This window comes from Tachyglossus aculeatus, chromosome X4, assembly GCF_015852505.1.
Source record: "Tachyglossus aculeatus isolate mTacAcu1 chromosome X4, mTacAcu1.pri, whole genome shotgun sequence".
NCBI lineage: Eukaryota > Metazoa > Chordata > Mammalia > Monotremata > Tachyglossidae > Tachyglossus > Tachyglossus aculeatus.
Window position 1 is genome coordinate 61465151 of NC_052098.1, and position 54166 is coordinate 61519316.

A 54166-nucleotide genomic window follows, 5' to 3' on the forward strand; every position below is an offset into this window, starting at 1 on the left:
GGGGTTAGCAGTGAGATGGGCCAACTTGTACTTCCCAAGCGCTTAGTATAGTGCTCTGCACACAGTAAGTGCTCAATAAATACGATTGAATGAATGAATAAATGAATGGGCGAGATCGAGGCGCAGTGAGAAGGTTAGCAATAGAGGAACTAAGTGTGCAGGCTGGGTTGTAGTAGGAAAGTAGTGAGGTGAGGTAGGAGGGGCCTAGGTGATGGAGTGCTTTAAAGCCAATGGTGAGGAGTTTTTGTTTGATGCGGAGGTGGATAGGCAACCACTAAAATTTTTTGACGAGTGGGGTGACATGTACTGAATGTTTTTGTAGGAAAATGATCCGGGCCAGCAGAGTGAAGTATGGACCGAAGTGGGGAGAGACAGGAGGCTGGGAGGTCAGCAAGGAGGCTGATACAGTAATCTAGACAGGATAGGATGTGACTGTATTAACATGATAGCAGTGTGGATGGAGGGGAAAGGGCAGATTTTAGTGATGTTGTGAAGGTCACACTGATCACAGGAAAACAGAATAACAGGATTGTTAGACAAGAAGGATGGTGGTGCCATCTACAGTGAAGGGGGAGGACAGGGTTTAGTTGGGAAGGGAAGGAGTTCTGTTTTGGACCTGTTAAGCTTGAGGTGATGGGAGGACATCCAAGTAGAGATGTCTTGAAGGCAAGAGGATAGGTAAGACTGCATAGGGGAAGAGAAATAATGGCTGGAGATGTAGATTTGGGTATCATCTGCATAGAGGTGGTAGTTGAAGCCATGGGAGTGAATGAGTTCTCCAAGGGAGTGGGTGTAATGTAGAATAGAAGGGGACCCAGAAATAAAGCTTGAGGGATCCCCACAGTTAGGGGGTGAGGGCAGAAAAGGAACCTGTGAAGGAGAATGAGAATGAACAGCCAGAGAGATAAGAGGAGAACCAGAAGAGGACAGAGTCAGTGAAACCAAGTTTGGATAATGTTTCCAGGAGAAGGGGGCAGTCCTCAGTGTTGAAGGCAACTGAGAGGTCAAGGAGGATTAGGATGGAGTAGAGGCCGTTGGATTTGGCAGGGAGGAGGTCATTGGTGACCTTTGAGAGGATGGTTTCAGTGGAGTGAAGGGGATGGAAGCCAGATTGGAGGGTTTCAAGGACAGAATTAAAAGAGCAGAATTTGAGGCAGCAGGTGTAGACAACTCTCGCAAGGATTTTGGAGAGAAATGGTAGGAGGGAGATGGGGCAATAACTGGAAGGACCTGTGGGGGTCAAGGGAGGGTTTTTCAGGATATGGGAGTCATGGGTATGTTTGAAAGCAGTGTAGATGGTCACTGGAGAGTGAACAGGTGAAGATGACTGTTAGGGCGGGAAGAAGAGAGGGGGAAAGAGTTTTGATAAGGTGCAAAGAATGGGGTCAGATGCACGGGTGGAGGGGGTGGCTTTTGAGAGGAGGCAGGAGATCTCCTCTAGAGATACTTCTGAGGGTGGAATAGTTGAAGAGGGGGCTGGAAGAGGGAAGGACTGAGGAGGGGTAGGAACAATTTTAAGGAGCTAATGCCTGATAGTGTCAATTTTCTAAGTAAAGTAGGTGGCCTGGTCATTGGGAGCAGTGGATGGGAAAGGTGGGGTGACTGGGGTGCAGCACTGTTCTAAGTGCTTGGGATAGTACAATGGAATTAGTAATTGAACCGTTCATTCATTTTCTGAAATGAGTAGCATTTTTGCACTGTTTGGAATATCTAGAAAAAGAAAAATGGAACCAGGTCATTTTCCATTTCCTATGGTCTCATATTTACTGACTAAGTAGGACACTCACTTCTTTGGCTGATTTAGAAAACTGAGCTCTTCGTTAGAATATATTTCCACAAATTTGGTGATTTTTAAGGACTGTTTTAATACCTTGCTTTTCTTCGCCTGCAGCCTGCCACCTAAAAAATTTTACTCAGGATTAATTACAGACAATTTAATAACAGTCTAAATTGGCTATATTTGCCTTTAATGATTTCCTGCAGGTTTGCATGAAGAACCTAGTTTAAAGGGATTCTTGACAGTGCCTTCCATTCTCTCTGGACAGTAATTAACTCAGAATGGGATTGGGCAGGGAAGTGTCCATCAGGAATATTTTCCAGTCTGGTAGAAAAGTTAAAGTTGCTTCTCAGGGACTTTCACCACAAAATCCCCAAACAGGGGTAATCACAGGAAAGATCTTCAGGGAAGCAACGATAAACATATCCCCCAAACTGTGGCAAGCAATATTGCCCCAAACCTGCATTTTTCGCTTGTCATGGAATTATATTAAAGTATGTTACATCGGATAAATTCCACAACACCAAGTGGGACAGGGAAATGACTCAAACAATGCACCCTCTGTCACATCCACACACCCAAAGCATTGAAGTGTTTTGGATTGGTGCCAAAGGTTTAGAAAGCATTTACCAGATTGTTTTCCAAATCCAATTTGGTAGAACAAGAGTACTCTATACCCTATTAATTTATTATTACTACTCTAGTAATCTATTCCTACTGATTTCTCCATCCTTCTTATCTGGTATCAAACCTTAGCAGCAGACTTGTTGAATCAGGATTCTTTCTGGCTCCTCTTGAATACTGTTGGTTTAAAGCTGCACAATTTCATTTCACATTCTGCCTTTTCAGTTTTTCAGCAGTCCTTGCCAAGCCTTTATAGGCTGGATCCCAGTGCCTCTATGTTCTCATTTGTAGGAGAGTGTTTTTCCTAATCCTTTCCTTTTGTAGTGTGGGATTGTTTGTAGAGCTAACCACTGGGATTTAGCAGCGCTTATTGTGCTGTGCAAATTCCCACAGTTCGTTGCCAGGGTGGATTGATATTTCAGCCTTGCATTTTTGAAGAAGTAGGTCCAGTGCACTGTATAATACCCTGAATGAGATGTGACAATGTAAACACTTTCAAATAATTTATTGCTTCTGAAAACCTTCAACATCTCTTTCCAGGCTGATCCTGGTTGATAAGACGGGGGAACTTCCTTTATACTTAACTCAACCCCACCTAAGAAAAGAGGGACATCTGCTGATTGGGAATCGAGGAGAGAATTGGAGAAGATCAAGTAGAGGTAGTGAGTGTAGACAGCTTGCTCAAGGAGTTAGAACAGGAATGGCAACAGGTAGATGGGTGATACCTGGAGGGAGTCAATGGGTCATGGGCGAGTTTTTTTTAGGTTAGTGGATACATCGACGTGCTTGAAAGCAGCAGGGAAGAAGCCTTCGGAAAGTGAGAGGTTGAAGATGGTGTCCCAGGAAGGAAGAAGCAGTGTGTCAGAGTGGGTCAAACACCGGCCTGGGAGTCAGAAGGATCTGGGTTCTAATCCCAGCTCTGCCACTTGTCTGCTGTGTGACCTGTCTCCCCTCTTCTAGATCTGTCTCCCCCTTATAGACTGTGAGCCCATTGTTGGGTAGGGGCTGCCTCTATATGTTGCCGATTTGTACTTCCCAAGCGCTTAGTACAGTGCTCTGCACACAGTAAGCGCTCAATAAATACGATTGAACGCATGAGTGAATGCTGATTATTTTAGAAGGGCCAGAAATTCACTTGGCTCTTCAAATGGAAGTAAGAGTATGTTGGAAATGTCTAAGGTAAGAAGTGAGAGATCTAGTGTGTTCTTCATCTATAAATGCCCCTGTACCCCCGTACTAACCTCTCCAGAAAAAAACAAAAAAACTCCTTGACAAACTTAGCTTTGTCATGTCTCTCTCTACCCGTGTCTGCAGATCTTCCCCTCCCACAACACCAGACATCAACGAGGACTGCCATTTAGAAGAGAAATAATAAAAATAATGGCATTTATTAAGCGCTTACTATGTGCAAAGCACTGTTCTAAGCGCTGGGGAGGTTACAAGGTGATCAGGTTGTCCCACGGGGGGCTCACAGTCTTAATCCCCATTTTACTGCTGAGGTAACTGAGGCACAGAGAAGTTAAGTGACTTGCCCAAAGTCACACAGCTGATAAGTGGTGGAGCCAGGATTTGAACCCCTGACCTCTGACTCCAAAGCCCATGCTCTTTCCACTGAGCCATGCTGCTTCTCCATGGATGGAAAGGAGATGGCGAGGCAGAGGTGGAGCAAGGAAGAAGTGGGAGGAAGGGGCTAAGTGGAGGAACGAGATGGGGGAGAAGGAGGTGGAGGAAAGAGGCAGAGGGAAGAGAAACCGCCCAATCCCATGCCACCAGAAATCCTGTCGGCCCATGCTCTAGCCTGGGAAAGGTGAGGAAACCTTTACAGGATGAGGTCTTCTTAACTTATAGAACTGTGGGATGATTGTGGCTGTTGAAATTTAGAGCCATGAGGAACCTGAAACTCTGCTCCTCAAGCCACATGCCCGACTGTTCTTGCGGAACTTATTGTCATCCTTGTCTCTTACATTGTTTTTGTGTTTATAGCTTCATCTTCCCATGTGTCATTCATCACTCCTCCCTTACTCTTAGATTGAGTCCGTTGGGAACCAGGGACTGAGCCAAATTCTCATAATTGTATTTTTCCTAGTGCTTAGCACATTGTAAGTTCTTAATAAATACTACTGTAAGTTCACTGTGGGCCGGGAATATGTCTGTTTATAGTTATATTGTACTCTCCCAAGCACTTAGGACAGTGTTTTGAACACAGTAAGTGCTCAATAAATACGATTGAATGAATGAATGAATGAATGAATGAATACTATTTCTCTAACTTTCCCCCCTCCTTCCCTTCCTGTGGTAATCTAGGGCCTACTCAAGGTATTCATCCATCCTCATCATCATCAATCGTATTTATTGAGTGCTTACTATGTGCAGAGCACTGTACTAAGCGCTTGGGAAGTACAAATTGGCAACATGTAGAGACAGTCCCTACCCAACAGTGGGCTCACAGTCTAAAAGGGGGAGACAGAGAACAAAACCAAACATACTAACAAAATAAAATAAATAGAATAGATATGTACAAATAAAATAAATAAATAAATAGAGTAATAAATATGTACAAACATACATCTAAATCAGATTTGCCAGTCAACATATTTCCAGTGTCAGTTATCTAGAGGGAGGAGCCTTGCGAGAGGGAGACTTGGCACCAAAGGTAAAAACCTGGACATAAAAACAGTTGGCACCATGTTGGAACTGAACAAAGGACCAGCCAGCTAAAGACCAGGCTGCCTGGATGACTAGTGATCCTAGTGCAAATCTCTTGGGGTCAATGGGAGCAGAAGAGTGCTTTTCCCTACTTTAGATTGCCATAGTGCCATCATCCCATTATCTGTGAGCTCCTTGTGGTCAGGGAACAGATGACCAACTTTGTAGGTACTCTCCTAAGGGCTTAGTACAGTGCTCTACACATAGTAAGCACTCAGTAAATATGTTTGATGGATTGATTATCCTCAGTCCCAGTGACTCCTCAGGTCCCAAGATGCCTATACTTTCCTGGGTTTCCAGTCCTGCTTGTCTATCATCCTAAGGATCTTGCAGAGCACAGATGAAGCTGTCTACTTTGATTCCAAACCTTCCCTCTTTCAATAAGCTGATCTAGACTGTAAGCTCGCTGTGGGCAGGGAACGAGTCTACCAACTCTGTTCTATCGTACTCTCCCAAATGCTTAGTACAGTGCTCTGCAAACAGTGAGCACTCAATAGATATAATTGACTGATCTCTCACTGCACACAGAAAGAGCAAGAACCAGAAATGACTTTTGTTCAGAAATACCACACCCAGAAATCTTTTATTAAAATGCAGCTTTCTCATTAAATAGTAAGTAAAGATTTAAAATTTGGTAGAACAATTAGGCCAATCAAGTTGTGATTTGATTTTTTTTAAGGCATTTACTGTGTCAAACACGGTTCGAAGCTCTGGGGTAGATGCAAGTTAATTACATTGGACAAAGTCCCTGTCCTGCATGGGGCTCACAGTCTAAGTAGGAGGGAGAACAGAAGAAATAAAGAACAGGTCTCACAGCAAGCATTTGGCAGAGCTGGGATTAGAACTCAGGTCCTCTGACTCACAGGCTCATGTTCTTTCTACTAGGCTATGCTGCTTTAGTTGTTTTAACAAGATTGTTATGACCAACAGCTACACAGCAGTTTCTAGGAAGTATAGTTCAAATTAATCATCCCTCTGATTGGTTAAGTTGGTTCATAGCCATTTAAACAGGCATAGGCTTCTTTGAAGTGGCAAAAGCAGTGTCCAACCACACTAATGTGTAAAGTTCACAAACTTTAGGTGGGTTTGCATTGAGAATTGAACTGTGGACATAAACACAAACTAATCCGCATAACTTGATAAAACACCTTAAAAAACTCCTAGCTACTGAGAGATCTAGGAATTTGAAAATTCAGAGTTTCAAGCACATGAGAACAAATCTTTTGGGCTTTCCCACCTTATCTACTGGCCTTTTGAAGGTAGTGAAGGAGTCCACAACACACAAGGAGAATCTTATGCCCAATAAAATTGCAGAGTTCATCTACAGATTTATGAGCTTTGGCCACCTTCTCTTGGCTCTGTTCTAGGTTACCACGGGCTAGAATCTGGAAAATGAATGGACCTCACCATCTAGGATGTAAACTCCTTGTGGACAGGGAACACATCTACCAATTCTCTCTGATCTCCCATCCTCCCGTCTCTCCCCACTTCAGTCTATACTTCACTCTGCTGCCCGGATTATCTTTGTACAGAAACGCTCTGGGCATGTCACTCCCCTCCTCAAAAATCTCCAGTGATTGCCTGTCAACCTACGAATCATGCAAACCCTCCTCACTCTCGGCTTCAAGGGTCTCCATCACCTCGCCCCCTCCTACCTCACCTCCCTTCTCCCCTTCTACAGCCCAGCCTGCACCCTCCGCTCCTCTGCCGCTAACCTCCTTACTGTGCCTCGTTCTCGCCTGTCCCGCCGTTGACCCCTGGCCCACGTCCTTCCCCTGGCCTGGAATGCCCTCCCTCCGCACATCCGCCAAGCTAATCTCTTCCTCCCTTCAAAGTCCTACTGAGAGCTCACCTCTTCCAGGAGGCCTTCCCAGACTGAACCCCCTTTTTCCTCGCCCATTCCCCATCCCCCCACCCTACCTCCTTCCCCTCCCCACAGCACTTGTATATATTTGTACAGATTTATTACTCTGTTTATTTTACTTGTACATATTTATTTTGTTAATGATGTGCATATAGCTATAATTCTATTTGGTCTGACAATTTTGACACCTGTGTACATGTTTTGTTTTGTTGTCTGTCTCCCCCTTCTAGACTGTGAGCCCATTTTGAGGTAGGGACCATCTCTACATGTTGCCGACTTGTACTTCCCAAGTGCTTAGTACAGTGCTCTGCACACAGTAAACGCTCAATAAAACAATTGAATGAATGAATTCTAGAATTCTGCACTCTCCCAACCACTTAGTACAGTGCTCTGTAAACAGTTAGAGCTCATTAAATTCCTTCAATCGTATTTATTGAGCGCTTACTGTGTGCAGAGCACTGTACTAAGTGCTTGGGAAGTACAAGTTGGCAACATATAGAGATGGTCCCTACCCAACAACAGGCTCAATCTTAGAGAAGAAACCAAGTAGCTCCCCCATACTTTGATGAGACTGATTGATACCGTTCCAGAACTCTGGTTGGGAGACTGGATAGAAGGCTCAAATAAGCAGCCTGCAGTTGCTAAATGATGCCCTAGGACATGGTTAGTGCCTGAAACTAGATAATGTGACAAAGTGAAAGGGACCTATAATTTTAGTAAGGGGGTCTCATATTCAATGGACGAAGTGCATACCTCTGTATTGAGTGAACCTTGCTCATCAGCTTCTTCTAGTTGCCTCTGGCTCCAGGGGAGCCACATCTGGTACAGATTTTCCAGGTCAGTGGCCTGTTTGAAGTGCTCTGTCTGGGAAGACATTCAAGAAGGATGAGAAAAACTCCCTTGACAATAGCATGGGAGAGAAATACAGAGGGGTTTTTGAATCCTTATCTCTATTATCTCTAGCTAAATCAGTATCAAGAAAGAACTGTGGATCCAGGCTGTGCGATGCCACTAGCATATGAGAGTTGACCTGAGGACACTAACAACTCTAGTCACCCAACTCTTGGTAACCAGTCAAAGCAATTCTTTCCTGAAACTTGTTTGTTTTTTCTGACTTCTATCTTCCTTGAACCGAGAGAAAGACTTTAGTGCTCTTCTAGCGGGAAAGTCCAGGAGAAGACAAGTAGTTCCTAAAACACAGATAGGTCTAGTATCTGCTGCAGGGCCATGCTGACAGCATAGCCCAGGATTTATGAAACAAGAAAAAAGCCTATGGGAATAAGGCGGCTTAGAAGGTGTAATAGAAAGTAACTGTTTGTATGTGATTTATCACATGCATACAACTGCTTGTCGACCCACTTATTCATCTGTGGGAAGCATTGTGGCCTAGTGGAAAGAGTATGGGCCTGGGTTTTAAATCTGGCTCTGCCACTTTCCTGCTGTGTGACTTTGGGCAAATCACTTAACTTCTTTGTGTCTCAGTTTCCACAACTGTAAAAAATGGGTATTCAATACCTGTTCTCCTACTTAAGACTGTGAATGAGCCCCATGTTGGATAGGGATTCTGTCTGAGACCTGATTAAATTGAATCCAACCCATCACTTAGAACAGTGCTTGACACTAAATCTAATAATAATAATAATAATAATAATAATAATAATAATGTCACCAACAGCTCCGAGTCCCCTGTAACCTGTACTGCTCATAGGAGTCCTTGACTGTTCATGCTTTTGGTTACCACAGATCTGGTAGTCTCTGTACTGCCCTGGTTGGCTCCTTTGGTCATATCCATCACTTCAATCATTTTATTATTAAATGTCAGCCACTGTACTAAGCGCTGGGTAGATATAAGCTAATAATAATAATAATAATGATGGTATTTGTTAAGCGCTTACTATGTACAATGCACTGTTCTAAGCACTGGGGAGGTTACAAGGTGATCAGATTGTCCCACGGGGGGCTCACAGTTTTAATCCCCATTTTACAGATGAGGTAACTGAGGCACAGAGAAACTTATCCAAAGTCACACAGCTGACGGCAGAGCCGGGATTTGAACCCATGACCTCTGACTCCAAAGCCCGTGCTCTTTCCACTGAGCCACGCTGCTTCTCTAATCAGGTCAAATACGGTCCATGTCCCACATGGAGCTCACAGTCTTAATCCCCATTTTGCAGATGAGTTAACTGAGGCCCAGAAAAGTTAAGTGACTTGCCCAAGGTCACACAACAGACAGACAAGTGGTTTAGCCAGGAGTAGAACCCAAGTTCTCTGGCTCCCAGTGCTCTATCCACTAGACAACACTGCTTCTCTGTTCATCACTGACTGCTGATCCCTCCTCCCCTCCCTTTCAATGTGGTAGACATTAGTGTCTGAAATGACTTAATTTTTTTTAAAAAAGGGGACAGAAATGGTTTTAGAATTAGCCTCCTGCTCTGGAGTGCTGGCCCTATAGGGTAGATATACACTACCAATTGACCAGATTCCAGCCTAGTGCCTTGAACAGGTGGATTCTTAAACATGAGGGGAGATTATAGCCCAGCATGGTGTTCTCCCCACTTCAATCCATACTTCATGCTGCTGCCCGGTTGTCTTTGTCCAGAAACGCTCTGGGCATGTTACTCCCCTCCTCAAAAATCTCCAGTGGCTACCAATCAATCTGCACATCAGGCAGAAACTCCTCACCCTGGGCTTCAAGGCTCTCCATCACCTCGCCCCCCTCCTACCTCACCTCCCTTCTCTCCTTCTACAGCCCACCCCACACCCTCCACTCCTCCGCCGCTAATCTCCTCACCGTGCCTCATTCTCACCTGTCCCACCATCAACCTCCGGCCCATGTCATCCCCCGGGCCTGGAATGCCCTCCCTCTGCCCATCCGCCAAGCTAGCTCTCTTCCTCCCTGCAAGGCCCTACTGAGAGCTCACCTCCCCAGGAGGCCTTTCCAGACTGAGCCCCTTCCTTCCTCTCCCCCTCGTTCCCCTCTCCATCCCCCCCATCTTACCTCCTTCCCTTCCCCACAGCACCTGTGTATATGTGCATATGTTTGTACATATTTATTACTCTATTTATTTATTTATTTATTTATTTATTTATTTATCTTGTACCTATCTATTCTATTTTATTTTGTTAGTATGTTTGGTTTTGTTCTCTGTCTCCCCCTTCTAGACTGTGAACCCGCTGTTGGGTAGGGACTGTCTCTATGTGTTGCCAACTTGTACTTCCCAAGCGCTTAGTACAGTGCTCTGCACACAGTAAGCGCTCAATAAATATGATTGATTGATTGATCGATAGTAATTCAGTGAAATAAAGTAGGATCTTCTTCCCACTAATGTCACTATCAGCAATAGAGAGAATTGAAAGCCTGCCCTGCTGGAAACAAGCTAAAGTTATTCAAACTTATTCTATCAGTAAAGCAAGAGGGAGAGTCAAGGTACAATCCCTCAGTTTTCTGTTTTCCCAATTGACAGTGCTCCCAAGGCTCCAGGACACACTCACTCCTCCATGCACCCCTTCCTGCAAGGAATGGCATCTTTCACCTCTTCTTCTGAAGAGATGATATAGTCAGAGTGACCCTGAAAGAAGAAGTTAGAGAAGAGATATTATTAAATCATAGCACACAGCAAGTGCACCTACTGCTTACAGCTCTAATAGTGGAGGTAAACATTAACAATCCCCTTTCCTTCACTTTAGAGTTCTGCCACTGTACAGGATTCTCATGAGAATTTTCTCTCCATGCCATTGCCTGCCATAGGAAGGAAATGCCTTGTTCCTACCTGGTACACAACTTCAAATAAGACAGATAGGACACCCTGAAGAGGTCATGACTACTGTTTTGAATGCCCCCAATATTGGGTTACCCTCTAAAAGTGCTGGCACAGGTCTCAACCCACAGTCATCCATTTAATAGCAACAGGTGTTTCTGGGTTCACACAAACAGTGAACTAAACCAATTCCCCTAACAGGAATCTGACAAATATCAGAATTTATTCCTCATCTAGACAGGAAGTCTTCTGTTCAGGAGAAATCTTCCACTGGCCTACCATAAAAACAATACCACCACAGATCTCTTCAGAGATCCACTGGGTGAGATTGTAGAGACATTTCAGAGCAGACCTGAATGATAAATATCCAAAAACCATGTAATAAAACCATCTGCCAAGTATGAACTGGATCAAATCTCTGACAACGCTGCTTCAAAAGCTAACTTCTTTCACCTCCTCTTTTCCCAGTCCCAGAGACCCAGGAAACTGGAAATCATGTTATTTCTTTCTTTTTGTGCCTAAAGTATATGGTGCTCCAGATTGACACTCAGGAAAGCAATATGAAGGCAGCATTTCCCACCATGTTCATGAAGAGTAGTAGGTAGGTGGAATCAAGACTGTGGGCAGAGTTCATGTCTACAAATTTTATTGTATTGTACTCTCCCAAGCACTTGGTACAGTGCTCTGCACACAGGAAGCTCTCAAGCAATCAATGGGATTTATTGAATGCTTACTGTGTGCAGTGCAATGTAATAAGTGTTTGGGAGAGTACAAAGACATGGTACATATGTTCCCTGAGTACACGTGCTTACAGTCTAGAGGAGGAGACAGACATTAATATACATGATTTATAATATGTATGATTTATAGATAATACCACTGATTGATTGATCAAGGGAATAGGCAGACGGGTGCCAAGAAGTTACACAATTGAAATGTGGTTCAGTCCTGAGAGATACAACTCAGTTGTTTCCCCAAAAGATCCCTAGGGTATAAAGGGACAGTGTCTCATTTAAAACTAGACCTGGTTCCTGTTCAAGAAAATACCAGTACCAATTAGAGTCCTGCTATTCGTCTTTCAGGTATGGGATGAGGAGACAGATTTTGTTACCGTCTGCTTAGGAAGTTGATCATTTTAAAGGAGGATGGCAAGAGTGGGCATACTTCAGAGACAGAATCACCTACACTCAGGCCTGGAAACATTACGTAACCTTTTCAATCTGGGTCCTGGATTTCTTTTTCCCAGGGAAGACAGCCTATCACTGCCCTGTGTCTCCAGCCCAGTGTAGCAGCTGTGATTTTACCTATTAGTTTCTGAATCCTCTGACTCAGGCAAGATACTGGCCTTCAGCAGTTCTGGTAGACTCATTGGAAATTGAACAAAAGCAAAGTTAGAGAGAAGGGACCACTGGAAGAAAGGCAGGGAGAGAGGAAGAAGCAGGAAGAGAGAAGGAACAAGAGAACCATGGAGAGAACAAATATTTCTGCTAGATATCACTAGTAATCCTGTTCATCATGTGACTTTTATATACCTGAGTTATTAAATTCTTCCTTTGGTTCTAAATTAATGTACTGATGCTCATTAAATTTTCTTGAATTTTTTTTTACAGTGCTACTTTTGGGTGTAGCAATTTTTAATAGAATGTTTCAGTCAAGTTTTGTCCCTAACCCTATATAAACTGCTCCCTTTGGTTATATGATTGTAAATTAATAATTCCTGGATGATTAAATTCTTAATTAGCTGATACAGCTCAGGACTTTGATATTTTTATTTCTGCTACCATAAAATTCATCTGAAAAGCCGTAACGTTTCTCTTCACCTGTATTTAATGGAAAATCTACATTTAAAAAGTGTGTGGCCATCAGAGGTTTTCCTTAAGGCAGCAGAGACACAAAGATAGACACAGGATCAGATAGAAAGACAAAGACACAGGGAGCTAGATCAATCAATGGTATTTATTGAGGACTAACTGTGTGCTGAGCACTGTACTAAGCATTTGTGAGAGTACAATATAACAGAGTATAGGTTCCCTGACCACAGCAAAATTACGGTCTAGAGATTAAGAGGAACAATCAGGCAGGCAATGAGAAATAGCAAAGATATTAAAATGCTGTAACTGTCACAAGATTCTGCTGGATTTTCATTATTAGCTTAATTTTTTTTCAAGTGCAGCCGCATCAAAGTTTGAGATCCTAGTTTAGCCTCAGCAAAAATTTAGAAGTCAAACAGCACCACCTTATGGAATACTGAATTTTTACATCAGTGGAAATTCTATAACTACTTGGCTGATTAATTCAGTGGTCAAACCTGTTGTATTTAGGGGCTCATCCATTGCTAGAAGCAGAGTTGAGGGATCTCTCTCCACTCCTAACTCATCTTTAGATGGAATGGGGTATTCCTCTGGAGAATTTATCCTTCAGAGCCATATGGTAACCCTGAATCCTGCTGTGCAAGCCAGTTCAAACATGGCACCCAAAGCACCTCGCTTCCTCTTTGTTGGAAAAAGCAGAGAAGGAGCCCCTGATATTGGAAACATTTTGAATTTGATCTGCAGTCTGGGAGGCCGGGTTTGAAGCCGTGCGTGGGCTAGATTTTCAGAGCCCGGACCAATAAAGATTTGGGGTCCAGATTGGAGGGGATAGATTTTAGGAGGAGGTGGAATATCTCATCTTGAGATACTGCTAGGAAATCAATCAATCAGTAGTATTTACTGAGCACATACTGTGTGCTAATCAAAATGATTCAGAAAGTTGGCAGTGGGACCTAGAGGGCTAATAGATGACTGTGACTAGTAACTGGAGTGGATATTAGAGGGAAATGATCTCCTTAAAATTCCCCCTGCTCCTCTCCAGTTCCTCCTTCCACTTTCCCCATCATTCCCAGCAGTATCTCAAGAGGAGATCTCCCACCTCCTCTCAAAATCCAGCCCCTTCACCTGTGCCTGTGACTCCATCCCTTCACACCTGATCAAAATGCTTGCCCTCTCCCTTCTTCCCTTCCTGACTGCAATTTTCAACTGTTCACTCTCCAATGGCTTCTTCTCCACTGTTTTCAAACATTCTCATGTATCCCCCATCCTAAAAAACCCCTCCCTTGACCCCACAACTCCCTCCAAGTTATCACCCCATCTCCCTCTTACCATTCCTCTCCAAACTCCTTGTGCGAGTTTTCTACACCTGTTGCCTCCACTTCCTCTCCTCCAGTTTTCTCTTTGACCCCCTCCAATCTGGCTTCTGCCCCCTTCACTCCAGGGAAACTGCCCTCTCAAAGTTCACCAATCATCTCCTGACTGCCAAATGATGATGATGGTATTTGTTAAGTGCTTACTGTGCGTCAAGCACTGTTCAAAGCTCTGGCATACATACAAGCTAATCAGGTTGGACACAGTCCCTGTCCCACATAGGGCTCACAGTCTTAGTTAAGTGACTTGCCTAAACTCGCACAGCAGACATGTGGCAGAGCTGGGATTAAAACCTAGGTCCCAGGCCCATGCTCTTTCCATTGGGCCATGCTGCTTCTTGGCCTCCTCTTCATCCTAATTCTCCTCGACCTCACAGCTGCCTTCAACGATGTAGACAACCTCATTCTCCTGGAAACATCGTCTAACATGGCTTTACTGAAACTGTTCTCGCATGGTTGACAATTACGGTATTTGTTCAGTGCTTACTGTGTGTCAAGCACTGTTCTAAATGTTGGACGAGATACAAGTTAGAATCTAACATGGTTAGACACAGTCCCTGTCCCACATGGGGCTCAAGTAGGAGGGAAAATGGACACTTAATCCCCCATTTACAGTTGAGGAAACTGAGGCATAGATAAGTTAATTGACATGTCCAAAGTTACACAGCAAGCAATTGGCAGAGCCAGGATTAAAACCCAGTCCTCTGACTTCCAGGCACATGCACTTTCCATTAGGCAATGTTGGATCTCTTCCTAGCTCTTTGGCCTCTCAGCTCATTCTCAGTCTCTTTTGCGGGCTCTTCCTCTGCTTCCCACCCCCTAACTTTGAGAGTCCCTCAAGGCTCAGTACTGGGTCCCCTTCTATTTTCCATGTACACTGACTCCCTGGGAGAACTCATTCACTTCTTTGATTTCAACTGTATGTGGATGATTACTAAATCTACATTTCCAGCCCTGCTCTTTCTACTCTGGAGTCTTGTATTTCCTCCTGCCTTCAGGACATCTCTACTTGGATGTCCCACTGATACCTCAAAGTTAACATGTCCAAAACAACTCATCTTTCTACCCAAACCCTGTCCTCCCCCTTAACTTTCCCATCACTGTAGATAGCACTACCGGCCTCCCAGTCTCACAAGCCTGCAACCTTGGCATTATCCTCAACACATCTCTCATTCAACCACATATTAAATCTGTCACCAAATCCTGTCAGATCTGTCTTCACAACTTTGTTAAAATCTGGCCTTTCCTCTCCATCCAAACTGTTACTATACTTAGATCCTGCCTTGACTATTGCATAAGCCTGCTTGCTGACCTCCCCGCCTCCTGTCTCTCCTCACTCCAATCCATACTTCACTTTGCTGCCCAAATCAATTTTCTAAAAAACTGTTCAGTCTACATGTCTCCATTCCTCAAGAACCTTCAGTGGTTGCCCCTCCACCTCTGTACCAAGCAGAAACTCCTTACCATCAGTTTTAAGGTACTAAATCAGGTTACCCCCTCTGATCTTACCTCACTGATTTCTTACTATAACCCAGCCTGCACACTTCACTCCTCTAATGCCAACTTACTCATTGTACTTTGATGTCATCTATTTCACCATCAACCCCTTGCCCATGGTCTCCCTCTGGCTTGGAACTCCTTCCCCCTTCATGTCCGACTTACAATTACTCTCCCCACCTTCGAAGTCTTATAAAAAGTCTCATGTCCTCTAAGAGGTCTTCCTTAACCAAGCCCTCATTTCCCCTACTCCCTCTGCATTCTGGGTTCTTGCATTTGGATCTGTACCCTTTAAGCACTTGATTTTTTTTAAATGGTATTTGTTAAGAGTTTACTTTGTTCCAGGAACTGGTGCTGGGGAGGTACAAGATAATCAGGTGGATCAGGTCCATGTCTCATGTGGAACTCACAGTCTTAATACCCATTTTACAGATGAGGTAACTGAGGCAGAGAGAAGTGAAATCACTTGCCCAAGGTCACACAGCAGACAAGCAGCAGAGCTGGGATTAGAACCCAAGTCCTTCTGACTCCCAAGCCTGTTCTCTATCCGCTAGGCCACACTGATTCTCAATATCACAAAACCATCAGCTCTTGAGCAGTTATGTACATTATGTACATTAATTTATATTAATATCTGTCTCCCCTTCTAAACTATAAACTCCTTATGAAGGCAGGGAATGTGTCTACCAACTCTGTTGTACTGTACTTTCCTAAGCACTTAGTACAGTAATCTGCACACAATAAATGCTCAAGTAGAGAAGCAGCATGGCCTAGTAGATAGAGCATGGGCCTGGAGTCAGAAAGATCTGGGTTCTAATCCCAGCTCTGCCACTTGTCTGCTGTGTGTCCTTGGGCAAGTCACTTAACTTTTCTATGTTTCAGTTACCATATCTGTAAAATGGGGATTAAAGCTCTGAGCTCCATGTGGGACAGAGACTCTGTCCAATCTGATTTGCTTGTATCCACCCCAGTGCTTAGTATAGTGCCTGGCATATAGTAAGCACTTAAATACCACCATTATCATTATTATTATTATTATTATTATTAGCAAAAATAATAAATACCATTGATTGATTAATTTACTGATTAAGCAGGTTGGTTCAATAATAATAACAATAATTTTGGTATTTGTTAAGCGCTTACTATGTGCCAAGCAGTGTTCTATGCGCTGGGGAAGATACAAGGTAATCAGGTTGTCCCATGTGGGGCTCACAGTTTTAATCCCCATTTTCCAGATTAGGTAACTGAGGCACAGAGAAGTGAAGTGACTTGCCCAAAGTCACAGACACAGAGAAGTGAAGTGACTTGCCTAAAGTCATACAGCTGATAAGTGGTGGAGCCGGGATTAGAACCCATGACCTCTGACTCCCAAGCCCGTGCTCTTTCCACTGAGCCACAATGCTTCTCAATATTTAGTTATCAGACTGTCTCACTATTTGGCAAGTCAGCCAGCCCTCCATTTGGCCAGGTAACATGAGTTAGTTTTGAAGATGAGGAGGGTTGAAGTCTGGTGGATGCTGGGGAGAGGGGACACCCCAGGCTGGAGAAACAGCCGTGAACCTGACGTTATGATACATTATAACAATAATAATAATAATGGCATTTATTAAGTGCTTACTATGTGCAAAGCACTGTTCTAAGCGCTGTGGAGGTTACAAGGTGATCAGGTTGTCCCACAGGGGGCTCAGTCTTAATCCCCATTTTACAGATGAGGTAACTGAGGCACAGAGAAGTTAAGTGACTTGCCCAAAGTCACACAGCTGACAATTGGCAGAGCCAGGATTTGAACCCATGACCTCTGACTCCAAAGCCCGTGCTCTTTCCACTGAGCCATGCTGCTTCTCATGTTGTATAATGTTCTGTAATGTAATGTGGGCTTTGAGGTTGAGATGGGCTAAGGAAGATTAGAGAGTAACAGCAGGGAGGCTGGTAAACAAGCCAGCTCAGTATTTAGCAGACAATTGATCAGGTAGGTTGGCTCATTAGTTAGGAAACAAGCTGTCTCACTATTTGGCAAGCAGCCTGGCTTATTTAGCAATCATACTAGCTCACCATTACAAGCAGACTGGCTCACTATTGAATCAGAAAGCTGGTTCACTACTTAGCAAGCAGCCTAGCTACTTATTTTATAAGCAATCTGGCTCATGAGCTCCTGAGCCCCCAAAGGACAGGGATTGGGCTGCCATGTCTATATCCATATGTAAGACTGAGCTACTGGCCTTGCCCTGCCAGAGGACTGCCCTAATATAACATCGGAGCCCTACCTCCATGGAGTCAGAGTGGCTTTAATCAAAAGGCAGCTTTCAAGGGTCCCACCAACGGCTGATTGATCAGTGCCACTCCACCCTCCCACTCTTGTAGCAAGATGTGCATGCATGGGGAACCCTCACCATCACTTGTTCTGGGATCTGCCAGAAGCATCCCAATGATCAGAACAGCCCCACCTCCCTCCCACCACCACCACAGAGGACCAGCCCTGACCGTGCAGAAATGGCAGAGCCAATAGAACCTGCCTTCCCGGCTGGTAGAACTGCTAGAATGTCGGCAAGACTGAACCAAGAACTGTAAGCTGGCATGGCACAGTTCTCAAGGATCCTCCCTCCAAGAACTCTTTTCATATGCAGGATCTTAATGTTTGAATTAGGTGCTTCTTAACAACTCCCAATAAGTATGATCAATTTATTGCAACCTTTCATTTTTCATCAATTCAAGGGACTGTACAGCAGGTGGGAGTAGGCAGCTGAACCACATGAGAATTTCTAAAGATGGCAGCCATGTGGGTGCAACATCAAGGAAGCAGCATGGCCTAGGGGAAAGAGTATGGTCCTGGGAATCAGAGGACCTGGGTTCTAATCCCAGCTCCGCCACTTATCTGCTGTGCGATATTGTCACAACTTCTCTGTGCATCATTTACCTCATCTGTGAAATGGGAATTTAATGGGGACTTTGTCCAACCTGATTATCTTCCCTCTACCCTGGGTACTTAGTATAGTACTGGCACACAGTAAGCACTTAACAATTACAAAACAAACCAAAAAAATCAAAAGACTCAGCAATGCCGGAGATGGCATGGCCTAATGCAGACCTTGGCGGAAGTAGCACTGAAACGCTTCTCTGCCCTTTGGGCATCCCGGTCTTCCCCATGCACTGCAGCCCTCTGTTGCCAACTGGGACTCCTGCCAAAGCCCAGGGCACCCAGCGGATCCCAGACTTCCACTCTGTCTGGGTTTGCTACTGCCAGCTACTGGAAGCATGTTTGACTGGTGACTTTGTATCTGCTACTGCTTTCTCTCCCTCTGAGCACCTCCTCTCTTCCTGTCCAACCCCTGTGGGCCACCCTACCCTGGGCAGTGGGGGTCGTATCAGAGGGGTCAGCTTGACTCAGTAGCCTACTGCTTAATTCTGTGCCAGGGCTCAGCTACTTCCCAGCTACACAAAGCCAGGCAGAGGGGAAGAGGAAGTAAAGGGGATGCACGGATTAGCAGCGTGGCTCAGTGGAAAGAGCACGGGCTTTGGAGTCAGAGGTTCAAATCCCGGCTCTGCCAACTGTCAGCTGTGTGACTTTGGGCAAGTCACTTAAATTCTCTGTGCCTCAGTTACCTCATCTGTAAAATGGAGATTAAAACTGTGAGCCCCCCCATGGGACAACCTGATTACCTTGTAACCTCCCCAGCGCTTAGAACAGTGCTTTGCACATAGTAAGCGCTTAACAAATACCAACATTATTATATAAAGTCCTGGGTAGGGAGTGTTTAGAGGAGGTAAGGAGGGAGGGAGGCTGCTGGCCAACATAGGCTGACCTGGATTCAACCTTCCTGAGATAGCCTTTACACCCCTGGTGTTGCTGCCTTGGTGGATTCTGTTGGCATCCCCTCACCCTACATCCAGAGGGCTTATAGGGTTCCTGAGCCCAGCCTATGTTGATGAGTTCAACTCAAGAAGCTCAGGGAAAGAAAACTATGTACAGGAGGAAAGCAGTGGGTGAATATGTCTGTTTATTGTTATATTGTACTCTCCCAAGCACTTAGTACAGTGCTTTGCACATAGTAAGTGCTCAATAAATACCATTGATAGACTGAGAGTAGGGAAGGGGAAAGGCATGGCACAAACTAATGACATAATACAGAATGTGCAAGGTGGATGAGTGGCCACATATTCAGTGTCACCACCTTCACAACATTGCTAAAATACACTTTTCCTCTCCATCCAAAGTGCTATCATATTGATCCAAGCACTTATCCTAGCCCGCCTTGACTACCGCATCCACCTCCTTGCTAACCTCCCTGCTTCCTGTCTCTCTCCACTCCAGTCCATACTTTACACTGTTGCCCAAATCATTTAAAAAAAAAAAAACATTTAGTCCATGTTCCCCTAGTCCTCAAGAACCTCCAGTGGATGCCCATCCATTTACACATCCAACAGAAACACTTTAAAGCACTCAATCACCTTGCCCCCTCCTATCTTACCTCATGGATCTATTACAGCTCAGCCCACAAACTTGACTCCCCTAATGCTAATAATGCCAACCTACTCAGTGTGCCTCAATCCCATCTATCTTGCCTTCGATCCCTTGACCATGTGCCTCTGGCCTGCAACTCCTTCCTCCTTCATTTTCAGCAGATCATCACTCTCCCCACCTTCAAAGCAAATCTTTATTAAAGTCACATCTTCTCCAAGAAGCCTTCCCAACTAAGCCCTCATTTCCCCTATTCCTTCTCCCTTCTGTGTCACCTTTCTCTTGGATTTGTAGCCGTAATTCACCCCACCCTCTGCGCGGACATACATATTGATATTAAGGTTGATCTCCCCCTATAGACTATAAGCTCCTTGTGGGCAGGGAATGTGTCTACCAACTCTGTTGTCTTGTAGTCCCCAAGTAGTTAGTACAGTGCTCTGCATACAATAAGTGCTCAATAAATACCACTGACTGATTAATAAATAACTGGTGGAGTCTCTCATTGAGAAAAATGAATGAGCCTTGATCCTGAAACATCAGGACCAGAAATCTGTGTTAATAAAGTGATTATGATGGTGGGGTCGGGGAGCTGGTGTCACTTTCTCTCTTCTCTGCTAGTAATTTCCACTGAGACATGGAGTGTAATGAACAAATAGACAGGGGTGCAGGTTGCTATAAAATGTATGCATTTTTTTTAACTTATACACAGTGCCCATTTACAGCCAAAGCAGCCACAGGATAGGGCTAATATGCCATGGCATCATGACCCAGGAGGCAGCTGCCCATTGTTAGCCAACTAGTTTTCAAGATTCCTGCTGATTCCTTAGGCAGAGCTAGGACTACTACCCAATTTTCTTGATTCCCATAACAGTCTTTTTCCCACCAGACCACCAACAGGGCTAGTCTTGTCAACATAAGCAATTAGTAGACTGCTCTTATCAATAATAATAATGTTCTTTCTAAGCACTTACTATGTGTTAGGCACTGTTTTAAGCACTGGGGTGGATACTAGCAAATCGGGTTGGACACAGTCCCTGTCCCACATGGGGCTCTCAGTCTTAATCCCCTCTTTGCAGAAGAGGGAACTGAGGCACAGAGAAGTGAAGTGACTTGCCCAAGGTCATACAGCACATAAGTGGTGGAGCCAGGATTAGTACCCAGGACCTTCTGACTCCCAAGCCTGTGTTCTATCCACTAGGCCTTACTGCTTCTTAAAAGAGGCATCAAAATTACTGAGAAGGGAAGGGTGAATGTGGAGCAAGGGCATGGGTGGAGAGGGGGCAAACTGAGCAAGAAAAGCAGGTCCACCAGTTTCCACTGGCCAGAGGCTCCCAATGCAATAACTTGAACCAAGTTGGAGTAAAGACCACTGTGTTTTACTAGCCCTCAACTCCCTCTCCTCCCATCATCCATTTGTGGAATCTCCACTAATGCAGCACAGATAGCCCCAGCTCTGAGAGAGTTAGCTGGGCTTCCCCCTCAAGGCCTTGTGCATTGCTAGCATCTTTCATTAAGAGAGGCAAGATGACCCTACTCTATTACACAACTCAATATATTAAGGTTTGCCCCCATTCCTGAGGGGCACGAAGAGTAGTTTAGGTCAGGGCTCACCACCTTCCCACACCCTGACAGAGGGCACAGTGTTATTCCTCCTTTACCCAAACCTTGGACAAAAAAGATGATCATTTTCTCTTTTTAATCAATCAATAGCATTTGAGCACTTATTGGGTATAGAACACTCTACTAAGCACTTGGGAAAGTACAATTCATTAAAGGTGGTAGACATGACCCTTGTCCACAAGATACTTTCAGCCTGGAGGAGAAGACAGAAATTAAAGGATATGTATGTACGTGTTCTGGGGCTAGGGTATCAAAGTGCTTAAGTGGACCAGACCCAAGTGCATAAACAACCTGGGGTAGAGAATAGGGTAGGGAAATGAGGGAAGGCCTCTTTGAAGAGGTAAGATTTTAGTTAGGGATTTGAAGATGGAGGGAGATTGTGGGCAGGGGGTTGGTGGTGATAAAGACAAGATGGAGGTACACAGAGTAGGCTGGTGATAGAGTGAAGTGTGTGGGTTGGGTTGTAGGAGATAAGTAAAGTAGGAGGGGTAGATCTGATTGAATGCCTTACAGTCAAAGGTAACGAGTTTGATGTGAAAGTGGATGGGCAAGCATTTAAGGGTTTTGATGTGGGGGGAAGACAGGGATTGAACAGCTTTTTCCACAACTTTTGAGCCACAGTTTGCTCATCTATAAAACGGGGATTCAATAAACCTGTTCTCCCACCAAGCCCGGAAGCTTCATGTGGGACAAAGACTGTGCCCAACTTGATTAACTTCTATCTATACCAGTGATTGACACATGAGAAACAGTAACCATGATTATAAAAGTGATCCAGGCAGCAGAGGGAAGTATAGACAAGAGGGGATGGAGGCAGGGGAAGGACCGAGCCTTGGTGAGCAGATGATGGGGAATTCAGTAGCAAAGGGAGTTCAGTGGCAGAGAGGAACAAAGTGGTCCCTTGTGATCTGCAGGAGGAGCAACAGGAGGAGGAGGTAGAGGGGCAGCAGGAGGAGGAGGAAGAGGAGCAGGAGGAGGGGCAGGGAGAGGAGAATGAGGGACAGAGGGAGGAGAAGGAGGAGGGGCAGCAGGAGGAAGGTTCAGTGGTAGAGAGAGATGTGGGGCAGGGGAGAGCAGGGCCTGGTGAGCCAGGGGAACAGCAGGAGGAGGAGATGTTAAGTGGATGAGGGGAGCAGAAAGAGGTGGAGCAGGTCCTAGTGGGCAGAAGGAGGAGGAGTTCAATGGCAGAGAGGGCAGGGGTGGGCACTGGTGAACTGAAGCAGCAGCAGCAGGAGTTCAGTGGCAGAGAGGCAGACTGGGCCCTCATAAGCAAGAGGACCAGAGGTTCAGTGGCAGAGGGGGCCTTGGTGAGCAGGAACAGAAGGAGTTTAGTGGGAGGTGAAATGGTGGGGACAGGACCCTAGTTTACAGGAGGAGCAGCAGAGAGGGGTGGAGTAGGCCCTGATGAGCAGCAGGAGTTCAGTGTCAGAGAGAGGGTGGGAGCAGGCCATGGTCAGCCAGAGGAGCAGCAGCAGGAAGAAGAGTCACTTCTCCCCCTCTTACCTCACCACTCTCCTACTACAACCCTGCCTGCACACTTCACTCCTCTACTGCTTTAGCTTCTCACTGTACCTTGATCTCAACTATCTCGCCGCCAACCTCTCACCCACATCCTGCCTCTGGCTTGTGAGGCCCTCCCTCACCATACCTGACAATTACTCTCCCCGACTTCAAAGCCTTATTGAAGGCACATTTCCTCTGAGGGTTTCCCTGAAAAATCCTTCCTTTCCTCTTCTCCAACTCCCTTCTGCATCACCCTACGTTCCCTTTATTCACTGCCCCTCCCAGCCCCACAGCACTTATGTACATATCTGTAATTTATTTATACTGTCTGTCCCTCTAGACTGTAAGATCACTGTGGGCAGGGAATGGGTCTGTTATATTACTGTGTTTTACTCTACCAAGTGCTTAGTATAGTGCCCTGCTCATAGTAAGTACTAAGTAAATCCTGTCCATCCCACCTTCACAACATTGCTAAAATACACCCTTTCCTCTCCATCCAAACCACTACCACGTTAATACAATTACTCATCCTATCCCATCTGGATTACTGTATCAGCCTCCTTGCTGACCCTCAGCCTCCTGTCTCTCCCCACCCTAGCCCACAATTCACTCTGCTGCCCGGATCATTTTTCTACAGAGATGTTCAGGACATCATCACCCACCCTGCCCCCTCCAAAACTCCAGTGGTTTCCCATCCACCTCCTCATCAAAAAAACACTCCTCACCATTTGCTTTAAAGCATTCGATCACCTTGCCCCCTCGCTACTCTCCTTCTATAACCCAGCCAGCACATTTTACTCCTCTAATACTAACCCTCTCACTCTGCCTTGATCTCATCTATCTTGCATGATATACATAAATATGTATATATGGTTGTACATATTTATTACCCTATTTATTTATTTATTTATTTTACTTGTACATTTCTATCCTATTTATTTTATTTTGTTGGTATGTTTGGTTCTGTTCTCTGTCTCCCCCTTTTAGACTGTGAGCCCACTGTTGGGTAGGGACTGTCTCTATGTGTTGCCAATTTGTACTTCCCAAGCGCTTAGTACAGTGCTCTGCACATAGTAAGCGCTCAATAAATACGATTGATTGATTGATTGATTGATTGATTGCCGCCCGCAGACCCCTTGCCCACGAACAGCCTCTGGCCAGGAATGCCCTTACCTCCTCAAATCTGCCAGACAAATCTCCCCACCTTCAAAGCCTTAATGAAGGAACAACTCCAAGAGGCCTTCCCTAAGCAACCCCTTTCCTCTCCTCCCACTCCCTTCTGCGTCACCCTGACTTTCTCCCTTTTTTCCTCCCCCCTCCCAGCCCCATGTCAAATGTACATATATGTAATTTATTTATTTATATTAATGTCTGACTCCCTGATGGCGGCGGTTATTCCAGATGGCCACCAAGTTGCCGGGCGACTAAAGAATTAGTCAGACAGCATGTGACTGCCGAAAGTTTTAATAAAGTTTTTATTGGTAAGGCCAAAGACCGAATAGGGGGTAACGCACCCAGTGGGCTCATTTCCTTAAGGGAAAAGGCCCTGAGTGCCCGATACAATGGGCTTATATACTGCTGTTGCTGATCACAGTGATTGGTAGATTTGAAAACAGTGGGGACTGGATTGGTGCAGATTTGGTACAGATTTGGTGCAGAGCTGGGCGGAGTCTATCTCCCTATTTGGTTTGGTTCCTGGACCCAGCCAGTGGGCTGCAGGGTCTGAGGCCCATACCAAATATGGCAACAGAACTGCGTACATTCAAACAATATCTGCAACCTTTCCATGGTGAATGAGGGGGCCCCCATCATCCCCACCCTCACTCCAGACTGTAGGCTTGTTGTGGGCAGGGAACGTGTTTATTGTTGTAGTGTACTCTCCCAAACGCTTAGTACAGTGCTCTGCACAAAGTAAGTGCTCAATAAATACAATTGAGTGACTGAGTTCAGTGAAAGAGAGACGGGGTGGGGGGGGGGGTGGGGGGGGGGAACAGGCCCTGGTGAGCCAGAGGAGTTCAGTGGTAGAGATAGAGTGGTGGGGAGTAGGAAGAGTTTAGAGGCAGAGAGGGCAGACAGGCCCAGGGGAGGAGCAGCAGGAGTTGAGTGTCAGAGACAGAGGGAGGTGGACGGAGCACTGGTGAGTCAGAGAAGCAGCAGCAGGAGGAAGAGGAGTACTTCAGTATCAGGGAGAGGAAGAGATGGGGCTCTGGTGAGTGGGAGGAGGAGGAGTTCAGAGGCAGGTCCTGGTGAGCCAGAGGAGCAGCAGCATCATGAGGAGGAGGAAAAGTTGAGGGTCTGAACGGGCTCTGTGAGCAGGAGGAGGAGTTCAGTGGCAGAGAGGGCACGGGTGAGCAGGCCTACAAGTTCAGTGACAGAGAGGCAGACAGGGCTGGAGTCAGCCTGCTGAGCAGGAGAAGGAGTACAGTGGCAGGAAGAGGCGGTGTTCAGTGGCAGGGTAAGGCAGAGAGGGGTGGAGTCGACCCTAGCAAGTAGGAGGAGGAGGAGTTCAGTGGCAGAGGAGCAGAGGTTTAGTGGCAGACAGAGGCAGAGAGGAGTTGAGTGAGCCCCAGTGAGCCAGAAGAGCAGCAAGAGGAGAATAAGGATTTCAGTGGCACAGATTGGGGGGAGCAGGCCCTCATGAGTCAGAGGGGACAGCAGGAGGAGGGTGAGTTCAGTGGCAGAGAGTAGCAAATAGGGGTGGAGAGTGCCCTGGGAAGCACAAGGAGCAACTGGAGGAATAGTGTGAGTTCAGTGGCAGGGAGAGAGATGGAGTGGACCCTGGTGAGCCAGAGAAGGAGTTGAGAGGCCGAGAGGGGTGGAGTGGGCTGTGGTGAGCCAAGGGAGGAGGAGGAGGAGTTCAATGGCAGAGTGAGGCAGAGAGGTGGGGAGCGGGCCTTGGCAAGCCAGAGTAGCAGGAAGAGGAAGAGTTCAGTAGCGGAAAAAGGCAGGGATGGGGGAGTGAGCCCTAATGATCCAGAGGAGCAGCAGCAGGAGGAGGAAATGTTCAGTGGCAGAGGCAGAGTGAGGTGGGCCAGGCCTTGGTTAGCCAGGGGAGCAGCAGTAGTTGAGTGGCAGAGGCAGGGGAGAAAGCAGCAGGAGAAGGAGGCAGCAGAGTGGGGAGCAGGCCCTGGTACACCAGAGGAGTAGGAGGAAATTTTCAGTGGCAGAAAGAGGCTGAGAGGGGTGGAGCAGGCCCTGGTGAGCCAGGGGAACAGCAGGAGGAGGAAGAGAGTTTCAGTAGCACAGAGGGAGGGAACAGGCCCTTGTGAGCCAGAAGAGCTGGACAAGGAGGTCAGTGGCAGAGAAGGGTGGAGCAGACCCTGGTGAGCCAGAGGGGCAGCTGGAAGAGGTTCAGTGGCAGAAAGAGGAACGGAGCAAGCTCTGATGAACCAGAAGAGCAGCAGGAAGCGGAGGAGGAGTTCAGAGGTGGAGGAGGTCCTGGTGAGCAGGAGGAGGAGAGAGCAGAGGTGGGTGGAGCAGGATCTGGTGAGGTAGAGGAGCTGCAGCAGGAGGAATTCAGTAGCAGAGGGGGGTGGAACAAGCCCTGGGATCCAGAGGAGCAGAGGCAGTGAGGGCAGAGAGGGGCAGAGATGGGGGGAGCTGGCCCTGGTGAGCCCTAGAAGCAGTAGGAGGAGTTCAGTGGCAGAGAGGGGTGGAACAGGCCTTGTTAGCAGGAGGAGGAGAAGGAGTTTCGTGGTAGAGAGGGGTGGAGCAGGCCCTGGTAAGCAGGAGGAGGAGTTGTTCAGTGGCAGAGAGGGGTGGAGCAGACCAACCTGAGTCAGAAGAGCAACAGCAGGAACAGTTCAGTGGCAGAGAGAGGACGAGAAGGGTGGAGGGGGCCTTGGTGAGCTAGAAGAGCAACAGCAGCCAGAAAAGAAGGAAGAGGAGCAGTTCAGTGGCAGAGGGGTGGAGCAGGTCCTGGGAGCTGGAGGAGGAGGAAGAGGAGTTCAGTGGCAGAGAGAGGTGGAATGGAGAGCCAGAGGAGCAGCAGCAGGAGGGAGAGGAGGAAAAATGTCGAGGCAGAGAAGGGTGGAGTGGATCCTGGTGAGCCAGAGGAGCAGCGGCAGACAGGCAAATATGGATGGAACAATACCTTGTGCATTAGAGGAGCAGCAGCAGGAGGGGGAGTTGAGTGGCAGAGAGAAGCAGATGGGGTAGAGCAGGCCCTGGTGAGATAGAGGAGCAGCAGCAGCAGGGGCTGGAAGAGGAGTTCAGTAGCAGAGAGGGGTAGAGCAGGACCTAATGAGGAGCAGGAGGAGTTAAGTGGTTGAGAGGGGGAGAGTGGGCCCCCTTGGGAAGAAAGAAGGACAAGGAGCAAGAAGAGGAGGGGGTCAGTGGCAGAAACCAGCATAGAGGGGCAGAGTGGGTCCTGGTGGGGAGGAGAGGAACTTAATTGGTAGAGAGAAGCAGAGAGGGAAGGACAGGACCCTTGTTTGCAGGAGGAGGAGATCAGTGGCAGAGAGAGGTGGAATGGGCCCTGATCAGCCAGAGGAGCAGCTCAGTGGCAGAAAGGAAGAGAGAGGTGGACCTGGTGAACCGGAGGAGTTTAGTGGAAGAAAGAGGCAGAGCAGGCCTTGAGCTGGAGGAGGAGTTGTTAAGGGGCAGAGAGAGTTGGAATAAGCTCTGGTGAGCCAGAGGAGGAGTTAGTGGCATAGAGGCAGAGATAGGTGGAGCAGGCCCTGGTGAGCCAGAGAAGCTGCTGTAGCAGCAGGAGTTCAGTGGCAGAGGAGCAGAGGGGGTGGCAGAGAGAAGAGGTGTAGGCCAGGTGAGCCAGGAGGAGGAGAAGTGGAGTGACAGAGAGGTAGGGGCAGGGCCAGAGAGACTGAACAGGTCTTGGTGAGCCAGAGGAGAAGTTCAGGGCAGAAGGGGGCATTCAGTGGCAGAACCCTGGTGAGCCAGAGAAGCTGTAGCAGCAGGTCAGTGGTATAGAGGAGCAGAGAGGGGTGGAATCCAATGGCAGAGAGAGGAGGTGCAGCCCTGATGAGCCAGGAGGAGATTTTGAGTGGCAGAAAGGCAGAGTGGGGCAGAACAGGCCTGGTGTGAAGGAGGAGCAGGATTTCAGGGGCAGAATAGTGGAACAGGCCCTGGTGAACAGGAGGAGTTAAGTGGCAGGGAGAGGTAAAGAGGGGAGGAGCAGAAGGAAGAAAAGGTGAGGGGCAGAAAGGCAGAGTAGGGCAGAACAGGCCCTGATGTGAAGGATGAACAGGATTTCAAGGGCAGAGAGGGGCTGAACAGGCCCTGTTGTTCAGGGGTAGAGAGGTATAGAGTAGCAGGGCCTGGTGAGCAGGAGGACAATTTCAGGGACAGAGAGGGGCAGAGCAGGAGGAGCAGTTCAGGGGTAGAGAGGTGCAGAATAGCAGGGCCTGGTGAACAGGAGGACAGTTACAGGGGCAGAGAAGGGTGGAACGGACCCTGGTGAGCAGGAGGAGTTGAGGCACAGAGAGGGGCAGATGGGCCTCGGTGAGGAAGAGTTTAATCAATGGTGTTTATTGAATGCTTACTGTGTGCAGAGCACTGTACTAAACTCTTGGATGAGTACAATATAACATACAAGGTAGGCATGTTCCCTGGCCACAATGAGTTTACAGTCTAGAGGGCGAGAGACATTAATATAATTTATAAATACGTACATAGATGCTCTGGGGCTAAGATGAATATCAGATGTCCATAGGACACATATCCAACTGCATAGATGACACAGAGTGAGCCAAGGAAAAGATGGTTTAAATCAGGGAAGGCCTCTTGGAGATGTGACCTTAATAAGGGTTTGGAAGTGGGGAGAGTAGTGGCCTGGCATATCTAGGGGAAGAGGGAGTTCCAGGTCAGAGCAGGGACTTGGGCAAGGGGTCGGTGGTGAGATAGATGAGATCGAGCAAGCTGGCCCTCAAGAAGCAAAGTTCGCAGGCAGAGCTGTAGTAGAAAATCAGTGAGGTATGGAAGGAAGGGAGGAGTTGATTGAGCACTTTAACATAAAGGTACAGAGGGGTGGAGCGGGCTCTGGTGAGCAGGAGGAGGAGTTGTCCAGTGATATAGGTACAGAGGGGTGGAGCAGGCCATTGTGAGCAGGAGGGGAGTTCAGGGTTGGAGCTGGCCCCTGGTGAACAGGAGGAGCAGCAGGAGAAGTTCAGTGGCAGAGAGTCAGACAGGGCTAGAGTGGGACCTGGTGAGGACGAGGAGTTCAGTGGCAGAGGGGTGGAGTGGGCTCTAGCAAGCAGCAGAAGTTTTGTAGCAGAGGGACAGATGGAGACTGGTGAGCAGGAGGAGCTCAGTGGCAGGGAAGGGTATAGTGAGCGAGGGTGAGGAAGAGTTCAGTGGCAGTGAGGGCCCTGGTGAGCACAGGAAGTTCAATTGCAGAGAGGGGTGGAGCATCTGCAACAGGAGAAGGAGTTCAGTTGCAGAGACAGACTGAGAGGGCCCTAGTGAGCAAGAAATGCAGCAGCAGGATGAAGAGTAATTCACTGGCAGAGGGGGCTGAACGGGCACTGGTGAGCAGCAGGAGTTCAGTGGTACAGAGAGGCAGAGGGTGGAGAAGCAGCGTGGCTCAGTGGAAAGAGCCCGGGCTTTGGAGTCAGAGGTCATGGGTTCAAACCCCGGCTCTGCCAATTGTCAGTTGTGTGACTTTGGGCAAGTCACTTCACTTCTCTGTGCCTCAGTGACCTCATCTGTAAAATGAGGATTAAGATTGTGAGCCCCCATGGGACAACCTGGACCAGACCCTGGTGAGAAGCAGTGGGAGAAGGAGGTTGACTTCAGTGACAAAGTCAGAGATGGAGGAAAGGGGTAGAGGGAGCAGGAGGAGGACTAATAATAATAATAATGGCATTTATTAAGCGCTTACTATGTGCAAAGCACTGTTCTAAGCGCTGGGGAGGTTACAAGGTGATCAGGTTGTCCCACATGGGGCTCACAGTCTTCATCCCTATTTTATAGATGAGGGAACTGAGGCTCAGAGAAGTGAAGTGACTTGCCCAAAGTCACATAGCTGACAATTGGCAGAGCTGGGATTTGAACCCATGGCCTCTGACTCCCAAGCCCGGGCTGTTTCCACTGAGCCACGCTGCTTCTCTAACTTCAGTTGTAGAGTAAGGCAGGGGGGAAATAAAGGACTTGAGGCCAAGAGATCCACAATCTTGAAGGCTGAAAGTTTGAAGAGGAATAGAGGCCACTGCTAATTTTAAGAGGGTAGTTTGCATGGCACTACCCTGCTCGTTCAAGCTCTCACCCTATCACGTCTGGACTACTGCATCAGCCTCCTCTCTGATCTCCCATCCTCGTGTCTCTCCCCACTTCAATCCATACTTCATGCCACTGCCCGGATTGTCTTTGTCCAGAAACGCTCTGGGCACGTTACTCTCCTCCTCAAAAATCTCCAGTGGCTACCAATCAATCTGCACATCAGGCAGAAACTCCTCACCCTCGGCTTCAAGGCTTTCCATCACCTCACCCCCTCCTACCTCACCTCCCTTCTCTCCTTCTACAGCCCAGCCCGCACCTTCCGCTCCTCTGCCGCTAATCTCCTCACCGTGCCTCGTTCTCGCCTGTCCCACCGTCGACCCCCCAGCCGACATCATCCCCCTGGCCTGGAATGCCTCCCTCTGCCCATCCGCCAAGCTAGCTCTCTTCCTCCATTCAAGGCCCTACTGAGAGCTCACCTCCTCCAGGAGGCCTTCCCAGACTGAGCCCTCTCCTTCCTCTCCCCCTCATCCCCCTCTCCATCCCCACCGTCTTACCTCCTTCCCTTCCCTACAGCACCTGTATATATGTATATGTTTGTACATATTTATTACTCTATTTTACTTGTACATATCTATTCTATTTATTTTATTTTGTTAATATGTTAGGTTTTGTTCTCTGTCTCCCCCTTCTAGACTGTGAGCCCACTGTAGGGTAGGGACTGTCTCTATATGTTGCCAACTTGTACTTCCCAAGCGCTTAGTACAGTGCTCTGCACACAGTAAGCGCTCAATAAATACGATTGATGATGATGATGATGGATTGATTGACAGGAGCTAGATTCCCAAAGGGGAGGGGAGGACTGGAAGCAGCGGACATCAACAGTTTGCTTCAAATGTTTGCAAAGGAATGGTCATCCTTGGAGAAACCCTCCTATTCAAGCTGCTAGTGAGGGAAGGAGAAGAGGTGTGGAAGGTGAAATGGCTAGAATACTTTAAATACTTGCAGACAAGACAGTATTTGAACAGTATTTAAGTCAATAGCTATTTCCCCTATTACACAGTACCATTACTTGAGGCTGAATTAATAGTCATTCCAATAAAATGGAGACAATATTCCTTGGTTGAAGGAACCCTAAACACATAATTGTAATGTGTTCTGGTTTGGGGGTGGGGAAGGCAAGAAAACCCTCTAGTCAAACACTTATCACTTGATCAGTCAGTTTAAGACCTGTACAAAGTGATAGATTGTTCAGGGTAAGAAGTTAGTCTTGTACTCATGTCTTAACTATTATACTCTACCATGCACTAAGTTTCCTGTGCAGAGCTAGCACTCAAATACTATTGATTGAATTTATCTGAAGTTAGAATAGCCACTGATACCAGGCCTGTGGATCATTGGAAGTGCTTAATAAATGTGATTGATTGAATAATAAAAATAATAATAATAATGATGGCATTTGTTAAGTGCTTACTATGTGCAAAGCACTGTTCTAAGTGCTGGGGAGGATACAAGGTGATCAGGTTGTCCCACGCGGGGCTCACAGTCTTAATCCCCATTTTCCAGATGAGGTAACAGGCACAGAGAAGTTAAGTGACTTGCCCAAAGTCACACAGCTGACAATTGGTGGAGCCGGGATTTGAACCCATGAACTCTGACTCCCAAGCCTGTGCTCTTTCCACTGAGCCATGCTGCTTCTCCAATGAATGAATTGCATGGAAGTCTGACCAAGCCACCCACATTGATTTAAACTCATTTGCTCTTTCCTTAGGCCAATCTCTCATTGATCCACTGTCTAGAACCAGTGATGCATGACAACTGGTAAGTTTAGGTAGTGTTTGAGAAACCCGTTCTTGAAAGCAAAGGAAATTAGTTCTTGTTTTAGATCTGAGCCAAAGAAGATACCATTACATCTTAGGTCCAGTCATGCTACCACTCTACAAAATAGCTATGTGTTTATAAAGGAAGATCCAAGACCGCAAGGCTGAATGCAATTAAGTTTATTGTAGCTTGAGTTACTGCTAGATGAGAACCTTATTCCAGTATTCAATTTCTACTAGAAAAACCTTGTTATTAGGACACTTCAGGGAGCAAATTAATGGTAGAATGCAGTTTTCAGCCTCCCATTCTGGTACAACTAAATGGTTATATTAGGAATAGGAATTCTACAAAAGTCCAGGGTTTACATCAACCTAAGCAGAAGGAGAAAGAGGCCCCACAATCCAGTTAAGGGTAGGACCTGATTCTAGGTGGTTCAGCAGCTTAACCAAAGACTTTTGAATCACCCTAAAGAGCTCCTGACTCTCCATCAGAAGATCATTAGGTAGATCCTCAAACCTATTTGCTGCAGAGAAGGTAGTTTGAAGCTCTGCCGCACAGTCAGCTACCTGTTGAATGTCATCCTGGATGCTGGCATGGAGGCCCTGAACTCTAAGTAGGGCAGCAGCATGGAGTTGTTGAAGAAAGCCATGTGTCATAAGGAGACCATGGGTCAGGATTGTTTGCGTCTTAATCTGTGGGAAGAGAAAGCAAGTGTGAGTATGGGAGTTAGCCACAGCACTTAATTACAATAATTCTCAGAAGTCACCATCAATTGTAATGGTGCAAAGCAGGGCACTGAGTGCTTTCAAGAGTACAATATAACAGTTGGTAAGCATTCTCTGACTGCTTCACTAGTTTAGATTTAAGGGGGTGTGTTGCTGGCCTCTGCATTCATGCCAAGTTTATCCTTCTTAGTTTCCTCTAGGAGTGTGGTTATCTATGGGGCAGTTGGCTGCATAAAGCGTTTCCTTTTGAGTCTCCTCAAAATGTAGGTAGCTTTAGTTTAATGTTTTGATTACCATCAAGTTTTGCCCTAGAAATAGAACTACTGTATTTTAATACTCTGCAATCTAGTAGTCTGGAGTCATTAACAGTTTGGCACTTAACTGCATTATTAGTTCAGTCAAGTTCTAGCCCAACCCTGGTCTATGCCTGGCTTAGTGGAAAGAGCACGGGCTTGGGAGTCAGAAGTCGTGGGTTCTAATCCCCGCTCTGCCATTTGTCAGGTGTGTGACTGAACAAGTCACTTAACGTCTCTGTGCCTCAGTTACCTCATCTGTAAAATGGGGATTAAGACTGTGAGCCCCACAAGGGGCAACCTGATTACCTTGTATCTACCCCAGTGCTTAGAACAGTGCTTGGCACATAGGAAGCACTTACTATGTGCCAAGCACTGCTCTAAGCGCTGGTTCTCAGTCACACTGTTCAATTGCCTTGATACCTAGTGACTGTGGCTTCAAGCTGATAGTATTTGAGTGCTATGACTGCAATGAAGAGTTAGGCAGGAAACTAAACCTATCTTGAGCTTATTGTCTATAGAGTCATGTAACTTCATGACAACTAGGTCAGTGGCCAGGAGGTTAGATAAAATTAATGCCTCAATTTCTTGCTTAGTTTCTTCTACTTTACCAGTCTTGGCTATGGGAGGGAGAGTCAAGCAGAAGCATACCCATCCCATTCCTAGCTTGGCCAGTGACTAGCGAAAGGAAGGCAATCTGCTACAAGTCAAAACTCACCTGTGCTGGGCAGCAGCAGCATGGGAGAGAGTCAAGGGCAGAGACAGGTTTACTGCGAGGAAGGCGGCAATGGTAAACCATGTCCATATTTTGACCAAGAAAACTCTAAGTATACACTACCAGAATGATTGCAGATGGAGTTGGGGCATTCTGGGAGTGGTGTGTCCATGGAGTCGCTATGGGTCAGAGATGACTTCACAGCATAAGACAAGACCCTGCTTATAAACTCAGAAGAGTTCATTCAATCATATTTATTGAGCACTTACTGTATGCAGAGCACTGTACTAAGACCTTGGAAAGTAAAATTTGGCAACACATAGAGACAATCCCTACCCAAAAACAGGCCCACAGTCTAGAAACAGTCTAGAAAAGTCTAGAGAGTTGAGAGTAAATTCTGTTGAAGTTAGTTGTTAGAACTGTGGGGAAGTTCAATGAAGGAGTGTTTTTAGTAGAGAAGTTGGAGAACCATCTTTATAATTCCAGAGCATGGCCAAGCATCTAAAGTGCTGGATTAAGGCTCCAGTCTCTTTGGGGGTGTGGGTTCGAATCCCACCACTGCCAATATTTTTCCTGCACTTAGAACAGTGCTTGGTACATAGTAAGCGCTTAGCAAATACCAATATTATTATTATTATTCATTCATTCAATCGTATTTATTGAGCGCTTACTGTGTGCAGAGCACTGTACTAAGCGTTTGGGAAGTACAAATTGGCAGCATGTAAAGACGGTCCCTACCCAACAACGGGCTCACAGTCTAGAAGGGGGAGACAGACAATAAAACAAAACATATTAACAAAATAAAATAAATAGAATAGTAAATATGTACCAGTAAAATAGAGTAGTAAATATGTACAAACATATATACAGGTGCTGTGGGGAGGGGAAGGAGGTAAGGCGGGGGGGGTGGGGGGGGAGGAAGGAGGGGGCTCAGTCTGGGAAGGCCTCCTAGAGGAGGTGAGCTCTCAGTAGGGCTTTGAAGGGAAAATAGCTTTTGCAAACTTCATTATTCTTGTTCTTTTTTCTGAATTTGCAGTTTCCCCCAAAGTTGAATGAAGCACAATTTTTTCAGTAAGAAGCTGAGCCTTTAATTTTGTGTTAAGAGTTAGTCATCCAATTATTATCTGGAGAAGGTTGAGGAATACACACAAAGACAATTACATTCCTTTTAAGTAAGACTGAAAAAGGAGCGGTATTTGCATTTAGGGTTGTGGCACACTTGCATTACTTGATAAGGAGCATGGTGTGGATAGAGCACGAGCCTGGGACTCAGAAGCTCATGGGTTCTAATCCTAGCTCTGCCACTTGTCTGCTTTATGACCTTGGGTAAGTCACTTCACTTCTCTGTGCCTCAGTTACCTCATCTGTAAAATAGGGATTCACTCATTCAATCGTATTTATTGAGCATTTACTGTATGCAGAGCACTGTACTAAGCGCTTGGGAAGTACAAGTCGGCAACATATAGAGATGGTTCCTACCCAACATCGGACTCACAGTCTAGAAGGGGGAGACAGACAATAAAACATGTAGACAGGTGTCAAAACCATCAGAACAGAATTATAGCTATATGCATATCATTAACAAAATAAATAGAATAGTAAATACGTACAAGTAAAATAGAGTAATAAATCTGTACAAATATATACAAGTGCTGTGGGTAGGGGAAGGAGTTAGGGTGGGGGGATGTGGAGGAGGAGAGGAAAAAGGGGGCTCAGTCTGGGAAGGCCTCCTGGAGGAGGTGAGCTCTCAGTAGGGCTTTGAAGGGAGGAAGAGAGCTAGCTTGGCGGATGTGTGGTGGGAGGGCATGCCAGGCCAGGGGAAGGACGTGGGCTGGGGGTCGACGGCGGGACAGGCGAGAATGAGGCACAGTGAGGAGGTTAGCATCAGAGGAGCGGAGGGTGCGTGCTGGACGGTAGAAGGAGAGAAGGGAGGTGAGGTAGGAGGGGACAAGGTGATAGAGAGCCTTGAAGCTGAGACTGAGGAGTTTTTGCTTGATTCGTAGGTTGACAGGCAGCCACTGGAGTTTTTTGAGGAGGGGAGTAACATGCCCAGAGCATTTCTGTACAAAGATAATCCGGGCAGCAGAATGAAGTATAGACTGAAGTGGGGAGAGACAGGAGGATGGGAGATCAGAGAGGAGGCTGATGCAGTAATCCAATCAGGATAGGATGAGAGACTGAACCAGCAGGGTAGCGGTTTGGATGGAGAGGAAAGGGCAGATCTAGGGTATTGAGACTGTGAGTGCCACATGGTACGGGGACTGTGTCCAATCCAGTTTACTTGTATCCATCCCAGTACTTAGTACAGTGCCTGGCACATAGTAAGCACTAAATACCACAATTATTATTATCCCTTGAATTCCTATAATTCAACTTAGTTTGGTGTTTTGAAAGGTTAGATGTGGTCCTTAAGTTTTAGCAATTGTAGTTTATTCAAGGTGCTTTGAGACATTCATAGTCTATTGTGATATATACCCTGATAGCCCCTGCCAGATTATATTCAGCACCATCCCCCAAAACTGTTAATGTTAATTCCTTTGACATACCTCTGGCTGGGCTGAGCCTTGAGACATAAGCTCCTGGGGAGATTCCTTATTCCATTCAAGCCACATCTGTTGCAGTTTCTCTTGGGCACTCTGTTCACCTCCAGTTTTCTTGATATGCATGGCCTAAGAGATAGTATTCAGCCCTCAGTTTAGAAGTAGGGTCTAGTAGGATTAAGTTTGAGTTCAGAATGGTTCCTTCTATAGGAGCCTACTAGAACAATATTCCAATTCAGGCAGCAGAGGCCGGGGGAGGGAGAGGGGTGTTTGTGGGAGAGCCATCACCACCATTAAGAGTGGAGACGGCGTCCCTACTTTAGCTACTATCAAGAAGAAGAAGAAGCGTGGCTCAGTGGAAAAGAGCACGGGCTTTGGAGTCAGTGATCCTGGGTTCAAATCCTGGCTCTGCCTGTTATCAGGGGTGTGACTTTCAGCAAGTCACTTAACTTCTCTGTGCCTCAGTTACCTCATCTGTAAAATGGGGATGAAGACTGTGAGCCCCCCCGCCCCCCCCCCGTGGGACAACCTGATCAGCTTGTAACCTCCCCAGAGCTTAGAACAGTGCTTTGCACATAGTAAGTACTTAATAAAGTCTTCTAGACTGTGAGCCCACTGTTGGGTAGGGACCGTGTCTATATGTTGCCAACTTGTACTTCCCAAGCACTTAGTACAGTGCTCTGCACACAGTAAGCACTCAGTAAATATGATTGAATGAATGAATGAATAAATGTCATCATAATTATTATTATCAAGTTTCTAAAGCTTTATTCTCCTGGTTTCCAGTACTGAGGTATCTTACTATCACCTCTTCTTTCCCCTACTTCACACCTGGAGTATTTTATGGTATTTATTAAGTGCTTACTATGTGTCAAACACTGTTTTAAGTGCTGGGGTAGGTACAAGTTTACATGGTACATGCTGAGCAGTGTGGGATAGTGGATAGAGCAGGGGCCTGGGAGACAGAAGGATCTTGGTTCATTCATTCAATCGTATTTATTGAGCGCTTACTGTGTGCAGAGCACTGTACTACATCTGTCGTTCTAACCCTGCCTCTGCCAGTATCTGCTGTGTCACCTTGGGCAAGTCACTTAAGTCCCTTTAGACTGTAAGCTCACTGTGGGCAGGGAATGTGACTATTTTTGAATCATATTCTCCCACATCCTTAGTACAGTGCTTTGCGCACAAAGTGCTCAAATATGATTGAATAAGTGAATGAACTTAACTTCTCTGTGCCTAATACCTCATTTGTAAAATGGGGATAAAAACTGGGTACCATGTGGGGCACAGACTGATCAACTTGATTAGCTTGTACCTACCCCAATGCCTGGCACATAGTAAGTTCTTAAATACCATTAAAAAGTGAATTAGTTCTGACAGTACCTCATGGGACTCAGTCTAAGTATGAGAAAGCACAGGTATTTGACCCCATTATATAGTGGAGGGAACAGAGGCAGAGAAAAGTTGTCCAAGGTCAGACAGCAAGCAATTTCAGAGCTGAGATTAGAACCCAGGTTCTTCAACTCACAGGTCTGTGCTCTTTCCACTAAGCCATGCTGCACTTTGAATTCCCTACAGTGTGACTGAGTGCACTAAGTAAAATTGTCATTCCAGGCACCTTACCAGTTCAATTATGTCACAGAGCTGGGATAAAATTTTCTGGCTACTCTGTTCTTTCTCTTTCATCAGATTCAGAGAATGTTGGTAGACAGTGGAGTGGAGATCTTCTGACAGGGCACCCAAGTACACAAAGTACCGCAGCTCCTTTTGCTGCTGCTCCTTAAGTGGAACACCAGAGATTCCAGACACTGCAAGTTCAGCTGCGGGGGGGGAAGAGAGAGAGAGAGAGAGAGAGACACACACACGGGGGGGAGAGAGACACGGGGGGGGGGGGAGAGAGACACCGGGGGGAGAGAGGGGGGTGCGCGGGAAGAGAGGGGCGTGAAGTTGGTGGTAGCGAAAGAAAAGGGGGAAGAAGGGAAAAAGAGAATAGGCAAGAGAAAGAAAAGAGATTTCAACTTTATGTAGCTCCAAGCCTGGATTTGGCGTTTCATTATGCTAAAGTTCTTTACAGTAATTAGGGGGTAACAAGTGGAAATATCTTGACCCTGATCAGATACCAGTAATCATGTTTTAAACGAGGAAGGTTCTCTGACGGAGGCTTACAAATATCGCTTAGTGTGTAGGTTCTCTGTATAAAGAGATTGCTGCATACCAACATTACTGTGTGGCTCAGTGGAAAGAGCCCTGGCTTGGGAGTCAGAGCTCATGGGTTCTAATCCCAGATCTGCCACTTGTCAGCTGTATGGGTCAGTCACTTCACTTCTCTGGGCCTCAGTTCCCTCATTTGCAAAATGGGGATGAAGCCTGTGAGCCCCACATGGGGCAACCTGATTACCTTGTCTCTACACCAGCACTTAGAACATTGCTTGGCACATAGTAAGCACTTAACAAAAATTATTATTATTATAATAATAATAATTATTATTATTACTGCAATATCTTACTTGAAAGAAGCTGTATAGGTTGAGGGAAGGTTAGATAGAAAAGTTGTATTCATTCGTTGTTAGTATAGTTCTAACCTAATTCCTCATTGGTAATTGGTAGGGTTTTCACTTCCTTGGCTACATCACATTTGGTCAGTTGTGGCTTCCTTAGCTGAGTCCATGCCTCTGATCACTTTGCTCTGTAGTGCCTGAAGTTAGAAGATAAATGTTGAGAATCATGTTGCCCAAAAGACAAACTTTTTATACTAGTACCAAGAGATACCCTCCCCACTCCACCCCCATCCCCAAGATCACATCTGGAGAAGCAGCGTGGCTCAGTGGAAAGAACACGGACTTGGGAGTCAGAGGTCACAGGTTCAAATACCCGCTCCACCAACTGTCAGCTGTGTGACTGGGCAAGTCACTTAAGTTCTCTGTGCCTCAGTTACCTCATCTGTAAAATGGGGATTAAAACTGTGAGCCCCACCCCGGGACAACCTGATCACCTTGTAACCTCCCTAGTGCTTAGAACAGTGCTTTGCACATAGTAAGTGCTTAACAAATACCATTATTATTATCTGGAGAGTTTCTCAGTACTCTACCAGTCTTGGCTATGGGAGGGAGAGTCAGAAGTTTCTCAGTACTCTACCAGTCTTGGCTATGGGAGGGAGAGTCAGAGGCAGACCCATTCCATTCCTAGCTTGAGCAATGGCTAGTGAGTGGAAGGCAATCTACTACAAGTCAGAATTCACCTGTGCTGGGCAGCAGTGGCATGGGGAAAGAGTCAAGGATGGAGACTCAAGTTTACTGCATAGTAAACCACTTCAGTATTTGTACCAAAAAAACTCTACGGCTATACTACCAGAATGAGTGCAGATGGAGAGTGGGGCATTCTGGGAGAGATGTGTCCATGGAGTTGCTATTGATCAGAAACAACTTGATAGCTTAAGACAAGACTAAGATAGGATTAGACTTCGGTTGATCAGTGGTTTAACCTGCTATATAAAGAGCAGCAACCCAGACCCAGAGATGGGGTATTGACACAGATCTATTACAGCTGACCATGTAGCTTCAGCCTCATCTCCTCCCAGTCCCCCAGACTCACTGGGAAAGGAGTTATGCCCCAATCCCACTTTCACATCATTCCACCTCCCCTACCCCTTTCTTTCCCTTCCTTCAAAGCCCATATCCATCTCTACCACCCACTCCAGATTCTAGTAACAGTCATCTACCACTCCCCAGGTCCCACCTCCAATTTCTTTCACCATTTTGATCCCTCTCACATTTCTTCTCTTTTTCTCCATGCCTACATTGATCCTTGGGGTCTTCAATACCCATACTGATATTCCTGATGACCCTTCTGCTACCTGCCTTCTATCACTCAACTCCACTGACATCCTGCTCCATCCCATCACCCACTAACTTGGATACATACTCGATATCATCTCTAAATCACTGCATAACTCTACCCTCACCAACTCTGAAATCTAGTGATCTGACCACAACCTCCTCACTTGCCTTCTCTCCCACACACCTCCCCGTAAATCTGTACTGTTCCCTACAGAGACTTCTGATTTTTAGACCCTACCCAATTTTTCCTCAATTCATCTTGTCCCACTTAGTCTCCATACCCAAATTACCTACCCTTGACCAAATTGAAGCTCTCAACCCCACCCTCTCTACTGAACTCAACTCACTTGCTCCCTTATCTCTTCATCCATCTTGTACCACTAATCCACAGCCCTGAATCACCTTCACAGTCTGCCTCCTTCGCTCTTGTGCATGAGCTACAGAGAGCTGCTAGCAGAAATCTAAATAGGCTGATTTTGTGCACTTCAAGTTTCATTCATTCAATCATATTTATTGAGTGCTTACTGTGTGCAGAGCACTGTCCTAAGCACTTGGAAAGTACAGTTCTGCAACATATAGAGACAGTCCCTACCCAACAATGGGCTCACAGTCTAGAAGAGGGAGACAGACAGCAAAACAGAACAAGTAGACAGGTGTCAGTACCATCAAGATAAATAGAATTATAGATATATGCACATCATTAATAATAGAGTAATAAATATGTACAAATATACACAAGTGCTGTGGGGAGGGGAAGGGGGTAGGGCAGAGGGAGGGAGTGTGGGCGATGGGGAGTGGAGGAGCAGAGGATAAGGGGGGTGCTCAGTCTGGGAAGGCCTCCTGGAGGAGGTGAGCTCAGTAAGGCAAGTTTATCCTTGCCTGCCTTAACTCTGCCCAGCAAAATTTTTTCTCCACCATTGAACTCCTCACCCTGGGCTTCAAGGCTCTCCATCACTGCACCCCCTCCCACCTCACCTCCCTTCTCTCCTTCTACAGCCCACCCCACACCCTCCGCTCCTCTGCCACTAATCTCCTCACCGTACCTCGTTCTCGCCTGTCCCGCCATCGACCCCTGGCCCACATCATCCCCCTGGCCTGGAATGCCCTCCCTCTGCCAATCCACCAAGCTAGCTCTCTTCCTCCCTTCAAAGCCGTACTGAGAGCTCACCTCCTCCAGGAGGCCTTCCCAGACTGAGCCCCCTCCTTCCTCTCCCGCTCTCCATCCCCCCATCTTACCTCCTTCTCTTCCCCACAGCACCTGTATATATGTATATATGTTTGTACATATTTATTACTCTATTTATTTATTTTACTTGTACATATCTATTCTATTTATTTTATTTTGTTAGTATGTTTGGTTTTGTTCTCTGTCTCCCCCTTTTAGACTGTGAGCCCACTGTTGGGTAGGGACTGTCTCTATATGTTGCCAATTTGTACTTCCCAAGTGCTTAGTACAGTGCTCTGCACACAGTAAGTGCTCAATAAATACGATTGATTGATCGATACCCATTCCCATCACCATTTCCACTTGTTCCAGACATTTAACACCCTCCTCAGCACCCCCATCCCTCCACCTCCTCCTGCTTTCAAACATGCCCATATGGCCCCTATCCTAACACACACACACACACCCAGACCCCACAGCTCTTTCCTGTTATCACCCCACCTCCCTCCTACCATTGCTCTCCAAATTCCTTGAGCAAGTTATCTAAACCTACTGTCAAATTACTCTCCTCCAATTCTCTCCTTGACACCCTCCAATCTGGCTTCCATCCCCTTCACTCCACAGTAACCACTCTCTCAAAGGTCACCAATGATCTCCTCCTTGCCAAGTCCAACAGACTATTCCATCCTAATCCTCCTCAACCTCTCAGGTGCCTGGTGATTAATAGTAATAATAATAATAACATTGGTATTTGTTAAGCACTTACTATGTGCCAAGCACTGTTCTAAACTCTGGGGTAGATACAAGCTAATAAGGTTGTCCCACATGGGGTTTACAGTTTTAATCCCCATTTTACAGATGAGGTAACAGGCACAGAGGAGTTGTGCTTGCTCAAAGTCACACAGCTGACAAGCGGCAGAGCCAGGATTAGAACTCACGACCTCTGACTCCCTCCCAAGCCCGTGCACTTTCCGCTAAGCCACTCTGCTTCTCAAGACTGTGAGCCCCTTGTGGGACATGGACTGATTAGCATATGTCTACCTCAGCGCTTAGAACAGTGTCTGGCATGTAGTAAGTACTACAAATACCATAAAAAACCAGAATTCAATACCTGTTCTGACTCCTACTTAGACTGTGAGCCCCATGTGGAACCTAATTATCTTGTATCTACACCAGTGCTTAGCATACAGTAAGTGCTTAACAAATATGATTATTATCATTATTATTACTTCATCCTGCTCCCTGGATCATTTTTTATTAAAAAATTCAATCCATGCTTCTCCACTCAAGAACCTCCAGGGGTTACCCATCCACTTTCAAATCAAACAGAAATTCCTTACTGATAGCTTTAAAGCACTCAATCACCTTGTGCCCTCCTATTTTACCTCACTGATTTCCTACTACAATTCAGCAACTTTCACTTCACTCTAACACCAACCTACTCACTGTACCCATTCAGCCATTCTTTTGATGCAGACTGGCGTTCAGGCAATACATTCACCGGTAGAAGAACTCCAAACATCAGCCAGTACCTACATTTAAGTGCACTCCAGACCAGTTACAAGTCAAGTACAATGGAGAAGCAGCATGGCACAGGCTCAGTAGCCAGAGGACTGGACTTCCAATCCCGGCTCCGCCACTTCTCCGCTGTGTGACCTTGGGCAAGCAACCTCACCTCTCCAGGCCTCAGCTACCTCACCTAGAAAATGAGGATTACGACTGGAAGCCCCACATGGGACATGGATTGGGTCCAACAAATTTTTTAAAAATAATCATTCCATAGGATGAGATCCCTCTCTCTAAATGACCCCAACATAGTTATTTTCAGTATTATCCTACTAAATTGTGACACAGAGTATTACTAGCAAAATCTCCATATCTGTTAAAATGCAAGGAGCGTCTTTGATATCTTTCAACTTAGCTGATGGGCTTACCTCCTACAAAAGGGTCAAGAGGTTTTGAATACACTATCGAAATCTTTGACAGGAATGCTTAATTTCACTTAGGTCTTTTCTTGTTCTACCTTAGAAATAGGGTAGAATAATTTTTTAATGAGATCATAATAATAATAATAATGGTATTTGTTAAGCGCTTACTATGTGCCAAGCACTGTTCTAAACACTGGGGTAGATACAAGGTAATCACGTTGTCCCATGTAGGGCTCACAGACCAAATCCCCATTTTACAGATGAGGCAACTGAGGCACAGAGAAGTGAAGTGCCCTGCCCAAGGTCACACAGCAGGCATTTTTCAGATACGGGGGCTGAGACACAGAGAAGTTAAGTGACTTGCCGAAGGTCACACAGCAGGTAAGTGGCAGAGGCTGGATTAGAGCTTAGATCCTGTGAATCCCAGCCCCATGCTCTTTTCACTGTGCCATACTGCTTCAAGAATTTTTTTTTTTAGTTTTTGGCAGGTCTAACTTTAATTGTAATAAGTGATTTGAGGACTAGAAATAATGTTTAATAATCAGGCAACCACTCCACCTCTGCCTCCCTCCAGTACTTATGTTTAAGTGATCTTTCTCAATCACTGTAAATGATTCTGTCAATCGTATTCATTGAGCACTTGTGTGCAGAGCACTGTACTACGCTCTGGGAAGGTATAACAATATAACAGACACACTTCCTGCCCACAATGAGCTTACAGTTCATAGGGGGAGACAGACATTAATATAAATAAATAAAATTATAGGTATGTACATAAGGGCTGTGGGGCTGGTTAAGGGGGATGAATAAAGGGAGCAGATCAAGGAGACACAGGAGATTCTGATTTGAAAAACACATAAATAACTCTTCAGGGTTCTCTTCCTTGGAGATCCTTTAGCTGAAGCACTTGAACACCAAGCGCTCAGTACAGTGCTGTGCTCACAGTAAGCGCTCAGTAAATAACATCGATTGAAACTGTGAAATGGAGCCAAGTGAGAATGTTCTGTGTGCTCTAGAAACCACGTTCGTTTACTGAGATGGGCATATTTTACAGGGCTGAGTCACTCAAAATCCCTCGGCTAAATCAGGCCATGGTCACTTGTCTAAACCCCTGGCTCTTAACTATATGGAGCCAGGGTCATGTTTAGACCTATTATCCGAGCACTGGGCTATCCCTTCTCCTTATGGGTGCTATTTGTTGGGGGATTGTTTGTTTCACTGCCTGGCTGAACCACACTGTACTCTCTCTTCCCTTCCCTCCCCATTTATTAAATGGATATAACTTGGTTGTCTCTACGCAGTACCCAGGAATCAGAATGTTTAAGGAATTATTTCAAAGGTGAAGGCTATATATTTCCCAGCTGTCTTAAATTCCTAGTGGAGCCATTAAAAAGCTGGGCAAAAGGAAGAACGTTTGCTACTACTTTTGCTACTGTGGGAATTAGTTGTTTACAGCCTTAGGATTCTTCTGGAAAAGGTCCTTTAGAAAGATCACTGCTATTACTTTTCTTGTTTTCTGTGGGGTTTTATTAAACACTGGACAGGGCACATCATGACGGCATTAGCTTACAGGTTCTAGTGCTGAATCTGGAATTAAGGGCGTTAAGTGCTAACTTTTCATTTTGAGTGCCAGGGTGACAAATGGAGACATAAGCAGTTGAGAAACAGCATGGCCTTGTGACAAAAGCATGGACCTGGGTTCTAATATTGGCTCTGTCACTTGGGTGCTCTGTGACTACTTACCTGCCCTGGGCCTCAGTTTCGCCATCTGCAAAATGTGGATTCAGTACCTGTTCTCCCTCACACTTAGATTTCGAGCCCCATATAGGACAGATTCTGGGTGCAGCTTGATTATCTTGAATCTACCCCAGTGCTTGGCACATAGCAAGCACGTAACATACCGACATTATTATCAGTTAGAAGAACTGAAAGTCCCAAGCTGCTTCGAGAGCCAGATGAGGGAGAGAAGTCCCACTGGGAGCCCAGTGAAGCCCGGTGGAGATAGGAAGAATCCTTGACTGGATCTCCTGGATCTCCCAGCCCCAGAGATAATAATAATAATAATAGTATTTGTTAAGTGCTTACTATGTGCCAAGCACTGGTCTAGGCAGTTTTTGGTGATGGATTGGGTGTGAGGGGTGAACGAGAGAGCGGAGTCGAGGATGACACCCAGGTTGCGGGCTTGTGAGACAGGAAGGATGGTAGTGCCGTCAGCAGTGATGGGAAAGTCAGGGATAGGGCAGGGTTTGGGAGGGAAGATAAGGAGTTCAGTCTTGGACATATTGAGTTTTAGATAGCGGGCAGACATCCAGATGGAGATGTCCTGAAGGCAGGAGACAACATGAGCCTGAAGGGAGGGAGAGAGAGCAGGGGGCAGAGATGTAGATTTGGGTGTCATCAGCGTAGAGATGATAGAAACTCCTCACCCTCGGCTTCAAGGCTCTCCATCACCTCCCTTCTCTCCTTCTCCAGTCCAGCCCGCGCCCTCCGCTCCTCTGCCGCTAATCTCCTCACCGTGCCTCGTTCTCGCCTGTCCCGCCGCCGACCCCTGGCCCACGTCATCCTCCCTCCCCACATCTGCCAAGCTAGCTCTCTTCCTCCCTTCAAGGCCCTACTGAGAGCTCACCTCCTCCAGAAGGCCTTCCCAGGCTGAGCCCCCTCCTTCCTTTCTCCCTCCTCCCCCTCTCCATCCCCCTACCCTTACCTCCTTCCCTTCCCCACAGCACCTGTATATATGTATATATGTTTGTAAGTATTTATTACTCTATTTTACTTGTACATATCTATTCTATTTATTTTATTTTGTTAATATGTTTGGTTTGGTTCTCTGTCTCCCCCTTCTAGACTGTGAGCCCACTGTTGAGTAGGGACTGTCTCTGTGTGTTGCCGACTTGTACTTCCCAAGCGCTTAGTACAGTGCTCTGCACACAGGAAGCACTCAATAAATACAATTGATTGATTGAATGAGTTCACCAAGGGAGTGAGTGTAGATAGAGAACAGAAGGGGACCAAGAACTGACCCTTGAGGAACCCCTACAATAAGGGGATGTGAGGGGGAGGAGGAGCCCGCATAAGAGACTGATAATGAATGGCCAGAGAGATAAGAGGAGAACCAGGAAAGGACAGAGTCTGTGAAGCCAAGGTTGGATAGCATGTTGAGGAGAAGGGGGTGGTCCACAGTGTCACTTCACTCTGCTGCCCATGTCATTTTCCTATAAAACGTTCAGGACACATTTCCCCACTCCTCAAACTCCAGTCGTTACCCATCCACCTCCACATCAAACAAAATCTCCTCACCATTGACTTTGAAACACTTAATCACTTTGCCCCTGCCTACCTAACCTCACTACTCTCCTACTTAAATCCAGCCTGCACACTTTGATCCTCTAATGCTAACCTTCACACTGTACCTCCATCTCATCTATCTTGCCACCTCCCCCTCGCCCACATCCTGCCTCTAGTCTGTAACACCCTCCCTCCCTCATATCCAACAATTACTCTCCTCCACTTCAAAGCCTTACTGAAGGCACATCTCCATGAGGCCTTCCCTAAACCCCCCTTTCCTCTTCTCCCACTCCCTTCCTCATAGCTGTAACTTGTTCCCTTTAATCATCCCCACAACACTTGTGTTCGTATTGGTAATTCGTTTGTTTTTATTATGTCTTTCTCCCCTCTAGACTGTAAGCTTATTGTCGGTAGGGAATGTGTTATATTGTGCTTTCCCAAGCACTTAGTACAGTGCTCTGCGCGCAGTAAGTGTTCAATATACACAATTGAATGAACAGTGGGTCCTATAGTGAATCCCTTGTGTGTATTTGACCATTTGCTGCATCCCTACTGTAGTGGGAACATGACTGACATGCACACTACCTTCTTCCTATAGGTTCAGGCCTGCCATTATCATCATTTGATAACTTCCCTAATTAGAGCTAGAGAAATAATTTTATTCAGGAAGGGTTGTCTGCATAGGTTTAATACTTAGCTAAATGCTCAAGCAATAGCAATGTACCCAGCACTGAACTAAATGCTGAGGCACATACAATTTAGGCAGACTAGACAGTCTGTATCCCACGTGGATAAGGTAAGATGATTGATAGATGGGCAGTGGCAGTAGTAGAGCACATTGAAGAGAAGTGCGGCCTAGTGTAAAGAGCATCAGGAGATTTGAGTTCTCTAATCCCAGTACTGCCACTTCCTGTTATGAGTTTGGGCAAGTGATTTAAACTTCCTCACATAGTGGAGGAAGCAGAGAGGTAATACCTACATTTTTTTTTCCTTAGCCTGCACACCCCATATGGGATAGAGGTAGTAACTAGTTCAATTACTCAGTATCTACTGCAGTGCTTGGTATGTAGTAAAGCATTTGTTATCAGGTCACTTAATTGATGCTTCAAGTCAGTCTTGGTATCCCTAGAATGAGAAATTTAACTCTTACTAGGGAGCTATAGGCTCATTAAGTTTAATTGATGTCACCTTTAGTGCTCTACTACAGGATGTCTACTAAAAAGACCATTTATAAACTCACGTGTAAGATAATCCACTAGTCTTCCCTTATGCACAAAATAAGAGATTTTAGAAGACTTCTTGAACACATCAAGGTAGAACTTGAAGACTAAAGAAGTTGCACACCATTATAATATTTTTACCAAGTGGCCAGGGACAATATCAAGACCAGTTTGAGAGGGGGTGGGGGATGTTCAGGACTCCTGTAGTATAGGAAGCTGTTTTTCCTTCTCCCTTTCAAATTTGTTTTTTCTTAACTAGCCCTCCCAAGAAAGAGTTACTACATAAACCTATATAGTATTCTTGTTTTAGTCTTATTACCCCTCTTTCAATTCCCATTATAAATTCACTAGTCTTCTTAAAGAGCAGTGAAACCCACTTCCATAGTATATACCTATTTTTAAAAAATGGTTAATGCTAAGACATCAACCCCACTCTTCCCAAATAAAATAACTCTCTGTAAGAAAACAATATGCCCTCCCCCTTAGCAGTGTCTTACAAAAATTAATTATCTAGAAAAATTAGAAAGACTACTTATTTTATTACACCTACACTACCTCATGACCATCAGATCCCTTTTAAATCTTACCAGGGTTCTTCTAAAATCTCCAAATACTACAGTAGGCTCTGCAAGCAATCCTTAAATACAATTAGAGTGGTCCATTGTGACCAGGTCAACTTGACTGACAACTCAAGAAACAAATCAAAAGCAAGTACTAAATCTTTGTTGACCAATGAGGATGCAGATGTGATCAGAATGAATAGGTCAAAGGCGAGGCCATTTGAATCAAAAGCATGTGATTTGAATGGTTCATTAAAGAGCTCTGCTTTACAAAAAGTCTTGAACTTTTGGATATTTTAAACTTAGTAATAAGAATAATTGTTGTATTTGTTAAGTGCTTAGTATGTGCCTGGCACTGTACTAAGTGCAGGAGTGGATACAAGCAAATTCCTGTCCCTCATAGGGCTCACAGTCTCATTCTCCATTTAACATATGAGGGAATGGAGGTACAGAGAAGTGAAGTTACTTGGCCATGGCCACACAGCAGACAAGTGGCAGAGATGGGATTAGAACCCATGACCTTCTGACTCCCAAGCCCACGCTCTATCCACTATATCATGCTGTTTAAACTTGTCCAAATCTGGCTTTAATACTGGGTATTCTATAATGTTATGGATAATAATAATAAGTGCTTTCCAACAGGTTTTCACATCACTATCCTATATTTATTGTTTCTGGAACCTGGGCCTAAGGGCTTTTGGGTGGTGGGAACAGTTGGAATGGCTTTGTAAAAAAAAAAAAATCTCCCTCCATTTCTTTTGTTCTAACTTCAATGCTCACTCCTCTGCTGTGGCTGTTAAAGTACCTTCTACCATCATAAAAAAGGGAAAAAAACTTGCTTGTTCACCTGTAATTCCACTTGATACCACTGATTGGGAGTCTTATTATCTATTTTAGTTATAATTACCAACCAATGAGAACTCATTCCCACCTCTTCTGATATCTCAGAAGGTGCAGGCTGTACAGTAGGGAGAGGGAAGGCTGTGGCAGTGATGGGACAAGATAGGTTTTTACAAAACAATCTGTACCAGGTGAGGCTAATTATGGGCTTGTGACTAATCTGGAAGGAAGGGTATAGGCGTTAAGGAGGGGTCTGGGACCAGGCAGGAAGAGCACTTGGGAGCACAGAGCTGGGTGAGGAAAGAACAGAGCTGATCTCATTGACAGGGAAGGAGGTGGACTTCAGGATAGGATGCCAGGTGAAGCTGGTTTTACCAGGAAGTGAAATTTGCCAGGCTGTCAAATACCCAACTTTCTCCCCCTTTTAGACTGTGAGCCCACTGTTGGGTACGGACTGTCTCTATATGTTGCCAACTTGTACTTCCCAAGCGCTTAGTACAGTGCTCTGCACACAGTAAGCACTCAATAAATACGATTGATCGATTTGTCCGCCTTTACACATTCATTCAACCGTATTTATTGAGCGCTTACTGTGTGCAGAGCACTGTACTAAGTACTTGGGAAGTACAAGTTGGCAACACATCTTCTCCCTACTTTTGGAGTTTCTGTACTTTTTTGTCCTGGATCTTGTAAAGCAAACATTAAACAGGTCCTTATCAGCATTTATTACCATGAATGGTGAAACCTTGTTTAACCTGTTTCTCCATTTGTGCTGCCTTAATTTGAGAACAATTAGATGGTGCTTTGGGCCCACTGATTTCAGTGGGGACCCCATGATGGCTGTAGAGAAGCAGCGTGGCTCAGTGAAAAGAGCACGGGCTTGGGACCCAGAGGTCATGGGTTCTAATCCTGGCTCCACCACTTGTCAGCTGTGTGACTTTGGGCAAGGCACTTCCCTTCTCTGTGCCTCAGTTCCCTCATCTGCAAAATGGGGATTAAGACTGTGAGCCCCCCGTGGGACAACCTGATCACCTTGTAACCTCCCCAGTGCTTAGAACAGTGCTTTGCACATAGTAAGCACTTAATAAATGCCATCATCATCATCATCATCAACCCTCTTAATCCTTCCAATTAGCTCTTACCTCCTCTGTACTGCTGGCCTAAGCTAAAACTAGCCCTAGTAGCACTTGGGTGAGAGCAGGGAGCCTCTGCTTGGAATGGGGTTCCTTCATAGTCTGAGAGAGCGTGTAAGGAGCAAACGATAGCCTGGAGATACCTAATGGGCTTTCAATTCCCAGGGTACATTAGAGCTTTTATCTGGTTCAACCCCTGCCCCAAATGAAATAATTCCCTTCTAAGCAGACTTTCATACATTTGATGTTGCCTAATTAAAATATTTTTCTGCTTTTCTTCTCAGTCTTTTGCCTGACATTATATAGTAAAAAGTTTTCACTGTAACTGTCAATGGCATGGGTGGGAAAGCTGTGACAGATCATCTTTTGAAAATCTTTTGTTTCAGTTTTGTGTGGCCTATCCATTTGCTGTATGAAACATTTCATTATGCCCCGTATGCCCCCCTGCCCCCAATACACACACTCACAATAACAACAACCCCCTGCCCTCCACAACCTCCATCTCCCAACAGCTGTGGTGGCGGGGGTGGGCAGTGTGCAGGCCCTTGTCTTCCTGCTGGGCCCAGCTGTTGTCTGCTTCCTACAGAAAACTCAAAACTTGGGTAATCTGAGAATGTCCATTCCAGTAATAACAATAATAATGTATTTAAGTGCTTCCTACAGGTCAAGTGCTGTTCTGAGCACTGGGCTAGGTACAAGCTCCCCTTCTAGACTGTGAGCCCGCTGTTGGGTAGGGACCGTCTCTATATGTTGCAAACTTGTAATTCCCAAGCGCTTAGTACAGTGCTCTGCACACAGTAAGCGCTCAATAAATACAATTGAATGAATTATAAATTTTAGAAAATCCCTCAATGAAAATCAATCTGACAATTGAATAATCTTAAATATAGCTAGAGACATAGAGAAAACAAGGTTTACCAAAGCAATAACCCTGAAACTGCCATTTTATTCAAACGTGTACTGAGCACTTATCCTATCCCACCTTGGTTACTGTATCAGCCTCTTCACTGACCTCCCAGCCTTCTGTCTCTCCTCACTCCAGTCCATTCTTCACTCTGCTGCCGGGATCATTTTTCTGTAAAAACGTTCAGTCCATGTTTCCCCACTCCTCAAGAACCTCCAGTGGTTACCTCTCTGCCCCTGGAATCAAACAGAATCCCATTACTTTAAAGCATTCAATCACCTTTCATTCATTCATTCAATCAATCATATTTATTGAGAGCTTATTGTGTGCAGAGCACTGTACTAAGTGCTTGGAAAGTACAATTCGGCAACAGAGACAATCCCTACCCAACAATGGGTTCACAGTCTAGAAGGGGGGAGACAGATAATGAAACAAAACAAGTAGACAGGCATCAATAGCATCAAAATAGATAAATAGAATTATATACACACATCATTAATAAAATAAATAGAATAGTAAATATGTACAAATGTACACAAGTGCTGTGGGGTAGGAAAGGGGGTAGAGCAGAGGGGCAATGGGGAGGAGAGGAGGAGCAGAGGAAAAGGGGGGTTCAGTCTGGGAAGGCTTCCTGGAGGAGGTGATGGGCCTTAGACCCTGCAGCCCACTGGCTGGGTCCAGGAACCAAACTAAATAAGGAGATAGACTCCGCCCAGCTCTGCACCAAATCTGTACCAATCCAGTCCCCACTGTTTTCAAATCTTATATAAGCCTGCTGTATCAGACACTCAGGGCCTTTTCCCTTAAGGAAATGAGCCCGCCGGGTGCGTTACCCCCTATTCGGTCTTCGGCCATACCAATAAAACTTTATTAAAACTTTCGGCAGTCACATGCAGTCTAATTCTTTAGTCGCCCGGCGACTTGGTGGCCATCCGGAACAACCGCCGCCATCAGTAGGACTTGTTTCCTGCCTACATTCATTCATTCATTCATTCAATCATATTTATTAAGCCCTTACTGTGCGCAGAGCACTGTACTAGGCACTTGGGAAAGTACAATACAATAATGAACAGTGACGATCCCTGCCCACAACAAGCTCACAATCTAGAGGTGGGGAGACAGAAAGAGGGAGCTTACACTGACTAGGTCATCTCTTCTCCCACTCCCTTTTTCATCACCCTTGCATTTGGATTTGCACCCTTTATTCACTCCGCCTCAGCCCCATAGCCTTTATGTACATATCCATATGATATGTACTTATTTATATTAGTGTCTGTCTCCCCCTCTAGACGGTATGCTTGCTGTGGGGTGGAAACATTTCTACCAATTCTATTTCATTGTACTCTCCCAAGTGCTTAGTACAGTGCTCTCCACACAATATGCGCTTAATAAATATGACTGATTGGGTCCTTGGGTCCTCAAGAGTGAAGAGGGGATGTTTTGAAGTAAACAGAGAGCTGGGTTGATATGTAAAAAGACAGGCTTTGTCAACAGGATGTCAGACAACCTCACCTGTTCGGTGTTCTCCACTGTATATTCAGGCCAGGTTTCAGGGAGAGGAAAGATGAAGGAATGGTGGTTTCTTGATCGCAGGAGTTCAGGAGTGAGATCTGTGTCCTGGTGGTTTTAGGCAGGCTGAGACACCTTGGCAGGAGAGCTCTGGGTCCTTGGACAACTCTGTCCTAGGCCAGGTTTGATGCCCTAGGCCAGATGAGGCAGCTTGGCAGAGATTTCAGTGTTCTTGGGTGGCTCACTGTCCCAGGCGACGTTAGATGTCCTGGGCCAGTTGAGGCAGCTTGGTAGATTCATTCATTCAATTCATTCAATAATATTTATTGAGCACTTGCTGTGTGCAGAGCACTGCACTAAAGTACTTGGGAGAGTAAAATACAACAATAAACAGACACATTCCCTGCCCACAGCAAGCTTTCGGGGGAGATGGATATTAATATAAATGAATAAATTACAGATATATACATGAGTGATGTGAGACTGGGAGAGGGGAAGAACAAAAGGAGCAAGTCAGGGTGATGCAGAAGGGGTGGGAGGAGAGGAAAGGGGGGCTTAGTCAGGGAAGGCCTTTTGGAGATGCTCCTTCAATAAGGCTTTGGAGGGAGGGAGAGTAACTGTCAGATTTGAGGAGGCAGGGCATTCCAGGTCAGAGGAAGGACATGGGCGAGGGGTCAGCAGTGAAATAGATGAGATCGAGGCACAGTGAGAAGATTATAATTATGGTACTTGTTAAGTGCTTACTATGTGCCAAGCACTGTTCCTGGATAGATACAAGTTAATCAAGTTGGATGAAATCCCTGTCCCACATGGCATTCACGCTCTTAATCCCCATTTTACAGATGATGTAACTGAGGCCCAGAGAAGTTGTGACTTGCTCAAAGTCACACAGCAGGCATGTGGTGGAGCCAAAATTAGAATCCAGGTCCTTCTGACACCCAGGCCAATGCTCTATCCACTGTTATGCTAGCAGATGACTCACCCATTTGGTAAATCATTATTGAGCATGATACACAAGGGTTGGGGATAAGGCTAGATTAACTCTCCTGTGGCTCTGGGGCTTTTAGAGTTTTGTGGGGCCCCTGTATACAAGTATTTTTTCCTAATTTGCAACAAAATGCTTCCATTTCTGGCATTGGGGTTATTGACACTGTACTAATTTACTTTTTTCTGTGTTTGCACTTCAGTCTTAAAACATGCAGAATATAGTTTGAATTAAAACTAGCCAGTTTCTTACCTTAAAACGGCTTTTATATTAGTTTTTATCTTGTCTTCAGGGCTAAGAAATCCTTGATGGTGTCTCTGAAATCCCATTTTTCTGTCCTTCTTCCCCTACCCTGCTCCTGCTTAGAGTGAGGTCACTGGACTGCCAATAAAGTTTGTCTGTACCAGGCTCCAGATCTGCTCCTTCCTATCTTCCCAAACAGCTACCACTTTGGTACAAACTCTGATCAAAGCATGGGCAGGAAATGTGTCTGTTTAACACTGTATTGTATTCTCCCAAGCACTTAGTACAGTGCTTGGGAGAATTGT

General features: G+C 45.8%; 1 pseudogene; it reads right to left on the minus strand.

The window, feature by feature from the left end:
- Positions 1-32173: 32173 nt before the first annotated feature.
- Positions 32174-38921, minus strand: LOC119948120 (annotated as a pseudogene).
- Between the last annotated feature and the right edge of the window lie 15245 nt (positions 38922-54166).